Source organism: Apteryx mantelli, chromosome 24 (assembly GCF_036417845.1).
Source record: "Apteryx mantelli isolate bAptMan1 chromosome 24, bAptMan1.hap1, whole genome shotgun sequence".
NCBI lineage: Eukaryota > Metazoa > Chordata > Aves > Apterygiformes > Apterygidae > Apteryx > Apteryx mantelli.
In genome coordinates, this window is record NC_090001.1 from 8,005,211 (window position 1) to 8,076,305 (window position 71,095).

Below are 71,095 nucleotides of genomic sequence, written 5' to 3' on the forward strand. Positions count from 1 at the left end.
GCCAGACGCTTCCTAATGCAGCCCCGTATGCAGCTGGCCTCATCTGTGGTGAGCATGCACCACAGGCTCATATGGCATCCCTCATAATGTCCAGGCCCTTCTCCTCAGGGTCACTCCCCCAAGGCAGCACCTGCCACTTCCCCTTGCACAACTTCAGCAGGCTTCTCTTGGCCTCATCTCCAAGCTTCTCCAGCTCCCTCTCCACTCAAGCTCCTTTCTGTCAGCTCTGAATGTGTGCGTGCAGATGCCTCTTCCCATCTTGCCAGGCCTCTCACAGCATAACAGCATGATGACCTGCAGGACACTACAGATGATAAGGGGGTAGTATTTTAAAGGAAGTGCTGGCAATGGTGGAAATGAGCATGGCAACCATCTCGGAGAAGGCAAAGGAAGGTACAAAGGCGGCAAAAGCAGGGTCAATGGGGACAGGGTAAAGAGAGGTGGTCTGACTGCATGGGAGGAGATCTGGGTGGTAAAGGAGAAGAGCTTGTAAGGTGGAAAAGAGGGGGAAATGCAATGAAAGGTGAAGCAAATGAAAGCCCAGGGCTATGTGGGGGTACCTGCCAAGCAGCCCTGAATCTGAACTACTCTGACCAGAGCAGGACAAGACAGTAAGCGGAATGTTTTCCCTAAGGTCAACAGGCGAAGACCCGGGGTGGAAGGAAATGCCAAATGCTTCAGGCTGGAAGGGACCTCAGGTTGTCTCTAGCCCAACCTCCTTCTCACAGCAGGCTCAGCTATCAGCTCCAACCAGCTTGCTGAGGCCTTCAGCCATTTAGGTCTTGAAAACCTCTGAGGATGGAGATGGCACAAACCCTCTGGGCAACCTGCCCCAGTGCTTCACTGTTTGCATGGGTAAAACGTTGGCCCTTATCCCCAGCCTGAACCCCTCTTCTTTCAGCTAATCTCCACTGGGCCTCATCCTCCCATGGTGCACAACAGTGAAGAGCCTGGCTCCATCTTCTTGATGACCTCCTGGTAGGGATGGGCATGCTGTTATTAGGTCTGCCCAAAGCTTCCTCTTCTCCACACTGAACAAACCCAGCTCCCTCAGCCTCCCACAGTGACAAAGCTGACCTTACAAATGTGTGCCTAGGATGTTAAAGGCCCTCCCAGTCCTTCTGGGTTTTAATGGATCTGCAAAGGACCTTAGGCCTCTTAGAGTGCAATCACCCTCATGCCATGCCTTTCTGCATGCATCACACTCACTGGGAGTCGTGTTGTAGTGTACTGGTGTTGTAGACGGTGAGGAAGACCCATTCTGGACAAGCAGTCCTTCATCATTAAGTCTTGATTCATTCTCTTATTCTCCTGCCATGAATCCCTGTAAAAACTGGTTCACTATTGGTGGCAACCTTGAGTTGGGAAGCTGCTACCAGTTGATCCAAAATCCTTCCCTTCTTCAAGCTGAACAAACTCGTTCCCTCAGCTTCTCCTCACAGGACAAGTGCTCCAGCCCCTGATCACCTTGGGGACCTGCAACTGAAATTACTCAGAGTGATCTGTAGTGCTCTTCTACAGGGCCCCCAATGGATGCAGTATGTGATGTGCCTGAACTCAGGCCTTTCTTCAAATGTGGAGCCAAATATACACCCAAGGAACTGCACCACAAAAGGGCCTCTGCTCTGCTTGTGAACTCTGTGGGCTCCATAGGACGAGCTCAGAGTGCCAGAGTGATCTGTTAGGGAGCAAGGGCTGGGTCCAGGGCTCATCTCTTGGTGACCAGTGCCAGTGGAGATGAGGAATGGTCTCTGAATTGCCTGCTCAGGGCTGTGCCACAGGTGACAGTGCTGATGAGAGATGCCCATGCTTCTGGAGGGGAATGTTAGGTGCCAGGAGAGCTCAGGGGATCTCCAGGGACATCATGTGCCTTGGGGTGGGCAGTGAGTGGAGCCTCACAAAATGAGGGACAGTCCATGGTGGAGTAACCAGAAGGTGAAGCACTAAACCCAGGTATGGATAGAGAAAGGAGGGCTCTGCAATCCCGGAGAGGCAGTGGGGACCCAGAGGCCCAAGGAAGGGGCACTGGAGAGTGATTCCTGCACCCTCACTGAAACACCACAGGCTGGAGCTAGTGCACACCCAAACACATCTCCTGCCATTGCAAACGCCCTGTGCTCACTCTGAGCACAGGCCATGAGCTCCGATGGGTGGCGGCAGTATCAGTGGTGATGAGCCCTGTCCAGCTGGTTTTGCTTCCCACCCTGAGCAGCACGGCCAGCGCAGAGTCAGGAGTCACCCTGTGGCCTCAGGGCCCCACAGCCCACTCGCTCTGCAGACCAGCACCGCCAGCCCAGGGCCCTGTGGGGAGCACAGGGGAGGATGCAGGAATGGCTGGCCAGGCCATCATGGACACATTCCCCTGGGGAAAGGCTGTCTGGGGAGCAGGGACATCCCAGGAAAAGAACAGGGCAGCATTCACAGAGAGAAAATGAGAACAAGAAACAGGTTTCTCTGTGCATGAGCTCAGGGCAGGCAGTTCTGTCGCTGGGGCAGCAGGAGCTGCCAGAGGGGCTGCAGAGCCAGGGCTCTCGTGCTGTCCTGGACAGCAGGATGGGCATGGAGGGTCTGCAAGCAGAGAGGGAGGGGGATCTGCTGGGCACAAGAGCAGGGGAGACAGAGAGTGACCGGCCTCATTGCGGGGCCTCCACCCCTTCACTGGAGAGCCGCTCCTCTTGTCCTGGGGCCTGGCCTGAGTTACGCTGTGGACATGCCTGTGCCTGGACCTGCACCTCTCAGGTGCTGACCTGACTCTGTGCGCATCCTGCTGACCCGACTCCCCATCTCTACCTCAGACCTGCCCCCTCACTACAGTCAAGAAAGCCTTGGCAAGGGAAGCTGGGATCCGAGCAGATCCCAGAGAAGGTTGTAGGTACAAAAGGTGACCGTATATCCCCACCACAACTCTTGCCTGAAAGCCAATTCAAAGGTGGAAGGAGGGCTTCAGATTTCAGCCCCTACCCACGTAACACTGCCCACAGACGCTTAGCTGAATGAAAAGGTGAGGGCAGCCACTTGGGGTCTGATTTGATGATGCACAGTTACGAGAGCAAGTGTTTCTGTATCCCAGCTCAAGTGTTTAAGCACCATTTGCCTCTGGGTTCTTGCTAGAAAGAGGATGTTGTCGGGAGCAGCAAGAGCCCTTGTCCAGCCCCACGCTCACTCATTTCCTCTGCCTCTGAGCAGGTGTCCTGCTGCCTGCCTGGTGCTGGATCCCTGATGTGGGGAGAGGTGGGGATGGCCAGGGAGCTGCTGCCTGCAGAACTGGTCCCCACGGTGCCGGGAGATGGGCCAGGGGCTGGGAGCGATGTGGCTGTAGGCCGGGCAGGGGCAGGGGTGGGCAGGGATGCCGCAGGGGCCTCATGGAGGGGACACAGCTGGTGCTGCTGCAGCGCAGTGGCTGTCGCCTTTGCCTCCCTCCCAAAAGTTCCCGCACGGCCCCCGGGCAGGAACAGGCTGTTCCCCTGTCCCTGTGCTGCCCTCCCAGCAGCATGGGACATGTGAGGAGGGGCTTGGCCTGCCCCGTGCTCAGGGCCAGCTCCCCAGGGCTGGCACAGCTTGGCCTGAGGCACCTCCAGCTCCTCAGCCTCTGCTCCAGCATGGCTGGCACAGGGATGAGAGCTCCTTGGGCAGGGCAGAGCAAGCCTGGCTGGGGCAGCATCAGGGATAAGATGCAAAGGTCCTGGTTCAGTGCTGGCCTTTGGAAAACTCCCTTATGCATCCCAAGGGGCTCCATCTGCCTCTTCCACCCTGCCCTGTGCTCCCCTCCCGTTGGACAAAGTGGAGCTCAGCATTGCCTGGGGACTCTCCTCCCCATGCGGAGCAGAGGGAGGGCCTTCACCAGCCCCACACTGCCTTTTCCACCCTCAGCCTTTGCACTAGCACTTTTGCCCACTTGCCTTCACCACTGTAAGCCCATGAAAATCCCAGTGCTCCTACCCTCGAGCTGGCATCCAGCCTGAACCTGGAGCCTGGCTGCCCACAAAGGCATCACCGGTCCAGTGCACAGCCAGGGTGCCTTGGGAGAGGGCAGCTCCCCTCTGCCTCATTGGGGCTCAGCATGAGGCCGGGGCTGGGCTCAGCTTTTCCCTGGGGATCTCCTTGAAGAGCTACGACGGGTAATATTCCACCTCTGCCCTAGCAGCACCACCAACACTCAAGGTGCCAGGATGGAATGCACAGAGGGTGGAAGGGGGACGGGCTGCCCAGGAAGAGCTTTGAGACCTTGTCCGTGCACACAGGGATGGAGTGAGGAAAGCCAGAACTCAGCTGGAGATGGAACCGGAGACCTTGTGCATGGAAAGGGCTGGAATATTATTCAATGATTATGAAATGATCCCCCAGAGTCTGGGGGATCCAAGCACCCGGCCCCTGCCCAGTCTGGGCTGGGGCCCCCACAGCTGTTAGCAGACAGCCGTGCTCCCAGATCTCCTGGGGTCTGGTGCAGAAGAGTGGCCATGCAAGGCCGGCCTTTTCCCCTCCATCGGAACATGAAGACCTGCAGGAGGATGGAGCTGGCCATGCACCACCCCACAGCTGGGGTGAGCAGCCAGCACTGGAAAGGGGCCATGTGAGGGGCTTGTCCGGGACGATGGCCTTCTGGCAGCTTCCCCAGTGTGTCCATGCAACACAGGGAACACCCTGGGCTCTTCTCTTCTGCACCCTCCATGTCCTGATGCCTTTCCCAGGAGACCTGCATTTGCCTGCAAGCACACTGGTGGGTGATCCCACACTGCTGTTCACACACAGGAGCTGCCTGCTGGTGTTTTGCCTCTCCCAGGCCCTTTCCAGTCCATCTCAGTCCCTCCACAGCTCTCTCCACCTCCCCTGCCCTCTCCCCAGACCACCCAGCAGAGCAGCCCAGGCTGGGGGTGGCCCCACAGCAGTGCCAACCGCAGGGGGCTGCAGAGCTCTGGGCACTTACACCACAGCCCCAGCCCCTGTCCAGGACAGCACCAGAGTCCTGGTCCCGGGGCTGCTCAGGCAGATCCTGCTGCCCCAGCAACAGAGACGTCTGCCCCAAGCCGGTGCACACAGGAAAGGGTTTCTCTTTGTGTTCCCCCCCTGCACACACATGCACCCCTACTCCCCCCCTGGATGTCCCTGATCCCAGAGAGCCTTTTCCCAGGGGAGTGTATCCATGCCAACCTCACCGGCCATTCCTGCACCCCTCCCCTGTGCTCCCTGAAGGGCTCCACGCTGGTCGTGCTGCTCTGCAGAGCAAGCGGGCTGTGGGGCCACAGGGTGACTCTGCACTGGCTGTGCTGGTCAGGGCAGACCCAGCTGGACCAGCACCATTGCGCCTGACCACCCCCTCCCAGGCTCTGTGGCTGTGGACGATGCTGGAAGCAAACACAGGGCATTTCAAATGGCTCTGGAGGTGTTCACCTGTGTCATTTGGCAGAATGAATGTGGGCTTTTTTTCCTTTTAGATGACATGAACCACTCTTGAGGCTCCCTTCCCGGTGCCTGCTGGGTCCCCACTGCTTCTCCTGAGGTTTCTGAGCTCTCATTCAGTGCATTCTTCGCTTTAGCCCTTTACCTTTGGGCGACTCCACTTGGTTTTGGGAGTCTCCACTCACTGCCCATCCCAGGCACATGCTGTCCCAGGAGATCCCCTGTGCTCTCGCGGTGGCTCCATATTCCCTTCCAGAAGCACAGACATCTCTCACCAGCCCTGTAATATGGCAGACAGTCCCCAGGAGTCACCACTTGACCACTCACCTGCTCCAGGGACACTGGGCACCCACAAGTACAGCTGACTCCAGCCCTCCTGCCCAAACACATCACCCTATGAGCTCATGCCCCTTAGCCCATGGAAAACCCAAGCACGGCAAAGGGCCTTTTCGGGTGCAACTCCCTGAGCGCATTCTTGGCTCCAGCTTGGGAAGAAGAGCCCAACCTTCAGGCACTGTCCTCAGGAAATCCCCTTTTATTACAGATATGCTGAATGGGAGGTCTGCCCTGACACAGCACTACGCAGATTTACGGAAGGCTTCCAGGCCAGACAGACAGGGTTTGTGCTGCTGGAGAAGTGGGATGAATCCAACCATTTACAAACAGAATTATCACAGGCAGAATGCCCAAAACACAAGAGTTGCCCAAAGTAAATTGGAAATCCCTTGTGAGGAGAGATGGGCAGCTTATTGCTGCTGAAGTAGTACCAGTTGAACCAGTTTCTTCAGTGCGTCCTGGAGCTCCTTGTTCCTCATGCTGTAGATGAGAGGGTTCACTGTTGGAGGCACCACTGCATAAAGAACAGCCACCAAGAGATCCAAAGCTGGGGAGGAGAGGGAGGGGGGCTTCAGGTAGGCAAACATTGCAGTGCTGACACACAGGGAGACCACAGCCAGGTGAGGGAGGCACATGGAGAAGGCTTTGTGCCGGCCCTGCTCAGAGGGGATCCTCAGCACAGCTGTGAAGATCTGCACATAGGACAGCACAATGAAAACGAAACACCCAAAGACTAAACAAAGACTAACGACAACAAGCCCAACTTCCCTGAGGTAGGTGTCTGAGCAGGAGAGCTTGAGGATGTGGGGAATTTCACAGAAGAACTGCTCCAGGACATTGCCTTGGCAGAGTGGTATGGAAAATGTGTTAGCAGTGTGCAGGAGACCATCGAGAAAACCACTGGCCCAGGCAGCTGCAGCCATTTTGACACAAGCTCTGCTGCTCATGATGGTCCCGTAGTGCAGGGGTTTGCAGATGGCCACGTAGCGGTCATAGGCCATGACAGTGAGAATAAAATACTCTGCTGAAAGTAAGAAAAAGAGGAAAAAGACCTGTGCAGTACATCCCCAGTAGGAAATGGCCCTGGTGCTGCTCAGGGAATTGGCCATGGATTTGGGGACAGTGGCAGAGATGGTGCCAAGGTCGAGGAGGGAGAGGTTGAGGAGGAAGAAGTACATGGGGGTGTGGAGGCGGTGGTCACAGGCTACGGCTGTGATGATGAGACCATTGCCCAGGAGGGCAGCCAGGTAGATGCCCAGGAAGAGCCAGAAGTGCAAGAGCTGCAGCTGCCGTGTATCTGCAAATGCCTGGAGGAGGAACTCATTGAAGGAGCTGCTGTTGGACATTTGCTGATGCTGGGCATGGGGGCCTGTCCAAGGAGGAAAAGACAGGGACAAATTAGAGCAGTCTTCTGGGAGACAAACCCTTTGCCTTCCTCACAGAACCTCCCACTTATCCTCTCTCCTTTACCTTCGCTCAGCTCCCTGGCTAGAGCTCCGCTTTGTGCTGGCTGAGTGTGCCATGCAGAGCAGGGGCCTCTGCGAACGATTTCCAGAGGAGTCAGTGCTGCTCTGCTGGGGGGTGTAAATGGAGGAAGGTGACAATCATTTCCAGTTCTTTGGTGGGGATAGGAGGGGTTTGGGCTCCATGAGCTGAGCTAAGGACACTCAGGCCGGTGACCCAGTGGGAATATCCTCTGTTTACCAGAAGGAGAGAGGACTATAGCTTTTGGACCAACCAAGAAACCCCTAAATGGAAGAAGGCTCAGGGGAGATGGGCAAGGGGCATGTGCCCATGAAGCTCAGGGGATAAGGTAGGCTGTCACTGACCACAGCTGTTGCACAGAAAGATGACTTTATCTCAGCGCAAAGGGGACCGTGACTGGAGGGTAACCTTGGTTTTAGATAAACAGCTATGTCAGCTGAGTGAATCAACTGACTACACCCCAACTGAGTGGATCAGCTGGTGTCAATGTTTTCCCCTGAGTTCATCAAAAGAGTGTGAATGTCTCCCTCAGTTAGCCAGACCAGCATGGGGGGGAGTGTATTCATGGCTCAGCCCAACACAGAGTATAAAAACTGAACAACTAGCAAAAGAACTTGGCAGAGAGCAATGGGATTGAGCTGGTTTCATCGAATGTCTTCCTTCCTGGCGACTGGGGATGCCCAGCGCTGTGATGGTGAGCACAGGATAGAGACCAATAATGGGTAATCACACTGGTATTGTGATTGAACTGATACTGCAATTGCTCTATTTTGCTAAGCGTAACTCACACTTGTATTGTGATTTCAGCATATTGCTGTGTCACTCTGCTAAATCAAAAATCCTGCGTAACGTCCAATATCTTCTAAGAAGTAAGATTTAATATTAAACATTACACCGTCCATGTGTGGAATAGCTAAAAGAACCTGGTCAGGGAGAATTGGACTGTGACAAGCTCTCCTGCCAGCTGTCTTGGAAAGGGAAGATCCATGTGAGGGATTCATCTCCCCCAGCCTTGCCCTCCTGAACACAGGTGTTTGTATCTGAAGCAGCCACACCAGCTCCCATTCTAGCAAGGCAGGGAAACTGTCACATGAAGGCAGCGGGTGCCCGACCCTTGCTGGATGTCTCCGATCCAATGCGATAGACCCTCTCCTCACACCAATATACCATCTGCTCATCCGCAGAGACACAGGGGACTGGCTCAGAGAAAGGTGTCTGCATCAGAGGGACTGACCATGGTTTGCCCAAATCCTTTCCCCCATGCTGATTCCGTTTGCAGTTCCCTCTCATTCCCTGCCCATCTCACTGCCTGGAGCTCTCCCTGCTGGCAGCTCCTCTCCACCCCAATGTCTTTTCCCTGACAGTGCTCACAGACACCATCCCACCCTCTGCACGCGCAGTTCTGCCTGACAGGAAACTACCAGGACAGGGCGCTGGGCGGAGGCATTGCTGTGCTCAAAGGTCCTGAGGAGCAGGTCAGAAAAACCCTGACAAGGCCATAAAGGTGATGCTGGTGCTGTCTGTAGGCTGAGGAGGGGTTGAAGGGGTTTGCTGAGCTTTCTCACAGACCTAGTGATCTCTGAGAGGGAAGGGTTGAGAGTCTCAGTTCCTTCCCAAAGCACGAAACTCTTTCTGGCTTTTCCCTCTCCCCACATTAGGGAACTGAAAGCACACAGCCTGGAAGGAAAGCTCCTTCCCTTTCAAGTAGCCCCTGCCTTGACCTTCCTTTTGAAAAGTGCCCTCCAGAAATGTCCTCAGGGTGAGCTGGAGCTGTGAGCAGCCCTCACCCACGCACCACCCTCTCCACAGCACACTCAACCTGCCCTGACGGGCTCTCTCCTCCCACCCAGAGCTTCTCCCCACAGCGCTGTGGGGAGTTTGCTGGGCAGGCTGAGTGCTGACCCTCGCAGGCAGCAGACTCACTGCCCGGGGCACACAGCACCCTGGGGTGCAGGAACACTGCTCTGAATGACAGCCCTGGCTAGACCTGTGGCACACCCTGGCTTCACACCCATGCAGCTCTCCCTGGCAGAAGGCAGCAGGACACCCTGTCCCTGGCATGCTGTGGCAGGGAATCCCCTCCTGCACTCTGGAGAAGCCAGGAGAGCAAGCCTTAAGAAAACTCTCCGTTATGGGCTGGGTTTAGAAGACCCCTGCAGCAACAGCAGTAGCATTGCCCTGCAGCCACAGGCTTACCGTGCAAAGGGCTGTGAAGATTCCTCCCACAAGGAGCTCTCCTCTGGCCTCCCACTCCACACTCCCTTTCACTTCTCTCTGCCTTCTCTCATGGATGTCAGCAAGAGCAGGCAGTGCCCACAGCCCTGCTGCTCTTGACAGGGGAGCTGCTCCTGCAAAGACTTGTCTCCCAGCAGTGCTGCCACATTGCCAGGAGCTCTCTCCGTCCCAGGAGCCTGCCTCTGCTCAGCAATAGTGGTCGAGCTGAAGCCGTGAATTTCTCTGTCCCTTGTGCTTCCTCCTCCTGGGACACGTTCACTGAAGTAGACTGAAGTAATCACCTATGGGCCTTTTCTAAAGAGTGGAGAGAGACCCATTGCAGCATTGCAATTTGTCTCATCACAGGATGGTCATCTAGGACACATGGAAATGTCCCACTCTGGAAGACCCTATTCCCATCTCTTAGCTAGGCAGGACACCTGTGAAGATCTTTGAACAACATCGTGAGTCCTCTGTGAAAGCAGCTGCAAGTGGATGAGATGAGGCTACGTATGGATGTGAAGGTTTCCATAAATGCACCTGGCTTCCGTGGGTGACTTGGGGTGTGAGTTCACCTCCTGGTACCTCTGCTGTGCTGCAAATTCCTCCTCCCACAACTGCTGTTACTGCCAGCCGAATCAGCAAATGCTATTGTGCCCCCTCCTTTTCCTAGAAGGTTGCGGTGCCATATAGGATGAGTGCAAGACCCTTATAATAAATGCCAGCATGTCTTGGGTGCCTTTGTGTGAGTGCCCCAAAGCCTCCGTAGCTTGACCTGAGGAAGTCTCAGAGCTCTTGGGCTCCTGGCTCTGTGAGGGGTGAAGATGTGCCCAGGGCCAGGTTGCCCGTGGCACACAGCCCTCAGTGCTCTGTGGACCCAGCTGTGGAGCCCGGACTGCTGCTGCAGAGCCCGCGCAGCCAGGACAGCTGTCATTTGAGCAGACCTGCAGTCTGGGGCTGTCTCATTGCTTGGGCCTCATTCCAAAGCCTCTGCACCCTTTGTCCCTTCACTGGGGCTCCTTGTGCAAGTAACTAAAGGGAAGGAAGGAGGTTCCTTTGGGCTCAGGAGGCCTTCAGGACTCTCAACTCTTTCTCCATTGTATCTGTAACTTTTGTATAACTAAACAAAAACTCCATTCCCCCCCCCATGCCTAGCTGGAGGTTGCTGAGGGGATGGGGGTGGAAAGCAGCAGCCTGCTGTGCCCAAAGAAAGCAGGATCCTTCCCTCTGAAAACAAAAGCATCTCCCAAGGAGCCAGCTCTGTCCCTGCCTGATCTTGTGCTGCTAATTTGCACAGGCCTTGTGAGCCTAGAGTGCCTTGTCCGCCACTTGGTGTTTCCACATGAGCTTCGCTGTGTGTCTGGGTTGAGGAGCCAAGGGAAGGCAGCGAGCAGAGCAGTGGCTGGGGAGTGTGCAAGTCGCGAGTGTCCTGCATCCACCTCTTCTTGCTGGCACCTGGTTGTATGTAGCAGACCAGCCAGCTCTGTGGGGCAGAAGCAGTGTGTTTGTAGAGTAGGTGGCAGAGCAGAGGTCTGGCGTCAGGTTGATGCCTGCTGCAGTGCTGAGTTGATCTGAGAGTGTCAGACATGCTTTCCAGTGCAGCTGCTCCCTCAGCTGATCTCTGCACCTCGGCACTAGGAGTGGAAGTGGCATCGTGCTGTCATTGTGTAGGTGCTGCAGTGCAAAGGCTCACGGCTCGGACTTGATGGTACTAAAGGAAAAGCGAGACCAATTGTTCCCTTTTGTGATTTGTGCCCAGGGTGACAGAGTGGAGCTGTCGCATGACCTGGAGAGAGTCTTGCCAGGAGATGGAAGCTGTCTGCGGAAGACTGTTCTGTACGGAGTGATAACAGTGTAATCAAGGGCCATGCGAGTGGCCCAGGTGAGCTTCTCCTCTGTGAAGGTCTGCACTTTTCAGATCCCTTGTGCTTTGGTCCCAGCTAGGGCAGCAGCAGGCACGTCGATGCCATTTGTGCTTGTGAGGTGAGTTGTGCCTCTGAAGCTGGTAGGCCAACAGCATGCCCATAGCTTTGGTGATGATGCTGGTGTTGTGCCTTGTGTCTCAGTGCCCCAGAAACGGGGAGCAGGCCCATTGCTGCTGTTTGTGCTTGTTTAGGTCAATTGTGCCTCAGTCGCTAAGAGGCCAGGAGCAGATATGCGGCTTCATGGCTTCCTGTGAGGTCACTTCAGCCTCAGCACCTGACAGTCCAGCTCGATGCAGATTGCTGATGTTCGTGTTTGTGGAGTCCTTTGGTCTCAGGATCTGCTCATCCACCAGCAGCCCCATTGCTCCTTTTTGTACTTGTGAGGTGACTTTTGCTTCAGTACCTGCTTAGACAGCATCAAGCACATTGGTGGTTTTGTGCTCGTGAGGTCACTTGTGCCTCAGGGCCTGATAGGCCAGTGCTGGTCATGTGGCTGCTGTTTGTGATTGTGAGGTCACTTGTTCCTCAGTCAAAGAATCACAGAATCACAGAACGGTTGAGGTTGGCAGGGACCTCTGGAGATCATCTAGTCCAACCTCCCTGCTCAAGCAGCGTCACCTAGCGCACGTTGCACAGCATTGCGTCCAGATGGCTTTTGAATATCTCCAGAGAAGGAGACTCCGCAACCTCTCTGGGCAACCTGTTCCAGTGCTCTGTCACCCTCACAGTAAACAAGTTTTTCCTCATGTTCAGATGGAACTTCCTGTGTTTCAGTTTGTGCCCCTTGCCTCACGTCCTGTCACTGGGCACCACTGAAAAGAGTCTGACCCCATCCTCTTGACACCCTCCCTTCAGATACTTGTACACATTGATAAGATCCCCTCTCAGTCTTCTCTTCTCCAGGCTAAAGAGGCCCAGCTCTCTCAGCCTTTCCTCATAAGAGAGATGCTCCAGTCCCCTCATCATCTTTGTAGCCCTTCACTGGACTCTTTCCAGTAGTGCCATGTCTCTCTTGTACTGGGGAGCCCAGAACTGGACACAGTACTGCAGCTGTGGCCTCAGCAGGGCTGAGAGGGGGAGGATGCCCTCCCTTGACCTGCTGGCAACACTCTTCCTGATGTAACCAAGGATACCATTGGCCTTCTTGACCACAAGGGCACATTGCTGGCTCATGCTTAACTTGGTGTCCACCAGCATTCAGTAACTCTGCCTTCTCTGCATCCTTTGTCACCAGGGCACCCACACCATTCAGCAAAGGGCCCACAGTTTCCCTAGTCTTCCTCTTGCTACTGATGTCTTTGAAGAAGCCCTTCTTGTTGTCCTTGACATCCCTCACCAGATTTAATTCCAAATGAGCCTTAGCCTTCCTCCTTGCATCCCTGAATACTCTGACAACATTTCTCTATTCCTCCCAAGTGGCCTGCCCCCTTTCCACTTTCTGTAGACTTCCTTCTTCTGGTTGAGTTTTGCCAGGAGCTCCTTGCTCATCCATGCAGGTCTCCTGCCTCCTTTGCTTGACTTCCTACTCATAGGGATGCACCGCTCTTGAGCCTGGAGGAAGTGATGCTTGAATATTAACCAGCTCTCTTGAACACCCCTTCCTTCAAGGGACCTAACCCATTGGATTTCTCCAGGTCAGTCCCTGAAGAGGCCAAAGTTTCCTGAAATCAGGGGATGCAATCCTACTTACTGCCCTGTTTCTTCCTTGCAGCATCCTGAGCTCCACCATCTCATGGTCACTGCAGCCAAGGCAGCCCCCGACCTTCACATCTTCAACCAGTCCTTCTTTGTTTGTTAGTACAAGGTCCAGCAGCACACCTCTCCTTGTTGGCTCCCTCACCACCTGTGTCAAAAAATTATCATCAATGCTCTGCAGGAACCTCCAGGACTGTTTGTGCCTAGCTGTGTTGTCTTTCCAGCAGATATCAGGGTGGCTGAAGTCCCCCATGAGAACCAGGGCCTGGGATCGTGAGGCTACTTCCAGCTGTCTGTAGAAGGCCTCATCGACTTCCTCTTCCTGATCAGGTGGCCTGTAGTAAACACCCACAACAGTGTCACCCATGCTAGCCTGCCCTTTCATCCTTACCCAGAAGCTCTCAAGTAGCTTTTCATGCACCCCTAGGCAGAGCTCAATACATTCCAGTTGCTCTCTCACATAAAGAGCAACTCCACCACCTCGCTTTCCTGGCCTGTCTTTCCTAAAAAGCACATAGCCATCCATGACAGCACTTTCCCACCATGTCTCTGTAATGGCAATGAGATCATGGCCCTGCGACTGCACACAGATCTCTAGTTCTTCCTGTTTGTTCCCCATGCTGCGTGCATTGGTGTACAGACATTTCAGAGAGGTAATTGAACCTGCAGGTTTCCCAGGAGGGATACAAGAGGGTCCTCCATAGCCACATCCCATGCGCACTTCCCTGGCTGCATGCACCTGCTGGAGGCATCCCGACTTGAGCCGCGTTTTGCCAACTATCCTGGCACTATAACTCTCCCCTTCCCCCATCTTTCCTAGTTTAAAGCCCTCCTTACCAGGTTGGCCAACCTGTTGGCAAAGACACGTGTGCCCCGCCTCGTGAGGTGGATCCCATCTCTCGCCATCAGCTGTCGATCTTCAAACAGGGTCCCATGGTCTTAGAAACCAAAACCCTGTTGCCAACACCAGCGGCACAGCCAGTTGTTAACTTGGAAAGTCCATCTCCTCCTCCCCTCATCCATCCCCCTCCCTGGCAGGACTGAGGAGAAAATGACCTGGGCAAATGCAGTGGGCGCTGGTGGTGAGTCAAACTGGCTTTTCTTAGAATTGGATGAGGAGCACAAGCAAGCAAGACAAGACATTATGGTTTTATTCTGATGGCAGCCTAAGGTTGTGCTGTGTGTGATTTAATAACTGTGTCTTAATAACAGGTCGTAGATTTCAGAAGGAAGACCACCAAATGTTTTGATGCAATGGGACAAAAAGGCAGCAAACTTTGTGACCCTTTGTTGTAACTACTCAGCCACTGCTTTACTGCTTTGACCCACAATAAGGATTTCTCAGGTTTTCTCCCTTGATAGGTGCCACGCAGGCAAGCATGGCACTCAGGATGGTGCAGCCCATAGAAGAGGGGCTTGCTCTGGAGTGCTCCCCAAGGGTTAAGGAACCTTGGGTGTACCACAGCCAGAATCGCCACACTGTGGGTAGCTGTGGGTTGCTGTAGCCCTCCAATAACCCCGTGAGTGCTGAGCAAACCTACTCAGCAAAGGAGAAGTGACACCACAGACTCACACTGTAAGCATCTAGGTACTGTGAAATTTTGCACTGGGTTAATCTGTTCAATATGCACACTGTTCTCTGTTGACCATACTGTTGACCATCCTGATGGCTGAGACCATTGGTTCTGTTGTGTAACCATGGTCTGGCATAGTTTGGATGGCTAATGAGCCCGGGAAGGATAAAAGCAAGTAAGCCACATACCCCTGCATGGACTCGGACTCACGGTCAGCTAGTCTGCAGACCCAACAACCCACCCATCAGCAGGGATGCCCCTGATGCCAACTGCAGGGAAAACCTGAATCATCCCGGCGTAGCTTGACTGCGGTGAGAACAATCCAGGGAAAACTATACCAGAGGGGTGGCCCATAAGGAAAGGGCGAAAATGGTCATTGTATCGTGCATCCGTGGCTTAACCATAGAGCTCTGATATGTGTAGATATATGTTTAGTTCTGTTCTATTTCTAGCTTTACTATACTTTTGAGCTTTGTTATACTTGTAGATTGTCTGGTGTTACTTGTTTAGTGTTGTCCAGCATCTGTCATATGTGTAGAACCGCTTAGGTCTATTAAATTCTTATGCTTGACAAATCTCTCGAGTTCAGTGTGACTAACCCCGGAATCTGAAAGACTCCCGGATGCCCCTCTATTGGCGTGTTACACTGTACCTCTCCTCGCCATGGGGAAGGGAGTCCCCAGGCGATGCTGGACTCGGCTTGGCCAATGGATGGGGAGCACAGGGCAGGGTGGAAGAAGCAGACGGAGCCTCTCAGGGTGCGCAAGGGAGTCTTCCAAAGCCCAAGGCTGAGCCAGGGACCTTTGGGTCTTCTCCCTGATCCTCTCCCAGCTGGGCTTGTTCTGCCCTGCCCGAGGAGCTCTTGTCCCCGTGCTGCTTCAGGCCAAGCTGTGCCAGCCCTGGGGAGCTGGCCCTGAGCATGGGGCAGGCTGAGCCCCTCCTCATGTGTTCCGTCCTGGGAGGGCATTATGGGAATGGGGGAACAGCCTGTTCTTGCCTGGGGGCAGTGCGGGACATTTTGTGAGGGAGATGACCATGGCAGCTGCTGCGCTGCAGCAGCACTGGCTGTGCCCCCTCCTTGTGGCCCCCGCCACAGCCCTGCCTGCCCCTGCCGGCCTGCTGCCCCACTTGCTCCCAGCCTTGGTCCCTCTCCTGGCACCATGGGGACCAGCTCTAAAGGAAGGAGCTCCCTGGCCCTCTCCACCTCTCCCCACACCGGGAATCCAGCCCCAGCCAGGCAGCGGGATGCCAGCTTCTCCCCAGCCCACTCCCCCCAGGCCCCTTCCCCCTTGCGGGGAGCTAGAGCTGCCCCAGCTCAGGGCAAATGGTGCATAAACACTCAAGCTGTGAAACAGAAAAACCTCCTCTCCTAACTACGCATCATAAAATCACACCCAAGTGGCTGTGCTCGCTGAGACTCTGCATGCAGCACTACGTGGGTAGGGTCCAAACCTAAAGCACTCCTTGCACCTTTAATTCAGCTGCTGGGCAAGAGCTGCTGATGTGGATATACAGCGAGCTTTTCAACCTACAGCCTTCCCTGGGATCTGCTCAGTTCCCAGCTTCCCTTGCCAAGGCTTTCTTGCCTGTAGTGAGGGGGCAGGTCCGAGGTAGAGATGGGGAGTCAGGTCAGCAGGACGAGGACAGGGCAGGTCAGCACCCGAGAGGTGCAGGGCCAGGCACAGGCATGTCCACAGCATAACTCAGGGCAGGCTTAAGGGCAAGGAGAGCAGCTCCCTGGCAAGAGGAGGAGGCCCCACAATGATGCTGGTCACTCTCTGTCTCCCCTGCTCTTGTGCCCAGCACATCCCCCTCCCTCTCTGCCTGCAGCCCCTCCATGCCCACCCTGCTGCCTAGCACAGCACGAGAGCCCTGGCCCTGCAGCCCCTCCGGCAGCTCCTGCTGCCCCAGGGACAGAGCCGCCTGCCCTGAGCTGGTGCACAGAGAAACCTCTTTCCCATTCCCATTTTCTATCTCTGAATGCCACCCTGCTCTTCTCCTGTGATGTCCCTGCTCCCTAGAGAGACTTTCCCCGGGGGAGTGTGTCCATGCTGGCCTGCCTGGCTATTCCTGCACCCCTCCCTGGTGCGCCCCGCAGGGCCCCAGGGTGGTGGTGCTGCTCTGCAGAGGGAGCAGGTTGTGGGGCCCCAAGGCCACAGGGTGACTTTTGACTCCACATGGGCCATGCTTGTTGGGGTGGGAAGCAGACCCGGCCAAAGAGGGCTCACCACCGCTGACACTGCTGGCACGTGTCTGCCCTCATGGACTGTGCTCAGAGTGAGTCCAGAGCGTTTGCAATGGCAGCAGACGTTTTCGGGTGTGTACTAGCTCTGGTCTGTGGTGTTTCACTGGGGGTACATGAATCACTCTCCAGTGCCCCTTCCCTGGGTCCCTACTGCCTCTCCAGGATTGCAGAGCCCTCCTTTCTGCAGGCATACCTGGATTTAGTGCTGTGTCATTGGGTGACTCTACCATGGACTGTCCCTTGTTTGGTGAGGCTCCACTCACTGCCCACCCCCAGGCCCATGATGTCTCTGGAGATCCCCTGAGCTCTCCTGGGGTCTCAGGTTCTCTTCCAGAGGCATGGGTAGCTGTCATCAGCACTGTCACCTGTGTAACAGCCCAAATATGCAATTCAGAGACCATTCAGCATCTCCACTGGCAGTAATCACCGAGAAATGAACCCTGAATGCAGCCCTTGGTCCCTGAAAGATCACACTGGGACTCTGAGTTCTCCCCACGGAGCCCACGGAGTGCACAGGCAGAGCAGCAGGCCCTTTTATGGTGCAATCCCTTGGGTGTATTTTTGACTCCAGCTTCTGAAGAAAGGCCAGACTTCAGGCACGTCACAGAGGAGATCCCCTTTTTATTATAGGAATGTTATTCTGGAGGCCAGGTCTGGCATAAGAGTGCCCATTGCCTGGTCCTGCCTGAACTTACAGGACACATGCACATGGAAACACGACCCTACCACCACCAGGTTATGAGAACTCCTGGCCCATATACGCAGAATAGGGCACAGAAGGACAGCATGGAAATGAAGAGAACAGCTCTAAAAAGAGAAAGTCCTGCTGCTGTTGGTGGACATGTCTCAGGAAAGCTGCAGCCACCACCCAAAGGCTGCAGTGAGGAAATGCCTGCTGTGGCAGCAGGGGGATGGTCCTGAGGAACACAGGGTCTGTCCCCACAAGCTGCTGCCTGACTCCCCTCCCCCCTGCTTCCCCTCCACTTGTAGTTTTGGAGCACTGGAGAGGGAAGGGACCAGCCCAAGGTGACAACTGGCTGCCACCCTCGCAGGAGAGGCGTGTGAGATCACACCATGACAAGGGCCAGGGAAGCTGAGCTCTCCTAATGGACATGGGAGCCATGGTCTCACCCCATCTGTATTTGTCTGAGCCTCACTCTGTCCCCTGAGCTCCCTTGGTGTCAGTGCAAAAGAGACACTGCAAAGGGAAACTCTCCTCTTTGCACTGAAGGCATCTCAGGGAGCTCCGACTAGTGGGCTCTGAGGTTCCCCCATCTCTGCTGATGAAGGGGGAAGCCTGGCTTCCTGCTTCTACACGGTCTCTCGGTCAGATTCAAACGAGAGATTCCTGAGGACAAGTGGCACGAACCAACCCTTTTTGTCTTTTGACAAGAATGTAACAGAGGAAAGTAAAGAAAGGAAGAACTGAACAACACATAGCCTTGAGGCCAAATACCCTGGGAATGGTGAGTGGCTGCACTGGGACAGTTATTGGTGCTGACATTGTACCCATTGAACGGATTTCCTCAAGGCATCCTTGAGCTCCTTGTTCCTCATGCTGTAGATGAGGGGGTTCATTGCTGGAGGCACCACCGAGTACAGAACAGACACCACCAGATCCAGAAGTGGGGAGGAGAGGGAGGGGGGCTTCAGGTAGGCAAATGTGAGAGTGCTGACAAAGAGGGAGACCACAGCCAGGTGAGGCAGGCACATGGAGAAGGCTTTGTGCCGGCCCTGCTCAGAGGGCATCCTCAGCACAACTGTGAAGATCTGCACGTAGGACAGCACAATGAAAACAAAACACCCAAAGACTAAACAAAGACTAATCACAACAGCCTCAAGTTCCCTGAGGTAGGTGTCTGAGCAGGAGAGCTTGAAGATCTGGGCCATTTCACAGAAGAACTGCTCCACAACATTGCCTTGGCAGAGTGGTATGGAAAATGTGTTAGCAGTGTGCAGGAGAGCATAGAGAAAACCACTGGCCCAGGCAGCTGCTGCCATTTTGACACAAGCTCTGCTGCCCATGATGGTCCCGTAGTGCAGGGGTCTGCAGATGGCAACAAAGCGGTCATAGGCCATGACAGTGAGAAGAGAATATTCTGCTGAGAACAAGAAGAAAAGCAGAAAGACCTGGGCAGCACATCCCCAGTAGGAAATGGTCCTGGCATTCCAGAGAGCATTGGCCATGGATTTGGGGACAGTGACAGAGATGGAGCCAAGGTCGAGGAGGGAGAGGTTGAGGAGGAAGAAGTACATGGGGGTGTGGAGGTGGTGGTCGCAGGCTATGGCTGTGATGATGAGGCCATTGCCCAGGAGGGCAGCCAGGTAGATGCCCAGGAAGAGCGAGAAGTGTAAGAGCTGCAGCTGCCGCGTATCTGCAAATGCCAGGAGGAGGAACTCGTTGAAGGAGCTGCTGTTGGACATTTGCTCACCCTGGGCACATGGTACTGTCCAAGGAGAAAAAGACATTGAGAAGTTAGGAGACACTTTTCAAGCAAGAAAAAACCCAAAATGTTCCTGTTCTCATACAACACCCCATATTGCATCTCTCTTTGCTAAGAGGATCTGCGTGCAGCTCCCTTGCTTGAGCTCCACTTTCCACTGCCTGAGTGTGCTATGAGGACCAGGGGCCTCTGCCCATGGGCTCCAGAGGAGTCCATCCTGCTGTACAGTGGTGGGAAGGAGGGAATGGAGTTGACTAGCTCTGACATAGAGAAGTAAAGTCCACTTGTCATGTGGAAGGCCCTTTCAGCATCTGCACCACCAGTTCTAAAGAAGGAGGGTTGAGGAACAGAGTGTTAGGGATTTTTTAAAATTGCCTTTTTTCTTTTCGATGTCCTTGTTACCCCTGGGGAATGTTCCTCAAAGGTAAACATCTTTGGCATTTCTCCTGAGTCCTGAGAGGAAAGGATTCACTCTCACTTGGTGCAGAGTGAGGACAGCTAGTCTGTTAGCCTTGATCCCAGCTGTCCTGTGTTCCCACCTCTTTGAGCTGGAGGATGGTCACACTCATATGCTGCCTTACAAAGAAACAAGCCCCTGCTGAGAGCACAGGAGTCGAGTTTCAAGGTGCAGATGTCCAACCTTCTCTCCCTTTCTCAGAGCACAAGAGGGAGGTCTCCACACTCCCCTTCTAGCCAAGGACACACAGGGCTCTTTTCAGCTGCCCCTATACGTCTGCCCACCACCATTTCCATACTCTTCGCATCTCTGCAGCTTCTTCATGGGTCTCTCAGACATCACAGAGATGCTATGAGACAGCTATGCCCTTCTGGAGGGCAGCTCTCAGCCTGGCAGGACGCCGCAGGGAAACAGTCAAATGTCCTAAAGATGGTCTGTCCTTAAGGGAGAGTCTGCTCTTTTCCCAGCCCCACAGACTGCATTTCCTGGAGCCCCACAGGTTAGAAGGGGGCTGGGGCAACCTCGCTCCCATGCAGACCCCGCTGTTGCACAACTTGCAGGGCAGGTGTCTGAACTGCAGCTGAACCCCCCCAACCTGAGGGAGACCAAGAGAAGAGCAGGAGCAGCATGGACAGGAGGGCAAACAAGGAGCAACACCATGATCCTGCTGCCAAGGGAGGCAAGGAGACAGAGACAGACAGGCACTCAGGAAAGGCTTCACCTTACCCAGCTGGTCATGCCACCTCAAAGACAGCAACATTGCAGGGCCGTTGCTCTCAACCCGTTTTTGGGCAGCATGAAATAGGCCCGTGGCAGGAGACATGCCCCTCTCCTCTGCTGGAGCTCTGGCTGCAGAGGAGGTGGCTTATGCCCCAGACTCCATTGCTGTCAGGGCAGAGGCTCTGTTGGATGGGAGAGGAGATGTGGGGGGCTTGCTCAGAAGAAGAAGGTGTCTGTGTCAGAGGAACTGCCCATGACTTGCCCAAATCCACCCTCCCATGATGATTCTCTTTGTTGCTCTCATTCCCTGCCCATCTCTGCTGCCTGGAGCTGCCCCTGCTGGGAGCTCATTCTCTGCCCCAATGACTTTTCCCAGTCAGTATGCACAGACCCCATCCCACCCTATGGGTGTTCAGTTCTGCCCGACAGAAACCTCCTGGCTCAGGGCACTGGGCAGGGGCATCTCTGTGCATGCAGGTCCTAAGGAGCAGGTCAGATAAAGCCCGAGGAGGCCGTAAAGGTGATGCTGGTGCTGTCTGTAGGCTGAGGTGGGGGTGAAGGGGTTTGCTGAGGTTTCTCACAAACCTACTGACTCTGAGAGTGAAGGCTGAGGAGTCGCAGTCCCTTGCCAAACCAGAAAACTCTTTCCTTTTTTCTCCCTGCCAAAATAAGGAAACTGAAAGTGCAGACGCCAGAAGGAAAGCTCCTTCCCTTTCAAATAGTCATTTTTTTCACCTTGCTCTTGAAAAGACCCCTCAAATATGCTCTGTGCAGGAGCTAGAACTGTGAGCAGCCCTGACCCATGCAGCACCCTCTCAACAAGAGAATGAACCTGCCCTGCTGGGGGTCGATCCTCCTACCCAGAGCTTCTCCCTGCTGCACCGTGAGGAATTCCCCAGGCAGGCTGAGTGCTGACCCTTGCAGGCTGCAGAGTCACTGCCCCAGGCACATGGCACCCTGGGGCAGAGGGACACTGCTCTGAATTATGGTGCTGGTGCAGTCCTGGGTGCACTCCCTGGCTTCACACGCCTGCAGTGTCCCTGGGAGAAGGTAGCAGCATGTCCTGTCCCTCTGACAGTGTGGCTGGGAATCCCTGCTCTGAAGCACCTCCTCCTCCTCTGCACTCAAGAAGCCAGGTGAGACATCCTAACAAAACTATCAGTCACGAGATGAGATGGGTTTAGAAGACCTCTCCAAGAACCCCAGTAGTATTGCTCTACAGGCAGAGACTCACCGTGTCAAGGGCTGTGAAGATTTCTCCCAGAAGGATCTCTCCTCTCCTCTGTCCTTCCACTCCACACTGCCTTCCACGTCTCTCTGTCTTTTCTCATCTTATGGCAGCAGCAGCAGGCAGTGCCTGGAGCCCTGCTGCTCTTTGCAGAGGAGCTACTCCTGGACAGAGCTGTCTCTCAGCAGTGCTGCCAGGTTGCCATGAGCTCCCTCCATCCCAGGAGCCTGGCCCCACTTGGGAACAGTGGCCCAGCTGAAAGTATGACTTCATTTCTCCTTTGTACTCCCTCCTCCTGGGAGATGTTCACTGAGGCAGACTAAAGTAATCATGCAGATCTCTACATTGCAAACAGCTAATGTAATTCAGTGCACACACTTGATTTAATGCCATGACAATAGGCCTGCAGGGCCATGTCCGATGCTTGGGGTGTCCAGCACAACCACATGTCCCTAGCAGGTACAGCGTGGGACCTACAGGAAAACCATGCCCTTTTGGAGTGGTTGCTGGGCAAGTGCCCGAGGGCACCTCAGGTTTCCTGCCTGTGCCCAAATAAATGAATCCCACCACTACCTTTAGGCAAAGTCCATCACGTCTACATCCAACCGTCCTGCATAGATGGGAGGCCCATCACACCAAGGTCTCCACTCTTCAGTGGCACCTTGTCCTTCCTGAAGACTGGTTCACCTTTGTCACAGGCCCCACAGTGCTACAAGTCAGCTCAGGCAGCAAACTCCTCTCCTGCCATTGCTGCACAGCCCAGCTCTGTTGGAACCTCATTTCACCATTCCATTGCCTCCTGCTAGCTATGCCAGCTTGCCTCTGCTCGGAAGTGGAGCCATTGCACACATGGTGTCCTTTGCTCTTGGCAACAGGTTTCACCACAACCAGACTGTGCTCTGTGTCTCAGCTGAGGCTCTGCAGCTCAACTATACACAAGTGCACACAGCCTGGGGCACAGACAGGAGCAGATGGAGATGCACAAGCTGTCCCAGCACTACAGCATTGCTGGGATTGCTGAGATGTGGTGGGATCACTCATGTGACTGGAGGCCTGTAAAAGCAGGGTCCAAGATCTTCAGGAAAGAGTGTGAGGGAAGATGAGGAAGGAGGATGCCCATTGTGTGGAGGGCCAGCTCAGATGTATGGCGCTCTTCCATGGGATGGTCAGGGGTTGAGTGAGAGCTTGTGGGTGAGCATGAGAGGAAGGGTGACATAGTGATCACCTGATCAGGGTGAGGAAGTGGACGCAGGCTCCCTTAAGCAACCTGAGGAAGTCTGTGCATCACAGGCTCTGGTTCTTATCAGGAGACCTTTTTCTCCCTGACATTCACTGGACGGCCAAACAGCAGGGTGCTTAAAGAGTCCAGGAGGTTTCTGGAGGGTGTCAGGGACAACTTCTTAGCACAGCTGCACAATGGGCCCAGAAGGGTGATGCTTTCCTGGATGTGGAAATTGCAAGCAAGGAGGAACTGATCAGGCATGGGATAGTCAGTGTCTGCCTTGCCTAAGGTGACGATGAAAAAGTGGAGTGCCAGATCCTGAAGGGAGTGAGGAAGAACTGTAGCAGAGTACAGACCGTGGACTTCAGAGGAGCAGACTTGGGCCTCTCCGAGGGACTGGTGGGGAGTGCCATGGGAGACATCTCTAAAGGGCCCAGGAGCTCCGGAAAAGCAGGAGGCCTTCAAGGACAGCACCCGCCAAGCACAGGAATGGTTCATAGCACTACTCAGTAAAACTAGGAGGCATGTCAGAGGACTACCTTGACTAAACAGGGAACTTGTGCCTGAGCCCCTCATCTACAGCATGAGGAACAAGGAGCTCAAAGATGCCCTGAGGAAAGTGATTTCATGGACATTTTTCAGCAGTGATAAAATTGCCATTGCTCTCCACAACTGAATCCCAGTGTATCCCAACCAGGACTGAGCTTTGTTTCTTCACTTTACTGTTGTTATTAACTACTATTATTTGTTATCGTTTTGCTACACAAGTGCTTGGCTTCATCCCAGTTTTAATGAGACTGCTCTGTCTCACCTAGTGCCCATATAAAAATGTGTCTACCGCTGGGTCAGAGCTGACTCCCTCACAGTCTCTTTGTCTTCAAGTAAGTTCTATGCAGTGCAGTGCCTGAAGGCTGGGCTCTTCTTCCAAAGCCGGTGTCAAGAAACAGCCCCAAGAATTGCACTCCACAAGGACCTGCTGTGCAGGGTTGTCCATGGGTTTAGAAGCAAAAAGCTCATAATCATGTTATGATCTCTTAGAGACCAAGGCCTGGATTTAGGATTCACCCATCGGTGTCCAGTGGCAGTGGAGATGACAAATTGTCCCTGATGTACATACCCAGGGCTGTCCCACATGTTAAGGCACAGTGTCAGATGCCCATCCTTCTGGAGGGGAATCTGGAGGTGCCAGGAGAGTGCAGGGGATCTCCTGGGACAGCGTGTGCCTGGCGTGGGCAGTGAGTGGAGCCTCACAAAGCGAGACATCCTCCAAGGTGGAGTCACCTAAAAGTAAAATGCTAAACAAGGGATCCACAGGCAAAGGAGGACTCTGCAATCCCAGCAGAGGCCATGGAGACCCAGCTGGCAGGGGAAAGGGGGACTGGAGAGCAATTCCTGTCGTTGTCAATGAAATACCCTGTGCTGGCTCTGGAGGTGCACCTGGACACAACTAGTAGCTTTGGAAATGCTCCATAGTCCCTCCAAGCACCTTCCACATCTGCAGACCCCTGGAGGCATTGGAGGCCGTGATCCCCATTTGGATAGATCTGCTTCCCACCCTCACCAGCATGGCCAGTGCAGTCACGCCGTGGCCCTGTGGCCCCACAGCCCACTCACTCTGCAGAGCAGCAGCGCCAGCTCGGGGCCCTGCGGGAGAACAGGGGAGGGGGTGTGGGAACAGCCAGCAAGATCAGAGGAGCGATTGGGAGACATCAGAAGGAAGTGGAACTGGGCTTGAAAGTGTCTTGGAGAGAAGAATGCTGACATTTAATGCAAGACAATGTTCAGAGTGTGGGTGCACAAAAGGGAGCTCATGGTGCAGAGCCAGAAGTCCTTTCTGCCCTGACCCCTGACATGGCCTGGGAAGTGGCTGAAGAAGGATGAATGCTCCCCACCTTCCTAGCCTACAGCGCCATCATCACTCCTGATGGGTGGCACCAAAAGGAAGGCTGGGACCCCGTGTCAGAGCTTGTTTTGAAGGAAGGAGGACCCAGGAGCCATCTGAGTTTCCTGCTGTCCCCAGGAGCTATCTGAGTGTCCTGCTGTCCCTCAGGCCCTGTCCCCAGCACACATTCTTGCGGCAATCTTCTCCACCCTGCATGCTAGCCATTACCCCAAAAGTCACCCCCAGACAGGGCTCCACACCCAGATGGAGGACTGGTCATCCAGCTGTGACCCCTGGGAGGACAAGCCCTCTCCTGGGTCGTCTGCAGGCCTAGCAGGGAGTATGCAGAGGAGGTCCTGGGCCTGTAGATCATCCTCATGCCCATGGGGGCCCTCAAGCAGAGTGTCTCATGCAAAGATCCAGCCCAGCTTGTTGTTGCATGAACAGAGAGGAGAAACTGCCCCAGGAAACTCCTCCCACACCCAGGCACTTGTACCAGCCATTTCCAGTACTGGCTTTCCCCATGGTCCTGGTGAGGGGTGATCTTTGAATGTGACCAGCTCCATCTTCCCGCAGGGCTCAGCACCTGTATGGGGGGTGAAGGCCAGCCCTGCCTGGCCTCTCTCCGGGCCCAGACCACAGCAGACCCAAGAGCATGGCTGTTTGCTTCTCCTGGGAGGGACAGGGCTGGGGCTGGGCATGGGCTGGGGACTGGTGGGAGGCTGCAAAGCAGGATGGCTGTGGGGTGCATTCAGCCCCTTCAGCTACTGAGGTGTCCCCAGATGGTGCTTTGCATCCTGGGTCTTAAGGGCTGAGAACTCTTCAGAGCCAGAGTGGATCTGAGTCCCACCACCTCAGCTCGTGGGTTACAGGTCACCAGCTGGGCTGGACATACTGCAAGGAGGGAATTGCTGCATGGGGCATGAGCGGATCCACCTCTGCCCTCCCCCTCTACTCAACCCTCTACTGCCTTCTCCTGCTGTATCATCTCAAAGGTCCTTTGGCAGGGGCATTTTTTGGTCTCTGACCCTGTATCTGACCCTGCTTTGAGCAGCAGGCTGCACTGCGGGCCTCCTGTGGTCCCTTCAGCCTGCATTATCCTAAAAGCCTATGAGCTCAGGCCCCATTTCAAGCACAGAGAAAATGTTTCTGGGATGTGAGTCATCTGTGCTTTATGTGACCATGTGAAAGAAGGCCGGTGAACACCTCCTTCTCCTCCTTGACTGTAAGGGGAGCCTGGGAGGCACTGCCTCATCTACATTACACCGGAAATTCTTTGCATCCACCTTTAGCTGCATGAAAGGCCATTGCCTGGATCCCCTCAGAGGTGAGAGGAGAAATGGGAGCTTTTCTTCAGTATGATTTCTCTGCGTCTGCAATTTGCGCCTCTAGGTAGATGGGGCCATCCTGCCCTTTCTTTCTTTGCTGAAGCTGCTGAGTGGGGCAGGGGTTGTAGTGACAAAGACATGGAAAAGACTGAGGAACTCATTGCCTCTTTTACCTTGTCTTTTCCTGCTGTCGTCTACTGCCAGGCTTCCCTGGCCCCCGAGGCCTTTGGCAGCATCTGTGATAACGAGGCATCACCCATGGTAGAGGAAGATGCATCTGGGGAGGACTTGTGCCCAGTGGGCACACACAAGTCCCTGGGACCAGGCGGGAAGCACCCCAGGGTGCTGGGGCAGCTGGCTGGAGTCATTGCAACGCCGCTGTTGATCATCTTTGAAATGTCACGGTGACCAAGGAGGTTCCTGATGCCTGGGAAAAGGCAGACATCACACCAATGTTCAAGAAGGGCAAAAGGGAGGATCCAGGGAATGACAAGCTGGTCAGCTTCAGCTCAGTCTTTGGGAAGGTGATGGAGCACATCCTCCTGGAAAGAATTTCTAAGGATTTCCAAGCACATGAAGGACAAGAATTGGAAGAGGCAACATGGGTTGACCAAGGGGAAATGGAAACCATGCCTGACCAACTTGATTTCCTTCCACCACAAGACGAATGTCAGTGTGCACAAGGGGAAAGCAGGGGTTTTGGTGTACCTTCACTTTAGCAAGGCCTTTGACACAGTTGCCCAGAGTCTACCTATAGTGAAACTGGTGAGATCTGCACTGGATCAATGGGCCATAGATGGAAGATTGGCTGGTCTGTCAGGCCAAAATTCTGTGATCCGTGAGTGGTACAAGATCCAACGGGTGGCTGGTTACTAGCAACGTCCCTCAGTGACCCCAACCCCTGGGGCAACACTGTTGAACTTTATTAACGGCCCAGACCATGGGATCGAGAACACTCTCAGCACGTTTTTAGGCAATGCATAATTGGTGTAAGTGCCAGAGCAACTTCATGTAGCTCCCTCTGCATTGAGCAGGAGGGTTAGGACTAAATGACATCCAGAGGTCTCATCTACCCTAAGAACTGCGATTCAATCAATCTTCCCCTGGAGATCTCTGTAAAGACAGAATAGGCAGAGGAAGAAGAAAGGACAGAGAAGTAGAAGAAGAGAGAGGTAATATGTCCATTTAAATACAATAGTTCCTCAGAACAAACTTCCTCCATTCAGAGAGTAGGTAGGAATTGTATTCTGAAGAATAATTGTACATGTATATCTATACATATGTGTGTACAGATGTACACAGTCGCATAAAGAGAGTAACTACTGTAGTACTGCCAGAATGTTTGAAGTTGTGGAAATGAAGATTTCTTTCAATTGTTGCCACAGGTTGCTTTCTGCATAGGTTTCAACTCATGATGCAAATTTTACATTCAGGCCTTTTTTCATTTGCCCCCATACAGAGGCTATTGCTGCCTGAGCTGCCTGGGGCAGCTGTGTTCCCATGTGGTGCTGGGAAACGTGAGCCAGGACCTACAGGAACCTTCCTGGAGCCTTAGCTGGCCACCAGGAGAACTATCTCAAGATCTCTCAGTGAGACACCTTATTTCTCTCTCTTTGCTACAAAGGGACGTCCAGACAACTGGATTAGACACAGATGTATGCACTGCAGGTGCAGCTGGCGTTGGTGAGATCAGTCTCATCCCTGTTGTCGCCTAAAATGGAGTTGCACTTCATTGACTGTGCAGGGAATGAAAAGGGAGTGTGGCTAGATGTTTAGGGACTCCTTTAAGACATCACTGTAACACAGGTGTGTTGAGCTTGGTGCAGATTTGGCCACTGAAGACTAGAACATGTCAGTGAAGCTGGTCACTCTGCTTCCCTCTACCAGTTGAGAGAACTGGACACATCAGAGTGTGCCTCGCTCTGTGCAGAGAGTGAGGAGTGGTGTGGACTGCCCTGGGCAGGAAGTGTTTTAGGGGGCACTGGGCCCCTCACTCTCTGTGAGGCATGAAAATACCGTTTTTAATGGTGTAGGCATGATTATAAAAGAAATGTTTAGAAAATGTCAATGAAAAAAGAGAACACGACAGAAATTCAGAAAATGACCTAAAGCAAAGAAATGTTGTGTTGCACTTTTTAGCTTTTAACATTCTGTGTGTTCTTAGCAACCTTCTTGCTTTGTTTGGTTTTAGCATACTGGACTTTTGGGAGGATTTTGGTTCTGGGTTTTTTTTTTGAAAAGGAAAGTGATTTTTCAGAATTGGGTGGGATGCAGTGACACAGTAACGGAGGCCTGATGCCACTGTAGGTTCCTTGGTCCCCTCTGCCCAGCTTCCCTCTGCAGCTCCGAGGGGCTCCGGTCTCCTGCAGGTCCCCTCTGAGAGCTTCCAGGCCCAAGCAGCTACCTCAGAGACACCGAGGCCTCTCCAGGTGCCACTGGATGCTTATCGTTAGGTGCCTGAGCTCTGCCTCAATACGTGAAAAACTATTTTCAACTTTTAAAAACATATATGAGCACCTTTTCATCAGCTGAGATGATTGAAGAATTTTAATAAAATGTCATTTTTTTCCCATGATGACATATTGGATATTTTCAGGAAAGGTATGAATCTCAGGAGAAGAACTACTGGTCTCCCCCTGAACTTACATTGCCACTGTTCTGTCTGGTATGCTGTGTATATAATGTCACGCATCTTTCACATGTCTCCACATGTCCTCTTTGCATCGGACTATGTGGACACAGGCACTTCCCCTTGTGTTCCAGTTTTCCTCCTCCCCTTTCTCTTTATTCCTTTAGAGACCTCTCCTCTCTCTAGGTGCTGCTCTCAGCTTCAGGGAGTGTAAAGCTTGCCTCGTCTTTCCGGAGACCTATTGTCTCTTCAGCCAGCTCCTTCATGGTGTTTCTTTCTATCCTTTCCTATCTCTTTGTCAAGAGCTTTTCAAGGCAGGTTATTCCTTGTAGACTGTGGCCCTCACTGGAGGCAGCTTGGATTTAACACCCAGTTAAAGAGGGTATTTCATCTTTTATTAAGCTGTGCCATGTTTTATTTTTGTTTGATCACATCGGAGACAAACCCTTCTGTGTCTATTTGCAGCTAGCTCTCGAAGGAAAGCAGGTGGGAATTGGTGCACAGGAGCTGTAAAATTTACCTGTAGACGTCTGTGGAGAAAGGTTAGATGTCTGCCCCAGGTGGCTGATGAGAGAAATGACAGGGTTGGGGAGATGGGGAGGATTGCTGTCTGACCTCAAGGGTGCTGGTTTTCCTGCATGTCTGGACTTCATTAGAAGACCCTCAATATGAGCTGGCGAATGTGGATATCACTTATTCTGTAAGCTGAAAAATAAGGAAAACTTAAAAAGCAGAAATACTTCCTGTTTTTTTTCTTTTTTTTTTTTGAGGTGCTCATTGAAGTCTTCCTCTTGTAAAGACACTCCCGAAACCTCTCCAATTAGCCCACATGAGAACTGAAGAATTGAAGGAAATTATGGGGATAGACATGGCTTGTTAGGGCTTTTTGCATTTTAATGACCCCTCGGGTGTATTTGGTGCTGAGTCCATGAATGTCAGATGCTGAGAGGAGACTGAACAAACCTCTGAAGAAGTTGAATTCAGAAGCCAATCCCAAAGTTTCCTGAAGCTTTGATGGGTCCCCCTGAGGGCCATTACTCACAGAGCCTCCCTGTTGGCTGATTAGAGCAGAAAGTTGTAGGCCCTGATTGCAGGTAGGCAAAGGAAATGTGCAGGTGGCTCTGATGCCAGGAAAACCTGGATGTGTTTTATTAAGCAGAATGGCCAAGCCCCCACAAGTGCCTGGGCAGGATGATGCTTTGCTCAGGGCTCTTTGTGGGGGCAGTGTGAGGGTGGGGGTGTGCAAGGCCGAGGGCAGGACAGTGATACGACACCTCCTGGGTCCGCAGAGATGAGGAGGCAACTAGGCCCCAGTGCCCTAAGGAAACGGCATCTTCTTGTAAGCCTTGGTGGCAGAGGCACTAGCCATAGCCAAGAGGATAAAGGCCTCAGTTCTGGTGGAGGCTTTCAGCCTTGGCAGTGCCCTCAGCTGTCTCCACTGCAGGCTGTCCTATGCTGTCCGACTCCTGCATCTGTTCCCCTGAAGCCTGTAGACACCTGCTCTGCTTCCCCACCTTGATCTCACCCTGGGATCTTCCCACTCTTTCCCCTCACTTGCTTTTCGTTCAAACACAAAGCCAGGGGCTCACCACAGGCTCTCTTTGGGTGTCCTGTTGACCCACAGCACAAGTGACATTTAGTTTTCCAAAAGTTCAGTCTGAACCAAACAAGCTCCATTTTTTGGCACTTTCCCCTTCTCATGCTATTTCCTACTCCCCAGAAAAGCTCCATCACCTCTGAAATCACCCTTCAAGCACTCACAGGCTGCTGCCGTACTGCCCTTAGCCTCCACTTCACCAGGCTAAAGAAGGCCAGGTCCCTCAGCCTCTCCGTAAAGGCCTTGTGCTTCAGGACACTAACCCCATCTTGGCAGACCTCCTCTGGATCCTCTCGCGGTCCTCCCCATTCCTCCAGCACTGGGCAACCCACACTGGGACACACTATTCCACATGTGGCCACCCCAGTGCTGAGTCGAGGGGGATAATAGCTGTCCTTGCTTGGGTGGCCAGGCTCTTCCTAAGGCAGCCCTGCATGAAGCTGGCCTGATTTTTGGTGAGCACGCACTACAGGCTCATACAGCATCCCTCCTAATGTCCAGGCCCTTCTCCTCAGGGTCACTCCTCTGATGGTCTGGAAAAGCCAAATGAAGGTAAAAAGTAAGCAGAACTGGAGCCGGGGGGACAGGGTAAACAGAGGTGGGCTATTTGTATGGGAGGGCATGTGTATGATAAAAGCAAAGGGCTTGGAAGGGGGAAAGAGGAAAACAGAAAAGAAAAGGTGAAATGAAGACTATGAAGAGAGCTGTTTGTGGGTACCTGCCACACAGTCCTACATCTGAGCAACGGTGACTGGAAAAGAACAAGACAGCAGCGTGTGCTTTGACCATATTGTTTCTGACTTACTTCCATGGTCACGCAGAACCTGACAGCTTTCCCTACCATCAAGAAGGGAAGATCCGAGGTGGAAGGAAATGCAAAATCATCCAGGCAGGAAGGGGCATGGGGAAGTGTCTAGGCCAACCTCCTGCTCACAGCAGGGTCAGCTATCAGGTCCGACCAGGTGGCTCGTGGCTTTATTGAGTTAGGGATGAAAACCTGCAAGGGAGGAGATGGCACAGCATCTCTGGGCAACCTGCCTGTGACTGCAAGGTGGGAAAGGGAGGGTCAGATACCAGTATAGAGAGACACTCAAGGTTTGTGAGGGGTTAAACAAAGTAGGTTTAATGAAGGACTTACACTCTAAACTGTGTGGGGAGGTCAGGACACTGCTTGGAAGGGTCACTGATGGGCGGATGCTGGACACAGGGGTGGGACGCCCAGGTGGGGCTTACTTTGTGTATCCTAAGGGCCCCTTAGAGATAGTTCCTTATCTCCACTATGCAAAGCTCGAGTCAATACTGGCTGTGAAGCAGCTGGACATTGTTGACAAAAGGGAATAGGCATGTCCAGCCCTGAGCGGCTTTGGTCAGTGTGTACAGAGCACACTCCAGGGCTGTGATAGCGTACTCTGCTGCTCCCCTGACTCCTCAACAGATCTCCTGCAGTGGTTTTCACTACGCTGCCCCAGGATTTGCCTGTCTGGAGGGAAAAAAATTTCCTTATACCCAGCCTGAACCTCTCTTGTTTCAACTAATGCTCATTGGCCCTCATCCTTCCATTGATCACAACAGTGAGGAGCATCATGTTGTAAGGCACAGGTATTGTAGGCTGTGAGGAGGGCCCATTCTGGAGAGGTAGCCATTCATAATTAAACTTTGAACTGAAAACCTGTCAGGCCCAAGAGACAACCTCACACCACTGGGAGGGGCTGGCTCTGGGGATGCCATGTGTGGTGCTAACCCACATGTAGAAAAGGAATTCAGGAGTGCAAGAATCACAGTAGCTATCGCCAGAGAGGACAGAATCACCAAACCATTCCAGTTGGAAGGGACCACGGGAGGTCTGTAGTCCAGCCTCCTGCTCTACTCAAGATCAACACTGAATTCACACTAAGTTCCTCCGGGCTTTGTCCAACAGCATGCTGAAAGCCTCCAAGAACAGAGAGTCCAAAAGCTCTCTGGACCCCACTTCAAATACTTTGTTATCCTCATTGATGTTTCTCCCTTTAATCCAATTCTAGCTGCACTTCTGTCAGCTTCTAACCGTTGCCTCTCATTCTCCTGCCCTGAATCTCTGTAAAGAGCCTGGTTCTTTCTTGGTGGTAACCTTGAGTTGGGAAGCTGCTATGAGTCCCCCAAGAGCCTTTCCTTCTGCAGCCTGAACAAGGCCTGTTCCCTCAGCCTCTCCTCACAGGGCAAGTTCTCCAGCCCTGATCCCCTTGGGGGCCTGCCACTGAACTCACTCTGAGTGTTCAACATCATTCTTCTGCAGGGGGCCCCGAAATGGGGGCCATCTCTAGATGTGCTCTGAAGAGTGCTGAGCAGAAGGGGATGATCACTTCCCTTGATCTCCTGACTCTGCTACTGTTCATGCAACCCAGGATGCTGTGGCCGCCTTTGCTGCCAGAACACACTGCTGCCTCACATTCAGCTTGCTGTGCAGAGAATCCCAGGTCCTTTTCTGCAGAGCTGCTGTCCAGGCAGGCAATCTCCAGCCCTACTGTAATGACGTACTTGTGCACAAGAATATTGTGGGAGACACTGTCAAATGGCTTCCTTAAAATCATGGTAAGGAACCTCCACTACTCTCCACTCCTCCACAAGTACAGTTCTTTTATCATGAAGGCAATTAGGTTGGTCAGGAATGATTTACGTTCAGTAAATCCATGCTGAGTGTTCCCAGGCACCTTCTTCTCCTTCATGTGCCCAGAAAGGTGATCCGAGACGACTAACTCCATGACACACTCCTCACTCAATGAGGCTGAATGGCCTGCAGCTCGCCAGGATGTCCTTGTGCTCTTTTTGGAAGATGGGCACAACATATTCCTTTTTCTGGTCATTGGCACCTCCCTGATCTCCACAACCTTTGACAATTGTGAGTTGCTTTGCTGTGGCAGCAGGCAGCTCTCTCAAGGTCTGAGCATGCCACACATCCAATCCCATAGACTGTATTGGTTGAGTTCTTGCAAGTCATCCCTCTCTCAACCCTCAGGCACTGCAGGCTGGTTTTCTCATCTGCAGTCCTGACTCTAGGCACAACAGCCCAGGAGACCTTGTTGGTGAAGCCTGAAGCCAAGAAGGCACTGAGCTCCTCAGACCTGTCTACACCTACTCTTGCTACATTCCCTGCCCCATGCAGCACTGAGCCCCCACTTTCCTTCTTTACTCTTTTACTGTTACTGAAGCAGTAGCAGCTCTTCTTTGTGCTCGTGATGTCCCCTGTGAGTGTGTATGCTAGGGGAGCTTTGACTTCCCTACTTCGCTGGACAACACTGTATTTCTGAATTCCTCCTTTTCAGCCTCTCCTTTCTTCCCCTTCCCTTATGCTGCGTCACTGCACTGGAGCTCAGGCATGAGTTCCCTGTTTAGCCAAGACAGGGTCTGGAGATGCCTACAAATTTGACAAGCTGTCAGTATGCAGCACTCATGTGCTTTGTGGGTGCTCTTCTTAAGGACCTGCTGGCTTTCCTTAGCTCCTCTGCCCTTCAGAGCTGCCTCCCGTTGTCTGTCCCATGGAAGAGCTCCATGCATATGAGTGTTGCCTTCACACAAAGGACATCCCCCCTCCTTATCTCCCCTTCCAGTGTCTCCTGATGGACTTGTACCCTACCATCGCAGCACTCAAGTCATGGGACTGATCCCACCACATCTCAGGGTAATAGTAATCCTGTCTGTGCCCCAGGCTGCTTTTGTTTGCATCTCTTTTGGCTTCATCACCTCAGCTGTCACACCAGCTGAAGATCTGTCACAGGGAAACCTGTTACCAAGGACCTGGTGCATGCAGAGGATTTGATTCTGAGTAGTGACAGGCTGACATAGAGAGCAGGTGGCAATGTAATGGTGAAACGAGGTTCCCACTAAAAGAGCAAACCCTGCAGTGGCCAAGGCCAGGGAGAAAGAGAGCTGGGCCTTGCAGGAACAGAAGGAGAGGGGTTTGCTGCCTGAGCTGACCCTGCAGCACCTTGGGGCCTGTGACAGAGGTGAATTGATCTCCAGAAGGGACAAGGTGCCACTGAGAAAGTCCTTGGGCCTGCAGAGTCAGCAATGCAGCCACCTTGTGGACATCATTAAGACAGTCCCCGTTCATTTGGGGTGAGAAGAGGTTCAGAGCAAGGAGATCTAGAAGGGTTTAAGAGTGCAGGGACATGAGTAGAGACCTTGTTGTGATGTGCTTCCCATTTATGAAGCACACTTGGCTCTAGATGGGATGGATTTTGCCTGAAGGCAGTGGTGGGATCCCATTGTTTGGCCACAGGCAGGAAGCCTGAAATGCCCTGGAGCACTTGCCCAGCAACCAATCCAAAAAGGCATGGTTTTCCTGTAGGTCCCATGTGGTATCTGCTAGAAACGTGTGATTGTGCTAGAAACCCCAGGAATCTGACATAGCCCTGCTAGCCTCTGTCAGTGTCTGCACTGAATTACCTCAACTGTTTACAGTGTAGGGATCTGCTTGTGCCTCAGCTTCATGAGTGGAGCTCTAGCAGTATTAGGCATCTCGTGTCATTTCAGATGACCAAGGAAATTCCCTACATGGCCCCCAGCTGAGGCTCTAGAAAGACGTGGGTCTCACACTTGCTCCATCACAGCAAGCAAACACATGCTTTGCACCACCTCTGTCTACTCAAATGTCACCAGGTTTTTGTGTGACAACAACTGACTCCCACCCTCCATCTCTATTGGTTACAGTGGGAGCTTAGACAAGGAGCTGGCACGCGGACGTCTAAGTTGTGCTCACTACAGGTTGAGAAAGGGGAATCCCACCTCCTGTGTGTTCGTGGAGTTCGTGGGAGAGAGCTGAATCCCACTCCATCCCAGGGACTTCTACACAGGCATGAGATGCCCAGATGGACTCACCTAAATCAATAGCTGAACCAACACCTGAACCATGGGAAAATGAACTTTCTTCTTGTCCCTGTCTAGGTGTGCTGTGCAGTTAAGAGATGAGAATAGGGTCTTCCAGAGTGGGATGTTTCCATGTGTCTTAGATGACCATCGTCTGATGCAACAAATAGTCATGCTGAAATCAGTGTCTCTGCATGGTTTAGAGAGGGACTCTAGGTCATTATTGTCATCTACTTTAGTGAACGTGTCCCAGGAGGAGGGAGCACAAGGGACAGAGAAATTCACTCCTTCTGCTGGGCCTCTGCTCTCGAGCGGGGCCAGGCTCCTGGGACAGAGGGAGCTCATGGCAACCTGGCAGCATTGCTGAGAGACAGCTGTACGCAGGAGCAGCTCCGCACAAGGAGGAGCAGCAGGGCTCCAGGCACTGCCTGCTGTTGCTGACATGTGATGAGACAGGAGAGAGAGAAGTGAAAGGCAGTGTGGAGTGGGAGGACAGCTGAGTGCTCCTTGTGGGAGAAATCTTCACAGCCCTTGACACGGTAAGTCTCTGGCTGCAGGGCAACACTGCTTCCTGGAGAGGTCTTCTAAACCCATCCCATCCGATGACTGACAGATTCAGTGACCTCTGGCAGGACAAGTTCATTCTCCCGTCAAGAGGGTGCTGTGTGTGTCAGGGGTGCTCACAGCTCTAGCTCTTGCACAGGACATATGCGAAGGCTCTTTTAGGAGGAAGGTGAAAAAAAGGCTAAGAGAAAGGGAAGGACTTCTCCGAAAAGAAAAAGCTACTTAGTACTGATAAAACTAGAAAGAATAGGTCCTAATTTTGGCAGGGAGATAAAAGGAAAGAGTTTTTTTTGTTGTTGTTTGGCAAGGAATTTGGACTGCCAAACTTTCCCTCTCAGAGATCACTAGGTCTGTGAGAAAACTCAGCAAACCCCTTCAACCCTACCTCAGCCTACAGACAGCACCAGCATCACCTTTATGGGCTTGTCAGGGATTTTCTGACCTGCTCCTCAGGACCTTTGAGCACAGCAATGCCTCTGCCCAGAGCCCTGTCCTGGTAGGTTTCTGTCGGGCAGAACAGAGCATGCAGAGGGTGGGATGGGGTCTGTGAGCACCGTCAGGGAAAAGACATTGGGATAGAGAAGGAGCTGCCAGCAGGGAGAGCTCCAGGCAGCGAGATGGGCAGGGAATGAGCGGGAACTGCAAAGAGAATTGCTGTGGGAGGAAGGATTTGGGCAAGTGATGGTCAGTCCCTCTGATGCAGACACCTTCCTCTGAGCCAGTCCCCTGTGTCTCTGCTCCCACTCAGCAGATCCTCTGCCCTGACAGCCATGGAGTGCAGGCCATGAGCCACCTCTTCTGCAGCCAGACCTGCGGCACGGGAGAGGGGTATGTCTCCTGCCACGGGCCCATTTCGTGCTGCCCAGCAAAGGGGCTGAGCAACTGCCCTGCAATGTTGCTGTCTTTGAGGTAGCAAGTCCAGCTGGGGAAGATGAAAGCTTTCCTCAGTGCCCATCTGTCTCTCTCTCCTTGCCTCCCTTTGCAGCAGCATCATCATTTTGCTCCTTCTTTGCCCTCCTGGCCTTGCTGCTCTTGGTCTTCTCTTGGGCTGCCTTGGGTTGGGGAGTTTCAGCTGCAGTTCAGACACCTGCCCTGCAAGTTGTGCAACAGAGAGTTCTGCATAGGAGCAAGCTGTCTCCAGCCCCCCTGAAACCTGAGCGGCTGAAGGAAATGCAGTCCACGGGGTTCGCAAATTAGTTGACCTTGTCATGCTCTTCATCCCTCTCTCCCTATCTGGCCTGAGAGAGAAGAATGTGGAGATCTTCCCCTAAATCCTGAAGTCCTCGGCTCTCAGCTCAGTCCCCTTTCTTTCTGAGAGAAACTTGTGACTGTGAGTGTCCTTTAGGTGAGTGAGGTGCAAGCGCAAGGCCATGAGGGGCAAGACTCATGGACAGACCACATCCTGTGACTCTGTACAAAGTCACGGTGAGCCCTTTTTTCCTCTTCGGATGCACAGATGCTCATCCTGAGAGCAGTTGAAATGCCAAAGATTTCTGCCCTGTCAAAGAATGCTCCCACGGTGAGATGGAGATATCTAAAAGTTAATATCTAATCAGACACCTCCGCTGAAGATTATATTCCGGAGAAAATAGTTTCCAAAATGTTGGACAGTCTTTCCACATAAGGGGTAGAGATAATCTGCTGCAGGATGCGTACATCAGAGCTAGTCACTCCCCACTCACACTACAGAGGAAGAGCAGATGGTAAATTGGTGTGAGGAGAGGGTCTATTGCATTGGAATGGAGACATCCAGAAAGGGTCGGGCACCCGCTGCCTTCACGTGAGAGTTTCCCTGCCTTGCTAGAATGGGAGCTGGTGTGGCTGCTTCAGGTACAAACAGCTGTGTTCAGGAGGGCAAGGCTGGGGGAGATGAATGCCTCACAAGGATCTTCCCTTTCCAAGACAGCTGCCAGGAGAGCTTGTCAGAGTCCAATCCTTCCTGACCAGGTTCTTCTAGCTATTCCACACATGGATGGTGTAATGTTGAATATCAACATTTACTTCTTTGAAGATATTGGATGTACACAGGATTTTTGATTTAGCGGAGTGACACAGCAATATGCTGAAATCACAACACAAGTGTGAGTTACACTTAGCAAAACAGAGCAATTGCAGTATCAGTTCAATCACAATACCAGCGCGATCCCCATTACTGGTCTCTATCCTGTGCTCATCGTAACAACACTGGGCATCAATATATTGACATTCCCACTGTGTCACCGGCCTGAGACTCCTTAGCTCAGCTCATGGAGCCTAACCCCCTCCTATCCCCACCAAAGAACTGGAAATGTTTGTCACCTTCCTCCATTTACACCCCCCAGCAGAGCAGCACTGACTCCTCTGGAAATCATTAGCAGAGGCCCCTGCTCTGCATGGCACACTCAGCCAGCACAAAGCGGAGCTCGAGCTGGGGAGCTGAGCAAAGGTAAAGGAGAGAGGAAAAGTGGGAGGTTCTGTGAGGAAGGCAAAGGGTTTGTCTCCCAGAAGACTGCTCTAATTTGTCCCTGTCTTTTCCCTCTTGGACAGGCCCCCATGACCAGCATCAGCAAATGTCCAACAGCAGCTCCTTCAATGAGTTCCTCCTCCAGGCATTTGCAGATACGCGGCAGCTGCAGCTCTTGCACTTCTGGCTCTTCCTGGGCATCTACCTGGCTGCCCTCCTGGGCAATGGTCTCATCATCACAGCCATAGCCTGTGACCACCACCTCCACACCCCCATGTACTTCTTCCTCCTCAACCTCTCCCTCCTTGACATTGGCTCCATCTCTGTCACTGTCCCCAAATCCATGGCCAATTCCCTGAGCAACACCAGGGCCATTTCCTACTGGGAATGTGCTGCACAGGTTTTTCATTTTACCTTTCTCTTAGCAACTGAGTATTCTGTTCTCACTGTCATGGCCTACGACCGCTACGTGGCCATCTGCAGACCCCTGCACTACGGGACCATCATGAGCAGCAGAACTTGTGTCAAAATGGCAGCAGCTGCCTGGAGCACTGGTTTTCTCTATGCTCTCCTGCACACTGCTAACACATTTTCCATACCACTCTGCCAAGGCAATGCTGTGGAGCAGTTCTTCTGTGAAATTCCCCAGATCCTCAAGCTCTCCTGCTCAGACGCCTACCTCAGGGAAGTTGCAGTTATCATGGTTACTTCTTGTTTATTCTTTGGGTGTTTCATTTTCATTGTGCTGTCCTATGTGCAGATCTTCACAGCTGTGCTGAGGATCCCCTCTGAGCAGGGCCGGCACAAAGCCTTCTCCATGTGCCTGCCTCACCTGGCTGTGGTCTCCCTGTTCATCACCACTGTCATGTTTGCCTACCTGAAGCCCCCCTCCCTCTCCTCCCCAATTCTGAATCTGGTGGTGTCTGTTCTGTATGCAGTGGTGCCTCCAACAGTGAACCCCCTCATCTACAGCATGAGGAACAAGGAGCTCAAGGACGCACTGAAGAAACTGGTTCAACTGCTACTACTTCAGCAGCAATAAGCTGCCCATCTCTCCTCACAAGGGATTTCCAATTTACCTGGGCAACTCATGTGCTTTGGGCATTCTCTCTGTGATAACTATGTTTGTAAATGGTTGAATTCATCCCTCTTCTCCAGCAGCACAAAGCCCATCTGTCTGGCCTAGAAGCCTTCCATAAATCTGTGTAGCACTGTGTCTGGGACGGCCTCCCATGCAGCATCTGTATAATAAAAGGGGATTTCCTGAAGACAGTGCCTGAAGGTTGGGCTCTTCTTCCCAAGCTGGAGCCAAGAATGTGCTCAGGGAGTTGCACCCGAAAAGGCCCTTTGCTGTGCTTGGCTTTTCCATGGGCTAAGGGGCATGAGCTCCTAGGGTGATGTGTTTGGGCAGGAGGGCTGGAGTCAGCTGTAACTTGTGGGTGCCCAGTGTCCCTGGAGCAGGTGAGTGGTCAAGTGGTGTCTGCTGGGGACTGTCTGCCATATTACAGGGCTGGTGAGAGATGTCCATGCTTCTGGAAGGGAATATGGAGCCACCCCGAGAGCACAGGGGATCTCGTGGGAGAGCATGTGCCTGGGATGGGCAGTGAGTGGAGACTCCCAAAACCAAGTGGAGTCGCCCAAAGGTAAAGGGCTAAACGGAAGAATGCACTGAATGAGAGCTCAGAAATCTCAGGGGAAGCAGTGGGGACCCAGCAGGCACAGGGAAGGGAGTGTCCATCACCACCTTCAGCCTAGGCTGCTCTGCTGGGTGGGGTGGGGAGAGGGCAGGGGAGGTGGGGAGAGCTGGGGAGGGGCTGAGATGGGCAGGAAAGGTCCTGGGAAAGGCAAAACGCCAGCAGGCAGCTCCTGTGTGTGAACAAGCAGTGTGGGAGCACCCACCAGTGTGCTTGCAGGCAAATGCAGGTCTCCTGGGAAAGGCACCAGGACATGGAGGGTGCAGAAGAGAAGAGCCCAGGGTGTTTCCTGTGTTGCATGGACACACTGGGGAAGTTGCCCCATGGCCATCGTCCTGGACCAGCCCCCCACATGGCCCCTTTCCACTGCTGGCTGCTCACCTCAGCTGTGGGGTGGTGCATGGCCAGCTCCGTCTTCCTGCAGGTCTCCATATCGCAATGGAGGGGAAAAGGCCAGCCTTGCATGGTCACTCTTCTGCACCAGACCCCAGCAGATCTGGGAGCACGGCTGTCTGCTAACAGCCATGGGGGGCCCAGCCCGGTCTGGGCAGGGGCCGGGTGCTTGGATCCCCCAGACTCTGGGGGATCAGTTCATAACCCTTTTACAATACTCCAGCCCTTTCCATGTGCGAGGTCTCTGGTTCCATCTCCAGCTGAGTTCTGGCTTTCCTCACTCCATCCCTGTGTGCACGGACAAGGTCTCAATGTTCCCCCTGGGCAGCCTGTCCCCCTTCCACCCTCTGTGCATTCCATCCAGGCACCCTGAGCATGGGTGGTGCTGCCAGGGCAGAGGTGAAAGATCACCCAGAGCGGCTCCTCAGGGAGATCCCCAGGGAAAAGCTGAGCCCAGCCCTGGCCTCATGCCCAGCCCCAGCGAGGCAGAGGGGAGCTGCCCTCTCCCAAGGCACCCTGGCAGTGCACTGGACAGGTGATGCCTTTGTGGGCAGCCAGGTTCCAGGTTCAGGCTGGATGCCAGCTCGAGGGTAGGAGCACTGGGATTTTCATGGGCTTACAGTGGTGAAGGCAAGTGGGCAAAGGTGCTAGTGCAAAGGCTGGGGGTGGAAAAGGCAGTGTGAGGCTGGTGAAGTCCTCCCTCTGCTCTCCATGGGGAGGAGAGTCCCCAGGCAATGCTGACCTCCACTTTGACCAGCGGGAGGGGAGCACAGGGCAGGGGGGAAGAGGCAGATGGAGCCTCTTGGGATGCATGAGGGAGTTTTCCAAAGGCCAGTGCTGAGCCAGGTACTTTGCATATTACCCCGATGCTTCCACAGCCAGGCTCGCTCTGCCCTGCGCAAGGAGCTCTCATCCCTGTGCCAGCCATGCTGGAGCAGAGGCTGAGGAGCTGGAGGTGCCTCAGGCCAAGCTGTGCCAGCCCCGGGGAGCTGGCCCTGAGCACGGGGCAGGCCAAGTCCCTCCTTGCGTGTCCCATCCTGCTGGGAGGGCAGCACAGGAACGGGGGAGCAGACTGTTCCTGCCCGGGGGCTGTGCGGGAACTTTTGCAAGGGAGGCAAAGGTGACAGCTGTTGCGCTGCACCAGCACCATCTCTGCCTCCTTCATGAGGCTCCTGCCACATCCCTGCCCACCCCTGCCCCTGCCTGGCAGCCCTGCAGAACCTTTTGCAAGGGAGGCAAAGGTGACAGCCGCTGTGCTGCAGCAGCACTGGCTGTGCCCCCTCCATGAAGCCCCTGCCACATCCCTGCCCACCCCTGCCCCTGCCTGGCATGCTTCCCCCTCACTCCCAGCCCCTGGCCCCTCTCCTGACACCGTGGGAACCAGCTCTGCAAGCAGGAGCTACCTGGCCCCTGACCATCCCCACCTCTCCCCACATCGGGGATCAAGACCCAGCCAGGCAGCAGGACGCTAGCTCAGAGGCAGAGGAGGACGAGGGAGAGTGGGACTGGACAAGGACTCTGCCTCTCACCCGCCAGGATTACAGCATGAGGGAAAGACAGAGCCTGTCTCTGTGCTCGGGGTCTTCCCATTCATGGAGCCACAGAGGAGTTTCAGTGGGAAGGGACCTCTGGAGGTCTCTAGTCCAACCTCCTGCACAAAGCAGGGCTGCTTGGAGCCCTACAGTCTTGTCTGGAGATTTTTGGACTGTGCCTGACCCCGGTTACCATGCCCAAACCTCCTCTGCTCCTCTTCTCTGGGTACTGCAGGATGGCACCTCTCGTCGGTGGGGCACTGCCCTGCCTGCCTTGCCAGCACCCTGGGCTCCCAACTCCCCTTCCCACATGGAGCAGCCCCACTCTTGCTGCTCCCAACAACATCCTCTTTGTAGCAGGAACCAGAGGCAAATGGTGCTTAAACACTTGAGCTGGGATACAGAAACACTTGCTCTCGTAACTATGCATCATCAAATCAGACCCCAAGTGGCTGCCCTCACTTTTTCATCCAGCTGTTCATCTGTGTGCAGAGTTACATGGGTAGGGGCTGAACTCTGAAGCCCTCCTTCCACCTTTGAATTGGCTTTCAGGAAGAGTTGCTGTGGGGATATGCGGTCACCTTTTGTACCTGCAACCTTCTCTGGGATCTGCTCAGATCCCAGCTTCCCTCGCCAAGGCTTTCTTGCCTGTAGTGAGGGGGCAGGTCTGAGGCAGAGATGGGGAGTCAGGTCAGCAAGACGGAGACATGGTCAGGTCAGCACCTGAGAGGTGCAGGGCCAGGCACAGGCATGTCCACAGCATAACTCAGGTGAGGCCCCAGGACAAGGGGAGCAGCTCTCCAGCAAAGGGGAGGAGGCCTCGCAATGAGGCCAGTCACTCTCTGTCTCCCCTGCTCTTGTGTCCAGCAGATCCCCCTCCCTCTCTGCCTGCAGACCCTCCATGCCCACCCTGCTACCCAGGAGAGCATTAGAGTACTGCCCTGAAGCCCCTCTGGCAGCTCCTGCTGCCCTGGAGACAGAGCCACATGCACTGAGCTGGTGCACAGAGAAAACTATTTCTTGTTCTCATTTGTTTCCCTTGTTTCCTTATTCATACCTGGGTTTAGTGCTTCACCTTCTGATTACTCCACCATGGACTGTCCCTCATTTTGTGAGGCTCCACTCACTGCCCACCCCAAGGCACATGATGTCCCTGGAGATCCCCTGAGCTCTCCTGGTACCTAAGATTCCCCTCCAGAAGCATGGGCATCTCTCATCAGCACTGTCACCTGTGGCACAGCCCTGAGCAGGCAATTCAGAGACCATTCCCCATCTCCACTGGCACTGCTCACCAAGAGATGAGCCCTAGATCCAGCCCTTGCTCTCTAAAAGATCTCTCTGGCACTCTGAGCTCGTCCTATGGAGCCCACAGAGTTCACAAGCAGAGCAGAGGCCCTTTTGTGGTGCAGTTCCTTGGGTGTATTTTTGGCTCCATCTTTGAAGAAAGGCCTGAGTTCAGGCACGTCACAGGGCAGAGCTCCTTTTATTATGGAAATGTTATTCTGGAGGCCAGGGCTGGCATAAGGTGCCCAATGCCTGGTTCTGTTGGTGCTCACAGGAAGGCACCACCACCACCACATTATGACAGCTCTTAGACCATATACACACTTCAGAGCACAGCAGGCCAGTGTGGACATGAGGAAAAGAAGCCCTGAAGAAAGAAAGTCCTGCTACTGTTGGTGACTGTGTCTCCAGGAAGGCTGCAGCCCCCATGCAAAGGCTGCAGTGAGGAAATGTGGGCTATGATATTGGGGGGTGGGAATGGTCATGAGGAGCAGAGGGTCTGTCCCCACAGGCTGCGTCCAGACTGCCCTGCTGCATCCAGACCCTCCACTCCAACTCCACTGTGAATGATGGAGCATGGTATGGGGAAGGGACCAGCCCACGGTGACACCTGGCTGCCACCCTCACAGAAGAGGGGTGTGAGATCACACCCTGGCTGTGGCCAGGGAAGTTGAGCTCTCCTAATGGACACAGAACCCATTGTCTCACCCCACCTGTACTCACCAGAGCTCCCTTGGTGTCAGTGCCAAGAAAGACACTGCAAAGGGAAACTCTGCTCATTGCACTGGGGGAAAAAGAAGAGAAGCAGAAAGATTGGGCAGCACATTTCCAGCAGGAAATGGACCTGGTGCTGCTCAGGGAATTAGCCATGGATTTGGGGACACTGACACAGTTGGAGCCAAGATCAAGGAGGGAGAGGTTGAAGAGGAAGAAGTACATGGGGGTGTGGAGGTGGTGGTTGCAGGCTACAGCTGTGATGATGAGGCCATTGCCCAGGAGGGCAGCCAAGTAGATGCCCAGGAAGAGCACAAAGTGCAAGAACTGCATCTTCTGTTTGTCTGCGAATGCCAGGAGGAGGAACTCGTTGAGGGAGCTGCTATTGGACATTTGGTCCCTCCCGGCTGAGGGAACTGTCTGAGGAAGAAGAGTCATTGACAAGTTAGGACAGACTTCTCTGCGGAACATTTTCTCATAACCTCCCCCAAACACACACACAATACCTCTCGCCATCTCAGCGCAGCTGTCATTGAGCTCCATGGCTGGAGCTCTGATCTGTGCTGGCTGAGGTTGCTGTGAGGAGCCGGGACCTCTGCCCGTGGGCTCCAGAGGAGTCAGCCCTGACCTACAGCACTGCATACATGGGAGCAGGGGTGACTCAACTTCTATATTCACCTTTTGAATCAGATTTAATCCACTGCTCATGTAGAAGGGCTTTCAGCATCTTCTCTCCCAGTTCTAAACAATGGGAGTTCATTAAGAGTTTTAAGGATATTTTCCTTTCCTTTCCTTTCCTTTCCTTTCCTTTCCTTTCCTTTCCTTTCCTTTCCTTTCCTTTCCTTTCCTTTCCTTTCCTTTCCTTTCCTTTCCTTTCCTTTCCTTTCCTTTCCTTTCCCCTTCTCACACCCGAGGAGGCTTCTTGGAGACAGAAATCCTCAGCACTGCTACTGCACTCAGAGTGACCAGCTGTAATTACTGAGAGGCAAAAGGATTCACTATGGCTTTAGTGCAGAGCGAGGAGAGCTGGTCTGCCCATTTGTCTTGTTCCCAGATGCCCTGTGCTCGCACCGCAGAGGTGGAGGACAATTGCACTCATGTTACCCTAAAAAGAAACGACACCAGTGAGGGCAGAGGAAGCCAGTCACAACATGCAGAGTAACCAACCCAGCACCCTTTCCCTGAGCATCCGAGGGACATCTCAGCACTCCCCTTCTAACCCGGAGCACCTTGCACTCATTCCAGTTGCCCACATGCAGCCTGCCAGCACCATTTCCATAGCCTAAGTATCTAGGTGGCTTCTCCATGGGGCACCTAGATAACACCAAGATGCAAAGGGGGATCTGTGCCCTTCTGGAGGGCAGAGTGCAGGCCAGCTGGACACCCCAAGGAAATAGTGGAATGTCCTAAGATGGGGTGTCCTGAAGAGAGAGTTGGCTCATTCCCAGCCCCCAACACTCCATTGCCAGGACCCCCGCACGTTAGAGGGGGTCTTGGGCACCTCAGCGTCAAGGAGACATTTGCATGGCAGGACCCACAGGGTCAGTGTCTGAACTGCATCGGAAACCCCCCTGCCCAGAGAGTCCAAGGGCAAGGACAAGGGTGTCGCGGTCCGCGGGAGTGACGGGAATGAATCATACGCATTCACAGAATGCAGGTTCAATTCCATCTTTATTCAGCAATTTGCCTATTTTATAAGTACAAGTATTCGGCGCTCTGGCCCTTGATTTGTGGTTCATACAGATTATGTCACAGGTAGCCAATCATTGCACCGATCACGCACACAGCGGTCATGCCTTGTACCTTGCTGCTTGTTTAGCAAAGCTGTCTAGCCCTTAACCTTGGTTCCCACTGGCTTCTGCTAGTTTATCTGTACTTTCTCAGGATGTATCATTCCCAGCTGCACCAGTGTCCTTGGTAAACTACTTCAAAGCACATAGCAGCAGCTACAGTCTGAGGCCTAAGGCTTCAGCAAATTTAGCTACTTATGCTAAGCAAGTTGTGCTAAGCAACTAATCCTAAACAGTGTAGTTCCATACTCTATATTTCATATAGATTATTGTTCTGAAGTACCGCAAGGGCCCCAACACAAGGGCAGCATGGACAGGTGGGTAATGGAGAGCAATCCCATGATATTTCTGCTGAGGGAGGGAAGCAGAGGGAGCTGTGCCATAGCTGCGGCTCTGCAGCCCAATATCTGCAAATGTCTTCAGCCTGGGGCACAGGCAGGAGCAGGTGGAGATGCACAAGCTTTCACAATGCTGCCACATGGCTGGAATAACGGAAATGTGGTGGAATCGCTCGCACCACTGGAGGGCTGTGATGGCAGGCTACAAGCTCTTCAGGAGAGATTGTCGTGGAAGATGAGGCGGAAGGATGCCCTTAGTGTGAAGGGGCAGCTCAGACGTATGGAGGTCTTGCCTGGGATGGAGCAGGGGCTGGGTGAGAGCTTGTGGGTGCGCATGAGCTTCAGACCACTCAGTTAGGCTGAGGAGGTGGATGCATCTCCTTGAATCAATGGGAGGAAGCCTGTGGATCACAGGGCCTGCTTCTTTGCAGGGAATTTCATGCCCCTGTCACAGCAGAGTGCAAGCAGTGCAGGAGGTTTCTGGAGGGTGTCAGGACATTGAGAGGGCTGACCACTATGACAACAAGGCTCTTCTTTGAAAGGTTGTGGAGATTGGGGGAGGTGCCAATGACGAGACAAAGGAAGATGTTGTGGCCATCTTCCAAAAAGGCCACAAGGACAACCCGGGGAGCTGCAGGCCATTCTGCCTCACTTGAGTGTGGAGTGTGTCATGGAGCGATTCATCTTGGATCACCTTTCTGGGCACATGAAGGAGAAGAAGGTGACTCGGAACAGTCCACATAGATTAAGTGAAGGGAAATCATTCCTGACCAGCCTGATTGCCTTCTGTGATAAAAGACCTGTCTTGTGGAGGAGCACAGAGTAGTGGAGGTCCCTTACCATGATTTTAAGCAAGGTGTTTGACACTGTCTCCCACAATATTCTTGTATACAAGAAAGGCGTTGTGATAGGCTGGGTAGACGACCAGATGGCTAACAAGCTGGTTGGATGATCGAGCTCAGAGGGTTTTTAGGAAGGGGTCATTCTTTCCCTGGAAGCTGCTGACAAGTGGAGTATGCAGGGGTCTCTACTGCCACCTGACCTGTCTAACAGGTTCATCAGTGACCTGGAGGAGGCAACTCTCATCACATTTGAGATGACACCTCATCAGGCAGAGCAGTCACATGCTTGAGGGCTGCCATTCAGAGGGACCTCAGCAGGGAGGAGGAATGGGCTATCGGGATCTTTGTGAAATTCAAGCAGGACAAATGCCAGGTCCTGCACTCGCATAGACCAAAACCCTGAAGCAATACAGGCTAGGGAGTCCCTGGCTGGGCAGCAGCTCAGCAGAAAATCACCTGGGAGACTTTGCGGGCAGGAAGCTGACTGTGAGTCAGCAGCATTCCTTGGCAGCCACAGAGGCCACAGCATCCTGACCTGCATGAACCAGAACAAAGGCAGGAGATGGAGGGAAGTGATTATCCCCCTCTACTCTGCCTCATTAGAGCACATCTAGATACTGCATCCATTTGGGGGCCCTGTAGAAGAGCACTGCTGATCACTCTGAGTGATTTTGGTTGTAGGCCCCCAAGGTGATTGGGGGCTGGAGCACTTTCCCTGTGAGAAGAGCCTGAGGGAACAAGTTTGTTCAGCCTGGAGCAGGGAAGGCTTGTGGAGTGACTCGGAGCAGCTTCCCAACTCAAGGTTGCCATCCATAGTGAACCAGGATTTTACAGGGATTCATGGCAGGAGAATGAGAGAATGAATCAAGACTTAATGATGAAGGACTGCTTGTCCAGAATGGACCTAAATGACTGAAGGCCTCAACACCGTGGTTGGAGCTGATAGCTGAGCCTGCTGTGAGAAGGAGGTTGGGCTACAGACAACCTGAGGTCCCTTCCAGCCTGAAGCATTTGGCATTTCCTTCCACCCTGGGTCTTCTCTTGTTGACCTTAGGCAAAACAGTCAGCTTGTCCAGGGCCATGGAAGTACAAAAGTATGTCAGACAAAACGATGAGCAGATCAACTGCATGTGTCTTGTCCTGCACTGGCCAGAGTAGTTCAGATTCAGGGCTGCTTGGCAGGTCCCCCCACATAGCCCCGGGCTTTCATTTGCTTCACCTTTCATTGCATTTTCCCCTCTTTTCCACCTTACAAGCTCTTCTCCTTTACCACCCTGATCTCCTCCCATGCAGTCAGACCACCTCTCTTTACCCTGTCCCCATTGACCCTGCTTTTGCTGCCTTTGTACCTTCCTTTGCCTTCTCCGAGATGGCTGCCATGCTCATTATCCACCATTGCCAGCACTTCCTTTACAATACTACCCCCTTTATTATCTGGAGTGTCCTGCAGTTTGTCATGCTGTTATGCTGTGAGAGGCCTGGCAAGATGGGAAGAGGCATCTGCACGCACACATTCAGAGCTGACAGAAAGGAGCTTGAGTGGAGAGGGAGCTGGAGAAGCTTGGAGATGAGGCCAAGAGAAGCCTGCTGAAGTTGTGCAAGGGGAAGTGGCAGGTGCTGCCTTGGGGGAGTGACCCTGAGGAGAAGGGCCTGGACATTATGAGGGATGCCATATGAGCCTGTGGTGCGTGCTCACCACAGATGAGGCCAGCTGCACACGGGGCTGCATTAGGAAGCATCTGGCCACCCAGACAAGGACAGTTACTATCCCCTGTCGACTCAGCACTGGCGTGGCCACATCTGGGATCATGTGTGCCATTGTGGGATGCCCAGTGGTGGAGGAATGGGGAGGACGTGGAGAGGGTCCAGAGGAGGTCTGCCAAGATGGGGTGCGTTGCCTGCAGCACATGACCTGTAGAGGGAGGCTGAGGCACCTGGGCTACATTATGCTGGTGAAGTGGAGGCTAAGGGCCATAGCAGCCTTGTTTCCTCCTCCTGCCTCCCAGGGCAGGCCTGGGAGGTGCCATCTTGTTGTCCCTAACTCAGTGTTGCACACCCCCACCCTCACACTGCCCCCACAGAGAGGCCTGAGCAAAGTGTGAGGCAAGGGATCACCCTACCCAGGGGCTGGGTGTCAGTGCCTGACCATGTTGTATGATAAAACACATCAAGAGCTTGACTTGGCATCAGAGCCACCTGCACATTTCCTTTGCCTACCTGCAATCAGGGCCTACAACTTTCTGCTCTAATCAGCCCCCAGAGAGGCTCTGTGAGTAATGGCCCTCAGGGGGACCCATTAATGTTCCTAGAAGCTTTGGGATTGGCTTCTGAATTCAACTTCTTGAGAGGTTTATTCAGTCTCCTCTCAGAATCTGACGTTCATGGACTCAGCACCTAATACACCCAAGGGGTCATTAAAATGCAAAAAGCCTTAACAAGCCCTGTTTATCCCCATAATTTCCTTCAGTCCTTGTGTGGCTAATTGGAGAGGTTTCAGGAGTGTCTTTACAAGAAGAAGATTTCAAAGAGCACCTGAAAAAAAAGAGAGAAAGGATTTCTGCTTGTAAAGTTTTCTTTACTTTTCAGCTTACAGAATAAGTGATAGCCACATTCTCCAGCTCACAGTGACTCAGGGGGTCTCCTAAGGAATCGTGATGTGTGAGAAAAGAAGCATTTCTGACAGGAGACATGTACAAACAGCCTTGCTCCTCACCTCCCCAGCCCTGCCATTTCTCTCATCAGCCACTGGGGACCTACCTCACTCTTGTTAAAATCAAGCTTTTCTCCACTCACGTCTGTGGCTGAATGTTACAGCTCCTATGCACCAATTCCCACCTGCTTTCCTTCGAGAACTAGCTGCAAATAGACACAGAAGGCTTTTTCTTTATTGGGATTCAGCAAAAGTAAAAGATGATGGAGTTGAATGAAAACCAAAATAAACTCCTAAACCGTGTTTCAAGTCCAGGCTGCCTCCAGGGAGGTGCACTTTCCACAAGGCATAGCCTTAGTAGAAATGTTTTAGACAGGTTGATAGGAAAGGATAGAGGAAAAAAAAAAGTTAAGGCATTGTCTAAAGAGACCATTAGCCTCCTGAAAGATGAGGCAAGCTTTACACTCCCCGAACATCAGAGCAGCACCTAGAGAGAGCAGAGGTGTCTGAATGAATAAAGAGAAAGGAGAGAAGGAAAAGTGGAAAACAAGGGAAAGTGCCTATGTCCAGACAGTCTGCTGCAAAGATGACTTCAGAAATGATCAATTTAATCAGGATGTGGGGAAATATGTGAAAGCTTACTGAGATTAAGTCCATAGCACAACAGACAAAGCAGTGGTACACCAGCCTAAGGGGTAGATGAAAATTTCTTCTCCTGAGATTCACAACCTCCCTGACAATTTCCATTATTTCATCATGGGAAAACATGGACATTTTTATTACAATGAGTCAGTCTCCAAATCCAGTCCCCACTGACTAATCAATTTGACGGACAGGGTTTGTGCCTCTGGAGAAGTGGGATGAATTCAAGTATTTGTGTACAAATGACGATCACAGGCAGAATGCCCAAAGCACAAGAGTTGCCCAGGTAAATTGGAAATCCCTTGTGAGGAGAGATGGGCAGCTTATTGCTGCTGAAGTAGTAGCAGTTGAACGAGTTTCTTCAGTGCGTCCTTGAGCTCCTTGTTCCTCATGCTGTAGATGAGAGGGTTCACTGTTGGAGGCACCACTGCGTACAGAACAGCCACCACCAGATCCAGAGCTGGGGAGGAGAGGGAGGGGGGCTTCAGGCAGGCAAACATTGCAGTGCTGATAAACAGGGAGACCACGGCCAGGTGAGGGAGGCACATGGAGAAGGCTTTGTGCCGGCCCTGCTCAGAGGGGATCCTCAGCACAGCTGTGAAGATCAGCACATAGGACAGCACAATGAAAATGAAACACCCAAAGAATAAACAAAGACTAACCACAACAAGCCCAAGTTCCCTGAGGTAGGCGTCTGAGCAGGAGAGCTTGAGGATCTGGGGAACTTCACAGAAGAACTGCTCCAGCACATTGCCTTGGCACAGTGGTATGGAAAATGTGTTCCCAGTGTGCAGGAGAGCATTGAGAAAACCACTGGCCCAGGCAGCTGCTGCCATTTTGACACAAGCTCTGCTGCTCATGATGGTCCCATAGTGCAGGGGTTTGCAGATGGTCACGTAGCGGTCATAGGCCATGACAGTGAGAACAGAATACTCAGTCGGCAAGAGAAAGTAAAAATGAAAAAGCTGTGCAGCACATCCTGAGTAGGAAATGGCCCTGGTGTTCCTCAGGGAATTAGCCATGGATTTGGGGACAGTGGTGGAGATGGAGCCAAGGTCGAGGAGGGAGAGGTTGAGGAGGAAGAAGTACATGGGGGTGTGGAGGCGGTGGTCACAGGCTACGGCTGTGATGATGAGGCCATTGCCCAGGAGGGCAGCCAGGTAGATGCCCAGGAAGAGCCAGAAGTGCAAGAGCTGCAGCTGCCGCGTATCTGCAAATGCCAGGAGGAGGAACTCATTGAAGGAGCTGCTGTTGGACATTTCCTGACGCTGGGCATGGGGGCCTGTGCAAGGAGGAAAAGACAGGGACAAATTAGAGCAGTCTTCTGGGAGACAAACCCTTTGCCTTCCTCATTGAACCTCCCACTTTTCCTCTCTCCTTTACCTTCATTCAGCTCCCTGGCTCCAGCTCCGGTTTGTGCTGGCTGAGTGTGCCATGCAGAGCAGGGGCCTCTGCTAATGATTTCCAGAGGAGCCAGTGCTGCTCTGCTGGGGGGTGTAAATGGAGGAAGGTGACAAACATTTCCAGTCCTTTGGTGGGGATAGGAGGGGCTTGGTCTCCATGAGCTGAGCTAAGGACACTCAGTCCAGTGACGCAGTGGGAATATTCTCTGTTTACCAGAAGGAGAGAGGAATATAGCACTTGGACCAACCAATACACCCCTACAATGGAAGAAGGCTCGGGGGAGATGGGCAAGGGGCATGTGCCCATGAAGCTCAGGGGATAAGGTAGAGTGTGACTGACCACAGCTGTTGCACAGAAAGCTGACTTTATCTCAACGCAAAGGGGGACCATGACTGGAGGGTAACCGTGGTTTTAGATAAACAGCTATGTCAGTTGAGTGGATCAAGTGACTGCAGCCCAACTGAGTGGATCAGCTGGTGTCAATGTTTTCCCCTGAGTTCATCAAAAGAGTGTGAATGTCTCCCTGAGTTAGCCAGACTAGCATGGGGGGGAGTGTATTCGTGGCTCAGCCTAACATGGACTATAAAAACTGAACAACTAGCAAAAGAACCTGGAAGAGAGGAATGTGACTGAGCTGGTTTCATCCCATGTCTTCCTTCCCGGCGACTGGGGATGCCCAGCATTGTGATGGTGAGCACAGCATAGAGACCAGTAACGGGGATCACACTGGTATTGTGATTGAACTGATACTGCAATTGCTCTATTTTGCTAAGTGTAACTCACACTTGTATTGTGATTTCAGCATATTGCTGTGTCACTCTGCTAAATCAAAAATCCTGCGTAACGTCCAATATCTTCTAAGAAGTAAGATTTAATATTAAACATTACACCGTCCATGTGTGGAATAGCTAAAAGAACCTGGTCAGGGAGAATTGGACTGTGACAAGCTCTGCTGCCAGCTGTCTTGGAAAGGGAAGATCCTGGTGCGGGATTCATCTCCCCCAGCCTTGCCCTCCTGAACAGAGGTGTTTGTATCTGAAGCAGCCACGCCAGCTCCCATTCTAGCAAGGCAGGGAAACTCTCACGTGAAGGCAGCGGGTGCCTGACCCTTTCAGGATGTCTCCGTTCCAATGCAATAGACCCTCTCCTCACACCAATTTACCATCTGCTCTTCCTCTGTAGTGCGAGTGGGGAGTGACTAGCTCTGATGTACGCATCCTGCAGCAGATTATATCTACCCCTTATGTATATCTTCCCCAGCTGGACATGACACATCAAAGACAGCAACACATCAAAGACAGCAACACTGCAGGGCGGTCGCTCTCAGCGCCTTTGTTGGGCAGCACGAAATGGGCCCGTGGCAGGAGAGATGCCTCTCTCCTCTGCTGCAGGTCTGGCTGCAGAAGAGGTGGCTCATGGCCTGCACTCCATGGCTGTCAGGGCAGAGGATCTGCTGGGTGGGAGCAGAGACACAGGGGACTGGCTCAGAGGAAGGTGTCTGTATTGGAGGGACTGACCATAACTTGCCAAATCCTTCTTCTCACGGCGACTCTCTTTGCAGTTGCTTCTCATTCCCTGCCCATCTCGCTGCCTGGAGCTCTCCCTGCTGGCAGCTCCTTCTCTATCCCAATGTCTTTTCCCTGCTGGTGCTCACAGACCCCATCCCACCCTCTGCATGCTCAGTTCTGCCCGACAGAAACCTACCGGGACAGGGTGCTGGGCAGAGGCCTTGCTGTGCTCAAAGGTCCTGAGGAGCAGGTCAGAAAATCCCTGACAAGGCCATAAAGGTGATGCTGGTGCTGTCTGTAGGCTGAGGTAGGGTTGAAGGGGTTTGCTGAGTTTTCTCACAGACCTAGTGATCTCTGAGAGGGAAGGTTTGGCAGTCCAAATTCCTTGCCAAACAACAACAACAACCAAAAAAACTCTTTCTTTTTATCTCCCTGCCAAAATTAGGACCTATTCTTTCTAGTTTTATCAGTACTAAGTAGCTTTTTCTTTTCGGAGAAGTCCTTCCCTTTCTCTTAGCCTTTTCTTCACCTTCCTCCTAAAAGACCCTTCACATATGTCCTGTGCATGAGCAAGAGCTGTGAGCACCCCTGACACACACAGCACCATCTTGATGGGAGAATGAACCTGTCCTGCCAGAGGTCATTGGATATGTCAGTCATAGGATGGGATGGGTTTAGAAGACCTCTCCAGGAAGCAGTGTTGCCCTGCAGCCAGAGACTTACCGTGTCAGGGGCTGTGAAGATTTCTCCCACCAGCGCTAAGCTGTCCTCCCACTCCACACTGCCTTTCACTTCTCTCTTGTCCCGTCTTCTGTCAGCAACAGCAGGCAGTGCCCACAGCCCTGCTGCTCTTGACAGGGGAGCTGCTCCTGCATACAGCTGTCTCTCAGCAGTGCTGCCAGGTTGCCATGAGCTCCCTCTGTCCCAGGAGCCTGGCCCCGCTTAGGAGCAGAGGCCAGCTGAAGGAGTGAATTTCTCTGTCCCTTGTGCTCCCTCCTGGGACACGTTCACTAAAGTAGATGACAATAATGACCTAGAGTCCCTCTCTCAGCCATGCAGAGACACTGATTTCAGCATGACTATTTGTTGCATCAGAGGATGGTCATCTAGGACACATGGAAACGTCCCACTCTGGAAGACCCTATGCCCATCTCTTAACTAGGCAGGAACCTAGACGAGGCCAAGAACAGAGTTCATTTTCCCATGGTTCAGCTATTGATTTAGGTGAGTCAATCTGGGCATCTCATGCCTGTATAGAAGTCCCTGGGATGGAGTGGGATTCAGCTCTCTCCCATGAACTCCACAAACACACAGGAGGTGGGACTCCCCTTTCTCAACCTGTAGTGAGCACAACATAGACGTCCGCGTGCCAGCTCCTTGTCTAAACTCCCACTGTAACCAATAGAGATGGAGGATGGGAGTCAGTTGTTGGCACACAAAAACCTGGTGACATTTGAGCAGACAGAGGTGGTCCAAAGCATGTGTTTGCTTGCTGTGATGGAGCAAGTGTGAGACCCACGTCCTTCTAGAGCCTCAGCTGGGAGCCACATAGGGAATTTCCTTGGTCATCTAAAATGACACGAGATGCCTCATACTGCTAGAGCTCCACTCATGAAGCTGAGGCACAAGCAGATCCCTACACTGTAAACAGTTGATGTAATTCAGTGCAGACACTTGATTTAATGACAGAAATAGGCTGGCAGGGATATGTCAGATTCCTGGGGTTTCACAGAATCAGAGAATCACAGAACGTTTGAGGTTGGAAGGGACCTCTGGAGATCATCTAGTCCAACCCTCCTCCTCAAGCACGGTCACCTAGAGCACCTTGCAAAGGATCACGTCCAGGCGGCTTTTGAATATCTCCAGAGAAGGAGACTCCACAACCTCTCTGGGCAACCTGTTCCAGTGCTCTGTCACCCTTACAGTGAAGAAGTTTTTCCTCATGTTCAGATGGAACTGTCTGTGTTTCTGTTTGTGCCCGTTGCGTCTTGTCCTGTCACTGGGCACCACTGAAAAGAGTCTGACTCCCTCCTCTTGGCACCCTCCCTTAAGATACTTGTACACATTGATAAGATCCCCTCTCAGCCTTCTCTTCTCCAGCCTAACAGGCCCAGCTCTCTCAGCCTTTCCTCATAAGAGAGATGCTCCAGTCCCCTCATCATCTTTGTAGCCCTCTGCTGGACTTGCTCCAGTAGTGCCACATCCCTCTTGTACTGGGGAGCCCAGAACTGGACACAGTACTGCAGCTGTGGCCTCAGCAGGGCTGAGGAGAGGGGGAGGATCACCTCCCTCGACCTGCTGGCAGCACTCTTCGTGATGTAACCCAGGATACCATTGGCCTTCTTGGCCACAAGGGCACATTGCTGCCTCATGCTTAACTTGGTGTCCACCAGCACTCCCAGGTCCTTCTCCACAGAGCTACTTTCCAGCAGTTCAGCCCCCAGCCTGTACTGGTGCATGGGGTTGTTCCTCCCTAGGTGCAGGACCCTGCACTTGCCTTTGTTGAACTTCATGAGGTTCCTCTCCGCCCACCTCTCCAGCCTGTCCAAGTCTCTCTGAATGGCAGCACAGCCTTCTGGGGTATCCGCCGCTCCTGAGGGCTGGCCTGAGCAGTAAAGACTGAAGCAAAGAAGGCATTCAGTAACTCTGCCTTCTCTGCATCCTTCGTCACCACGGCACCCACCCCATTCAGCAAAGGGCCCACATTTTCCCTAGTCTTCCTTTTGCTACTGATGTCTTTGAAGAAGCCCTTCTTGTTGTCCTTGACATCTCTTGCCAGATTTAACTCCAAAGGGGTCTTAGCCTTCCTTGTCGCATCCCTGCATACTCTGACAACGTTCCTATATTCCTCCCATAAATTCCTATATAGTCCTGCTGTCCGTGTAACTTCTTTATCTCTCTAGCTTGAACCGGCCCTGGGTCCCCCTTTTACTTATCTAGGTAAAAATTCACAGCTTGAGGCATAAGGCTTCAGCAAATTTAGCTACTAGTGCTGAGGAAGTTATGCTAAGCGATTAATTCTAGACAGCTTCAGTCCGATATTCTCTAACAGTTACCGCCGATAAAGAACCTGGCTCTTTACAGAGATTCAGGGCAGGAGAATGAGAGGTTATTAGCTGACACAAGTGCAGCTAGAATGGTTATAAGCCAACTCCAGTGCAGCCTGAATTGGATTTAAGGGAGAAACATCAATGAGGATAACAAAGTATTTGAAGTGGGGTCCAGAGAGCTTTTGGACTCTGTTCTTGGAGGCTTTCAGCATGCTGTTGGACAAAGCCCGGAGGAACTTAGTGTGAATTCAGTGTTGATCTTGAGTAGAGCAGGAGGCTGGACTAGAGACCTCCCAAGGTCCCTTCCAACTGGAATGGTTTGGTGATTCTGTCCTCTCTGGCAATAGCTACTGTGATTCTTGCACTCCTGAATTCCTTTTCCGCATGTGGGTTAGCACCACACATGGCATCCCCAGAGTCAGCCCCTCCCAGTGGTGGGAGGTTGCCTCTTGGGCCTGAAAGGTTTTCAGTTCAAAGTTTAATTATGAATGGCTACCTCTCCAGAATGGGCCCTTCTCACAGCCTGCAGTACCTGTGCCTTACAACGTGATGCTCCTCACTGTTGTGATCAATGGAAGGATGAGGGCCAATGAGCATTAGTTGAAACAAGAGAGGTTCAGGCTGGGTATAAGGAAATTTTTTTTTCATCCAGATAGGCAAAACCTGGGGCAGTGAAGTGAGAACCGCTGCAGGAGATCTGTTGAGGAGTCAGGGGAGCAGCAGAGTACGCTATCACAGCCCTGGAGTGTGCTCTGTACACACTGACCAAAACCACTCAGGGCTGGACATGCCTATTCCCTTTTGTCAGCAATGTCCAGCTGCTTCACAGCCAGTATTGACTCGAGCTTTGCATAGTGGAGATAAGGAACTAGCTCTAAGGAGCCTTTAGGATACACAAAGTAAGCCCCACCTGGGTGTCCTAGCCCTATGTCCAGCATCCGCCCATCAGTGACCCTTCCAAGCAGTGTCCTGGGCTCCCCACACAGTTGAGAGTGTAAGTAAGTCCTTCATTAAACCTACTTTGTTTAACCCATCACAAACCTCGAGTGTCTCTCTATACCGGTATCTGACTCTCCCTTTCCTGCCTTGCAGTCACAGGCATGTTGCCCAGAGATGCTGTGCCATCTCCTCCCTTGCAGGTTTTCATCCCTAACTCAATAAAGCCACGAGCCACCTGGTCGGACCTGATAGCTGACCCTGCTGTGAGCAGGAGGTTGGCCTAGACACTTCCCCATGCCCCTTCCTGCCTGGATGATTTTGCATTTCCTTCCACCTCGGATCTTCCCTTCTTGATGGTAGGGAAAGCCCTCAGGTTCCGCGTGACCCTGGAAGTAAGTCAGAAGCAATATGGTCAAAGCACACGCTGCTGTCTTGTTCTTTTCCAGTCACCGTTGCTCAGAGGTAGGACTGTGTGGCAGGTACCCACAAACAGCTCTCTTCATAGTCTTCATTTCACCTTTTCTTTTCTGTTTTCCTCTTTCCCCCTTCCAAGCCCTTTGCTTTTATCATACACATGCCCTCCCATACAAATAGCCCACCTCTGTTTACCCTGTCCCCCCGGCTCCAGTTTTGCTTACTTTTTACCTTCATTTGGCTTTTCCAGACCATCAGAGGACTGACCCTGAGGACAAGGGCCTGGACATTACAATGGATGCCATATGAGTCAGTGGTGCATGCTCACCAAAAATCAGGCCAGCTTCACGCAGGGCTGCCTTAGGAAGAGCCTGGCCACCTGGGCAAGGACAGTTATTATCCCCCTCGACTCAGCACTGGAGTGGCCACATGTGGAATAGTGTGTCCCAGTGTGGGTTGCCCAGTGCTGGAGGAATGGGGAGGACCATGAGAGGATCCAGAAGAGGTCTGCCAAGATGGGCTTAGCGTCCTGAAGCACAAGGCCTTTACAGAGAGGCTGAGGGACCTGGCCTTCTTTAGCCTGGTGAAGTGGAGGCTACGGGCAGTACAGCAGCAGCCTGTGAGTGCTTGAAGGGTGATTTCAGAGGTGATGGAGCTTTTCTGGGGAGTAGGAAATAGCATGAGATGGGGAAAGAACCAAAAAATGGAGCTTGTTTGGTTCAGACTGAACTTCTGGAAAACTAAATGTCACTTGTGCTGTGGGTCAACAGGACACCCAAAGAGAGTCTGTGGTGAGCCCCTGGCTTTGTGTTTGAATGAAAAGCAAGTGGGGGGAAAAGAGTGGGAAGATCCCAGGGTGAGATCAAGGTGGGGAAGCAGAGCAGGTGTCTACAGGCTTCAGGGGAACAGATGCAGGAGTCGGACAGCATAGGACAGCCTGCGGTGGAGACAGCTGAGGGCACTGCCAAGGCTGAACGCCTCCACCAGAACTGAGGCCTTTATCCTCTTGGCTATGGCTAGTGCCTCTGCCACCAAGGCCTACAAGAAGATGCCGTTTCCTTAGGGCACTGGGGCCTAGTTGCCTCCTCATCTCTGCGGACCCAGGAGGTGTCGTATCACTGTCCTGCCCTCGGCCTTGCACACCCCCACCCTCACACTGCCCCCACAAAGAGCCCTGAGCAAAGCATCATCCTGCCCAGGCACTTGTGGGGGCTTGGCCATTCTGCTTAATAAAACACATCCAGGTTTTCCTGGCATCAGAGCCACCTGCACATTTCCTTTGCCTACCTGCAATCAGGGCCTACAACTTTCTGCTCTCATCAGCCCCTGGGCAGGGTTTGTCAGTAATGGCCCTCAGGGGGACCCATCAAAGCTTCAGGATACTTTGGAATTTGCTTCTGAATTCAACTTCTTGAGAGGTTTGTTCAATCTCCTCTCAGAATCTGAGGTTCAGGAACTCAGTACCAAATAGACCCGAGGGGTCATTACAGTGCAAAAAGCCCTAACAAGCCATGTCCATCCCCATAATTTCCTTCAGTTCTCGTGTGGCTAATTGGAGAGGTTTCAGGAGTGTCTTTACAAGAGGAAGACTTCAATGAGCACCTCAAAAAAAAAAAAAAAAAAGAAAAAAAACAGGAAGTATTTCTGCTTTTAAAGTTTTCCTTATTTTTCACTTACAGAATAAATGATATCCACATTCGCCAACTCATAGTGAGGGTCTTCTAATGAAGTCCAGACATGCAGGAAAACCAGCTCCCTTGAGGTCAGACAGCAATCCTCCCCATCTCCCCAACCCTGTCATTTCCCTCATCAGCCACCTGGCGCAGACATCTAACCTTTCTCCACAGACGTCTACAGGTAAATTTTACAGCTCCTGTGCACCAATTCCCACCTGCTTTCCTTCGAGAGCTAGCTGCAAATAGACACAGAAGGGTTTGTCTCCAATGTGATCAAACAAAAATAAAACATGGCACAGCTTAATAAAAGATGAAATACCCTCTTTAACTGGGTGTTATATCCAAGCTGCCTCCAGTGAGGGCCACAGTCTGCAAGGAATAACCTGCCTTGAAAAGCTCTTGACAAAGAGATAGGAAAGGATAGAAAGAAACACCATGAAGGAGCTGGCTAAAGAGACAATAGGTCTAGGGAAAGATGAGGCAAGCTTACACTCCCTGAAGCTGAGAGCAGCACCTAGAGAGAGGAGAGGTCTCTAAAGGAATGAAGAGAAAGGGGAGGAGGAAAACTGGAACACAAGGGGAAGTGCCTGTGTCCACATAGTCCGATGCAAAGAGGATATGTGGAAACATGTGAAAGATGCGTGAGATTATATACACAGCATACCAGACAGAACAGTGGTATTGTAAGTTCAGGGGAAGACCAGTAGCTCTTCTCCTGAGATTCGTACCCTTCCTGGAAATTTCCATTATGTCATCATGGGAAAAAAATGACATTTTATTAAAATTCTTCAATCATCTCAGCTGATGAAAAGGCACTCATATTTGTTTTTAAAAGTTGAAAATAGTTCTTCATGTATTGAGGCAGAGCTCAGGCACCTAACCATAAGCATGCAGTGGCACTTGGAGAGGCCTCAGTGTCTCCAAGGCACCTGCTTGGGCCTGGAAGCTCTCAGAGAGGACCTGCGGGAGACCGGAGGCCCCCAGAGCTGCAGAGGGAGGCTGGGCAGAGGGGACCAAGGCACCTACCATGGCACCAGACCTCCTGACCATGGCACTCCAGCTTCTCTGCCATCCACATAACCCCCCAATCCAGTGAAATAAGGGTGCAGCGGGGTCCTGAGCTCTGCCTGCCAAAGGGCTCTCTCCTTGGGCATCTCTGCTGCAACCCGCACACTGCACGCTGCCCCGGGCCCTGAAAGGAGACATCCAGGGGCTGACATCCAGGAGGAGACCACAGAGAAGAGTTTTGATAAGGTGGGACTTTTTTCTCTGACATAGCAAGGAAATGGTCTTCTCCTGACGGAGCACTTGAAGATGCTCTTGCAAGTGGCAGTGCCTCAGTCGTTACCTTTTGAAATGGGCAAATAAGGAGGAATTCTAAAGACAAAGTATTTCTTCAGAAAATGATTGGCTCCTTGAAACAACTTCTCCCAGAGGCACATACTACAGTGAGTGACGTTTCAAGGGCTCAGAGCTTATTTTTTTGTGCTGAAAATGAAGCAAGTCACAACATTGCTTTTGGACCCTGAGAATCATTGCCTGATGCTCAAGCACTTTCCTGTAAGTTGGCAAGAAATACTTAAAGGGTCATAGTTCAGAATCAGCTTGCAAAGTCGGAGTTGTTTTATGCAAATAACTCTGCAAGCCCCCTTGGTATCATGGTCCTCACCTTTCCACAGGCTCCTCTCTTCCCTAAGGGAGCCCTTTCTAACCTGGCAGTTCAGGTGTCCATCTCAGCTGAGCACATTTTGCAATGTGTCACTAGGTTGGCTGAGGCCTGCAGTTCCTGAAATTCTTGCTAGCATCTGCAGCCAGGACCCCCAGGTTCAGCTGATTACATACAAGCAACCTCACCATCAGCATCCAAGCGATGGGCCTGCTGCCGGTCTATCAGGTGCTAGGGCAGGAGTGACCTCACATGCACATGCCCCAACCATGTCAACAGTCTCCCATGAAAAAATAATGGAAAATTTCAGGAATGAATCTCAGGAGAAGAAATATTGATCTGCCCCTGGCCTTGCATTAGCACTGCTCTGCCTATTACGCTGTGGACGTAATCTCACTAATCTTTCACATATTTTCACCTGTCCTGATTGAAGCGATCATTTCTGAAGTCCCCTTTGCATCAGACTCTCTGGACATAGGCACTCTCCATAGTCTTCCTCCTCCCCTTGCTCTTTATCCATCAGACACCTCTCAACTCTCCAGTTGCTGCTCTGAGCCTCAGGCAGTCTGAAGCTTGCCTCATCTTTTGCGGAGTCTGATTGGCTCCTTAGACAACTCCTTAGTTGGGTTTCTATCCATCTGTCCCTATCTATTGGTCAAAAAGGTTTCAAGGAAGGTTATTCCTTGTGGAACGTGACCCTCACTGGAGGCAGCTTGCACTTAACATAGAGTAGAGCAGTGTATTTGACTTTTTATTAATCTGTATCATCTTTTGTTTGTTTGCAATTAAGAAAAATCCTCCTGTGTGTGCAAGGTGTTCTCGAAGGCAAGCAGATGGGAATTGGTGCATAGGAGCTGTAACATCCAGCTACAGGCTCCAGTGGAAAAAGGTTAGGTTTTAACAGGAGTGAGGTAGGTCCCCAGTGGCTGATGAGGGAAATAGCAGGGCTGGGGAGGTGAGGAGCAAGGTTGTCCATGCATGACTTATATCAGAAATACTGCTTTTCCCACATCTCCAGACTTCATTAGGAGACCCTCTGGATCAGTATGAATTGGAGAATGTGGATATCACTTATTCTATAGGTTAGGAATAATAAAAAACTTTAAAATCCTTTCTTTTTCAGGTGCTCATTCAAATCTTTCTTTTGTAAATACACTCCTGAAACCTCTCCAATTAGCCACACAAGAACCAAAGAACTGAAGAAAATTAGGGGGATTGACATGGCTCCTTAGGGCTTTGGGCATTTTAATGACCCCTCAGGTGTATTTGGTGCTGAGTCCATGAACCTCAGATTCTGAGAGGAGATTGAACAAAGCTCTCAAGAAGTTAAAGCCAGATGCAAACACCAAGTTTTCTGGGAGTGTTAATGGGTCCCCCTGAGGGCCATTACTCACAGAGCCTCCCCAGGGGCTGATCAAAGCAGAAAGTTGGAGGCCCTGATTACAGGTAGGCAAAGGCAATGTGCAGGTGGCTCTGATGCCAAGTCACCCTCGATGTGTTTGATCAAGCAGCTCAGCCAAGCCCCACAGGCAGCCCCTGGGTAGGGTGAACCTTTCCCTCACGCTTTGCTCAGGGCTCTTTCTGGGGCAGTGTGAGGGTGTCAGGTGTGCAACACTGGGTGCAGGGCAACAATATGGCACCTCTTGGGCTTCGCAGGGACAAGGAGGCAGCAAGGCCACTGTTTGCTTCAATGAAACAGCATCTTCTCCTAGGCCTTGGTGGCAGAGACAACAGCCATAGCTAAGGGGACAAAGACCTCAGTTCTGTTGGGTCCCTTCAGCCTTGGCAGTGCCTTCAGCCATCTCCACCCCAGGCTGTCCTACACTGTCCCATGCCTGTGCCTATTTCCCTGCAGCCTGTAGACACCCAACCTGCTTCCCCACCTTGCTCTTTCCCCAGGATCTCCCCACCTCCACTGACGTCTCTCTGTCCTCACTTGCTTTTACCTTGAAACACAAAGCCAAGGGCTGATCACAGACTCTCTCTCTGGGTGACCCGTAGCACCACAGCACTCCCCTTCAAGGGACATTCCCTTTTCCTGAAGTCCAGCCTGAACCTCTCTAGCTGCTCTTTGTGCGTCTTTCCCCTTCTCATGCTGTTTCCCACTACCAAGAAAGGCTCTGCCATCTCTGAAACCACCTTTCAAGCAGTCACAGGCTACTGCTGTACTGCCCTTTGTCTCCACTTCAGCAGGACAAAGAAGCCCAGGTCCCTCAAGCTCTCCTCGTGGACGTTGTTATTCCCCACCAGTGCAGGACTAGACACTTCTCTTGTAAAACTTCAGGAGGTATCTGTTGCCTGAATCACCCAAGTTTCTCAAGGGCCTTCTGGACTGAAGCTCTTCTCTTTCAAAAAAAAGGAAAGCAGTGCCAATGAAAGGGAAAGGGTATGAAGGGCTGGGCTGATTGCACTGGAAGGGAGCAGGATGGTAAAAGAGGCAAAAGGGGGCAACGAAAAAAGAAAGGAAACTAAAAGTGAAGCAAAGGATTGATCAGGGCTGTGCTGGGCATTCCTGCCAAGAAGCCCTGCACCTGAATAATTCTGCGTGGAGCAGGACAAGTAAGCTGACCTACTTCCACAGCCCATTCCTCCTGCCTGCCCACGTCCCTCTCAATAGCAGCTCTCGAGCATATGGCTGGTCCCCTCCACCTCCAGTCTGGGGTCATCTACAAGCATGATGAGCATTGCCTCCTCCGTGTCACCAAGCAAGATGGTAAACAGGACAGGCTCCTGGAGAGGTCAGTGGTGCTCCACTTCTCTCTGGCCTCCAGCAAGAGTACTACCCGTTCACCACTGCCCTCTGAGCCTCATCATCCAAGCAGCTTTCTACCCATCTGGTTGTCTACCCCTCTAGACTGCAACGCTCTAACTTGCATACAAGAATATTGTGGGAGACAGTGTCAAACACCTTGCTAAAGTCTAGGCAAAAGACTTCTCTTCTGCATCCACAAATAAACTTCTTTAATCATAGAAGGCAATCAGGATGGTGAGGCACAATTTACCCTGGGTAAATCCATGCTGACCATTCCCTATCAATCACCTTCGTCTCCCTCATGTGCCCAGAAATGTGATGCAAGAGGATTCACTCCATGACACACTCCTCACCAAAGTGAGGCTGAACTGCCTGCAGCTCCCAGGTTGTCCTGTTGGTCTTTTTTGAAGATGGTTATAACATTTGCCCTTCTCCAGTCATTGGACCTCTCCCCATCTCCACAACCTTTCAAAGATGATAGCGAGTGGCCTTCCTAAGACAGCAGTGAGCTCTCACAGCATCCTCGTCTGCAGCCCATCCAACCCCACTGACTTGTATAGTTTGAGTTCTCACAAGTAATGCCTCACTAACCCTCATCCACTCTTGCTTGCTTTTCCCCTCAGGAGTCGTGACTCAAGGCACAACAGTGGGGAGACCTTGTTTGTGAAAACTGAAGCTAACCACGCATTGATTTCTTCAGACCTATCTGCATCTGCTGTTACTAGAGTCCCTGCCCCATTCAGCAGTCAGCCCACCTTCTCCTTTTTATTCTTACGGCAGCAGTAGCAGATCATCTTCATGCCCTTGACATCCACCACAAGTGTTAACACTAGGGGTGCTTTGCCTTTCCTAATACCATGCCTATGTCACTGGACAATATTTCTAAATTCCTCCTTCGCAGCCTCTCCCTCCTTCCCCTTCCCATACGCTGCCTTATTGCCCTGGAGCTCAGGCACGAGTTCCCTGTTTAGTCAAGGTAGTCCTCTGACATGCCTCCTAGTTTTACTGAGTAGTGCTATGAACCATTCCTGTGCTTGGCGGGTGCTGTCCTTGAAGGCCTCCTGCTTTTCCAGAGCTCCTTTAGAGATGTCTCCCATGGCACTCCCCACCAGTCCCTTGGAGAGGCCCAAGTCTGCTCCTCTGAAGTCCACGGTCTGTACTCTGCTACAGTTCTTCCTCACTCCCTTCAGGATCTGGCACTCCACTTTTTCATGGTCACTGTAGGCAAGGCGGACACTGACTATCCCATGCCTGATCAGTTCCTCCTTGCTTGTAATTTCCACATCCAGGAAAGCATCACCCTTCTGGGCCCATCATGCAGCTGTGCTAAGAAGTTGTCCCTGACACCCTCCAGAAACCTCCTGGACTCTTTAAGCACTCTGCTGTTTGGCCTTCCAGTGAATGTCAGGGAGAAAAAGGTCTCCTGATAAGAACCAGAGCCTGTGATGCACAGACTTCCTCAGGTTGCTTAAGGGAACCTGTGTCCACTTCCTCACCCTGATCAGGTGGTCACTATGTCACCCTTCCTCTCATGCTCACCCACAAGCTCTCACTCAACCCCTGACCATCCCATGGAAGAGCTCCATACGTCTGAGCTGGCCCGTCACACAAAGGCCATCCTCCCTCCTCGTCTTCCCTCACACTCTTTCCTGAAGATCTTGTACCCTGCTTTTACAGCCCTCCAGTCATGTGAGTGATCCCAGCACATCTCAGCAATCCCAGCAATGCTGTAGTGCTGGGACAGCTTGTGCATCTCCATCTGCTCCTGTCTGTGCCCCAGGCTGCATGCACTTGTGTATAGTTGGGCTGCAGAGCCTCAGCTGAGACACGGAGCACAGTCTGGTTGTGGTGAAACCTGTTGCCAAGAGCAAAGGACACCATGTGTGCAATGGCTCCACTTCCGAGCAGAGGCAAGCTGGCATAGCTAGCAGGAGGCAATGGAATGGTGAAATGAGGTTCCAACAGAGCTGGGCTGTGCAGCAATGGCAGGAGAGGAGTTTGCTGCCTGAGCTGACTTGTAGCACTGTGGGGCCTGTGACAAAGGTGAACCAGTCTCCAGGAAGGACAAGGTGCCACTGAAGAGTGGAGACCTTGGTGTGATGGGCCTCCCATCTATGCAGGACGGTTGGATGTAGACGTGATGGACTTTGCCTAAAGGTAGTGGTGGGATTCATTTATCTGGGCACAGGCAGGAAACCTGAGGTGCCCTCGGGCACTTGCCCAGCAACCACTCCAAAAGGGCATGGTTTTCCTATAGGTCCCACGCTGTACCTGCTAGAGACATGTGGCTGTGCTGGACACCCCAAGCATCGGACATGATGCTGCTGGGCTATCTTTCTGTCACTGAACCAGGTGTCTGCACTGAATTACATTAGCTGTTTGCAATGTAGAGATCTGCATGATTACTTTAGTCTGCCTCAGTGAACATCTCCCAGGAGGAGGGAGTACAAAGGAGAAATGAAGTCATACTTTCAGCTGGGCCACTGTTCCCAAGTGGGGCCAGGCTCCTGGGATGGAGGGAGCTCATGGCAACCTGGCAGCACTGCTGAGAGACAGCTGTGTCCAGGAGCAGCTCCTCTGCAAAGAGCAGCAGGGCTCCAGGTACTGCCTGCTGCTGCTGCCATAAGATGAGACAAGACGGAGAGATGTGAAAGGCAGTGTGGAGTGGGAGGACAGAGGAGAGGAGAGCTCTTGTGGGAGACATCTTCACAGCCCTTGACACGGTGAGTCTCTGCCTGTAGAGCAATACTACTGGGGTTCTTGGAGAGGTCTTCTAAACCCATCTCATCTCGTGACTGATAGTTTTTCTGTCTGTCAGAGGGACAGGACATGCTGCTACCTTCTCCCAGGGACACTGCAGGGGTGTGAAGCCAGGGAGTGCACCCAGGACTGCACTGGCACCATAATTCAGAGCAGTGTCCCTGTGCCCCAGGGTGCCATGTGCTTGGGGCAGTGACTCTGCTGCCTGCAAGGGTCAGCACTCAGCCTGCCTGGGGAATTCTTCATGGTGCAGCAGGGAGAGGCTCTGGGTAGGAGGATTGACCCCCAGCGGGGCAGGTTCATTCTCCTGTTGAGAGGTTGCTGCATGGGTCAGGGCTGCTCACAGTTCTAGCTCCTGCACAGAGCATATTTGAGGGGTCTTTTCAAGAGCAAGGGGAAAAAAACGACTATTCGAAAGGGAAGGAGCTTTCCCTCTGGTGTCTGCACTTTCAGTTTCCTTATTTTGGCAGGGAGAAAAGAGGAAAGAGTTTTCTGGTTTGGCAAGGGACTGCGACTCCTCAGCCTTCACTCTCAGAGTCAGTAGGTTTGTGAGAAACCTCAGCAAACCCCTTCAGCCCCACCTCAGCCTACAGGCAGCACCAGCATCCCCTTTATGGCCTCCTCAGGCTTTATCTGACCTGCTCCTTAGGACCTGCATGCACAGAGATGCCCCTGCCCAGCGCCCTGAGCCAGGAGGTTTCTGTCGGCAGAACTGAATACCCACAGGGTGGGATGGGGTCTGTGAGCACTGCCTGGGAAAAGTCATTGGGGCAGAGAATGAGCTCCCAGCAGGGGCAGCTCCAGGCAGCAGAGATGGGCAGGGAATGAGAGCAACAAAGAGAATCATCATGGGAGGATGGATTTGGGCAAGTCATGGGCAGTCCCTCTGACACAGACACCTTCTTCTTCTGAGCAAGCCCCCCACATCTCCTCTCCCATCCAACAGAGCCTCTGCCCTGACAGCAGTGGAGTCTGGGGCATGAGTCACCTCCTCTGCAGCCAGAGCTCCAGCAGAGGAGAGGGGCATCTTTCCTGCCATGGGCCCATTTCGTGCTGCCCAACAAAGGTGCTGAGAGTGACTGCCCTGCAATGTTGCTGTCTTTGAGGTAGCATGACCAGCTGGGTAACATGAAGCCTTTCCTGAGTGCCCGTCTGTCTCTGTCTCCTTGCCTCCCTTGGCAGCAGGATCATGGTGTTGCTCCTTGTTTGCCCTCCTGTCCATGCTGCTCCTGCTCTTCTCTTGGTCTCCCTCAGGTTGGGGGGGTTCAGCTGCAGTTCAGACACCTGCCCTGCAAGTTGTGCAACAGCGGGGTCTGCATGGGAGCGAGGTTGCCCCAGCCCCCTTCTAACCTGTGGGGCTCCAGGAAATGCAGTCCGTGGGGCTGGGAAAAGAGCAGATTCTCCCTTAAGGACAGACCATCTTTAGGACATTTGACTGTTTCCCTGTAGTGTCCTGCCAGGCTGAGAGCTGCCCTCCAGAAGGGCACAGCTGTCTCATAGCATCTCTGTGATGTCCGAGAGACCCATGAAGAAGCTGCAGAGATGCGAAGAGTATGGAAATGGTGGTGGGACGCTGTACAGGGGCAGCTGAAAAGAGCCCTGTGTGTCCTTGGCTAGAAGGGGAGTGTGGAGACCTCCCTCTTGTGCTCTGAGAAAGGGAGAGAAGGTTGGACATCTGCACCTTGAAACTGGACGACTCTGCTCTCAGCAGGGGCTTGTTTCTTTGTAAGGCACCATATGAGTGTGACCATCCTCCAGCTCAAAGAGGTGGGAACACAGGACAGCTGGGATCAAGGCTAACAGACTAGCTGTCCTCACTCTGCACCAAGTGAGAGTGAATCCTTTCCTCTCAGGAGTCAGGAGAAAGCCCAAAGATTTCTACCTTTGAGGAACACTCCCCAGGAGTAACAAGGACATCAAAAAGAAAAAAAAAGCAATATTAAAAAATCCCTAAAACTCTGTTCCTCAAAACCTCCTTCTTTAGAACTGGTGGTGAAGATGCTGAAAGGGCCTTCCACATGACAAGTGGACTTCACCTGGCAGAAATTCAGTATGTCAGAGCTAGTCAACTCCATTCCCTCCTTCCCACCACTGTACAGCAGGATGGACTCCTCTGGAGCCCATGGGCAGAGGTCCCTAGTCCTCACAGCACACTCAGGCAGTGCAAAGTGGAGCTCAAGCAAGGGAGCTGCACAGAGCTCCTCTCAGCAAAGAGAGATGCAATATGGGGTGTTGTATGAGAACTGGAAGATCTGGGGGGGGGGGGGGGTTGCTTGAAAAGTGTCTCCTAACTTCTCAATGTCTTTTCCTCCTTGGACAGTCCTGCATGTCGAGGGTCAGCAAATGTCCAACAGCAGCTCCTTCAATGAGTTCCTCCTCCTGGCATTTGCAGATACGCGGCAGTTGCAGCTCTTGCACTTTGGGCTCTTCCTGGGCATCTACCTGGCTGCCCTCCTGGGCAACGGCCTCATCATCACAGCCGTAGCCTGCGACCACCGCCTCCATACTCCCATGTACTTCTTCCTCCTCAACCTCTCCCTCCTCGACCTTGGCTCCATCTCTGTCACTGTCCCCAAATCCATGGCCAATGCTCTCTGGAATGCCAGGACCATTTCCTACTGGGGATGTGCTGCCCAGGTCTTTCTGCTTCTCTTCTTGCTCTCAGCAGAATATTTTCTTCTCACTGTCATGGCCTATGACCGCTTTGTTGCCATCTGCAGACCTCTGCACTATGGGACCATCATGAGCAGCAGAGCTTGTGTCAAAATGGCAGCAGCTGCCTGGAGCACTGGTTTTCTCTATGCTCTCCTGCACACTGCTAACACATTTTCCATACCACTCTGCCAAGGCAATGCTGTGGAGCAGTTCTTCTGTGAAATTCCCCAGATCCTCAAGCTCTCCTGCTCAGACGCCTACCTCAGGGAAGTTGGGGTGCTTGTGGTTAGTGATTGTTTATCTTTGGGATGTTTTGTTTTCATTGTGCTGTCCTACGTGCAGATCTTCACTGCTGTGCTGAGGATCCCCTCTGAGCAGGGCCGGCACAAAGCCTTCTCTATGTGCCTCCCTCACCTGGCCGTGGTCTCCCTGTGTATCAGTGCTGGCTTGTTTGCCTAACTGAAGCCCCCCTCCCTCTCCTCCCCAGCTTTGGATCTGGTGATGGCTGTTCTCTATGCAGTGGTGCCTCCAACAGTGAACCCCCTCATCTACAGCATGAGGAACAAGGAGCTCAAGGACGCACTGAAGAAACTGGTTCAACTGGTACTACTTCAGCAGCAATAAGCTGCCCGTCTCTCCTCACAAGGAATTTCCAATTTACCTGGGCAACTCTTGTGTTTTGGGCATTCTGCCTGTGATAATTCTGTTTGTAAATGGTTGGATTCATCCCACTTCTCCAGCAGCACAAACCCTGTCTGTCTGGCCTGGAAGCCTTCCGTAAATCTGTGTAGCACTGTGTCAGGGCTGGCCTCCCAGATAACATGTCTGTAATAAAAGGGGATTTCCTGAAGACAGTGCCTGAAGGTTGGGCTCTTCTTCCCAAGCTGGAGCCAAGAATGCGCTCAGGGAGTTGCACCCGAAAAGGCCCTTTGCTGTGCTTGGGTTTTCCTTGCGCTAAGGGGCATGAGCTCATAGGGTGATGTGTTTGGGCAGGAGGGCTGGAGTCAGCTGTAACTTGTGGGTGCCCAGTGTCCCTGGAGCAGGTGAGTGGTCAAGTGGTGTCTCCTGGGGACTGTCTGCCATATTACAGGGCTGGTGAGAGATGTCCATGCTTCTGGAAGGGAATATGGAGCCACCCCGAGAGCACAGGGGATGTCCTGGGACAGCATGTGCCTGGGATGGGCAGTGAGTGGAGACTCCCAAAACCAAGTGGAGTCGCCCAAAGGTAAAGGGCTAAACCAAAGAATGCACTGAATGAGAGCTCAGAAATCTCAGGGGAAGCAGTGGGAACCCAGCAGGCACAGGGAAGGGAGCCTCAAGAGTGGTTCATGTCATCTAAAAGGAAAAAAAGCCCACATTCATTCTGCCAAATGACATATGTGAACACTCCTGAGCCATTTGAAATGCCCTGTGCTTGCTTCCAGCATCGTCCACAGCCACAGAGCCTGGGAGGGGGTGTTCAGGCACAATGGTGCTGGTCCAGCTGGGTCTGCCCTGACCAGCACAGCCAGTGCCGAGTCACCCTGCGGCCCCACAGCCCGCTCACTCTGCAGAGCAGCACCACCAGCCTGGGGCCCTGTGGGGAGTACAGGGGAGGGGTGCAGGAACGACTGGCCAGCCCAGCATGGATACACTCCCCTGGGGAAAGGCTCTCTGGGAGCAGGGACATCCAGGGCATGTGTGCATAGGGGAGGAACACAAAGAGACACCCTTTCCTGTGTGCACCAGCTTGGGGCAGGCGTCTCTGTTGCTGGGGCAGCAGGATCTGCCTGAGCAGCCCTGGGACCAGGACTCTGGTGCTGTCCTGCACAGGGGCTGGGGCTGTAGCGCAAGTGTCCAGAGCTCTGCAGACCCCCGCGGTGGGCAGTGCTGCGGGGCCACCCTCAGCCTGGGCTGCTCTGCTGGGTGGTCTGGGGAGAGGGCAGGGGAGGTGGGGAGAGCTGGAGAGTGGCTGGGCCGAGCTGGAAAGGGCCTGGGAGAGGCAAAACGCCAGCAGGCAGCTCCTGCGTGTGAACAGCAGTGTGGGAGCACCCACCAGTGTGCTTGCAGGTAAATGGAGGTCTCCTGGGAAAGGCACCAGGACATGGAGGGTGCAGAAGAGAAGAGCCCAGGGTGTTCCCTGTGTTGCATGGACACACTGGGGAAGCTGCCCCACGGCCATCGTC